At 38.3% G+C, this 62,068-nt stretch overlaps 1 protein-coding gene across 3 annotated transcripts; it reads right to left on the reverse strand.

Moving 5' to 3' along the window:
- Nucleotides 1-23,256: 23,256 nt before the first annotated feature.
- Nucleotides 23,257-60,369, reverse strand: TMEM161B (transmembrane protein 161B). Of its 3 annotated transcripts, none has more exons than XM_027911634.1 (12): nucleotides 60,328-60,369; nucleotides 52,051-52,154; nucleotides 47,527-47,607; nucleotides 43,707-43,804; nucleotides 41,628-41,784; nucleotides 36,757-36,908; nucleotides 36,168-36,228; nucleotides 34,325-34,465; nucleotides 30,824-30,937; nucleotides 29,525-29,699; nucleotides 27,381-27,477; nucleotides 23,257-26,584 (listed from the first exon to the last, which is right to left on the reverse strand). In XM_027911634.1, the coding sequence occupies exons 1-12, from the start codon at nucleotides 60,328-60,330 to the stop codon at nucleotides 26,307-26,309; spliced, it is 1,461 nt and encodes a 486-aa protein (XP_027767435.1). In that variant the 5' UTR covers nucleotides 60,331-60,369; the 3' UTR covers nucleotides 23,257-26,306. The 3 variants fall into 3 exon arrangements, with proteins under 3 accessions (XP_027767435.1, XP_027767445.1, XP_027767455.1); XM_027911644.1 differs by lacking the exon at nucleotides 60,328-60,369 and adding an exon at nucleotides 55,642-57,819; XM_027911654.1 differs by lacking the exon at nucleotides 34,325-34,465.
- Between the last annotated feature and the right edge of the window lie 1,699 nt (nucleotides 60,370-62,068).

A 62,068-nucleotide genomic window follows, 5' to 3' on the forward strand; every position in this document is an offset into this window, starting at 1 on the left:
TGGAAGTGATTTGTCTCTAGCCATGGAAATCATCTCCCTGGGAGCCCACTGGGAGAAGAAGGCCTGTGCAGTGAGGCGTTTGCATCACTGCCTGATCCAGTGCAGCGGTCAGAGTTTATCCTGCATTTTGGCACAACAGCCAGCAATCGTCAGGCACTGTCACCTGGCCTGGTGTAAACCCATCTCACTGTAGCTCTCTCTCTTTGGGTCGCAACTCAGCTGCATACCTGCCTGGAATGACTGCCTCAGTGGTAGATTTTTATTTTTTGGTCCCATTTGTACTTCTGTGGTACTTTGATATGAAACACAAGTGTTGCTTTTCTTATCATGAGCTACTGTATCCTTCAAACTTGTCTGAAAGGATCACCATGGGAACCCCCACCTCCAAAACCATTTGGCAACTTACAAAGCCATGTCTTCCCCCCCCCCCCCCCAAATGTTGTTGATTTCAGGATTAAGGTTACCCCTTGGCCATTTACCAGGTGGACTATACATTGTGTTCATGCTTTTCAGTGCTGTTGCCCTCCCAGTATCACCATGATATACTGCATTAATAATAATATTTACCAATTTGTCAGTTGGTCAGTGGCAACACATTTATTGAAATGGGTCATATGTTATTCAGTACAAATTACAGTCGTTGCGAAATCAAGCTGCAAGATGCTTATTTAGTGAACTTTTTTTATTTAAATGTACACAGGCTTTTAGAAAAGAAAAATGTGTTAAACTTGTGGTTTTGAATAGTGAGAATGAGATGGGGAAAAAGAGCTATTTATACTGACTCTTTCAAATGAAAGCTTACTCAAAATATAATGCAAATAAAATTTGCTTATTCACAGTTTCAGGTCCTTTTCATTCTGTTAGAACAAAGTAAATAAGGAATCTGGGTCAGCTGTGTTTTAGCTTTATACCACTAAACTTAGACTAATTTTGTATGGCTGAGACAGTGAATTTAATATCATAATACTGTTGTATTATGATATTAAATAAGTGAGATTTGTGGGAATGGCACTGGCAACAAATGCCATTATAAAAGAAAACCTTTTTGTTTTCTTGTAGACTACTGACATGTAGAAAGACATATCAGTAATTAAACATTCTCTTCTCAAACCACATCCACTTTCTTTTTCAGTACAAATAAAATGCAGCATGGGCATTCACAGGACTGTTTCCAACTCCAAAAGTGCTGGATGAATTCACTGAAACTTCTGATGTTTCACCAAACAATGACCTGAGTGTGGTGACCTTGTTACTTCAAACTTATTTTCTGTAATTTGTTTTCACTCATTTCTCTGGGTAAAGAAAAAAACAAAACAAAACCCAAAAAACCACCAAAACCACAAACAAAAAAAACCAAACCACCACCAAAAAAACCAAAACCAAACCAAAACAAACAGTAAACAAACAAACAAAAACACACACCAAACTGTGGGGGTAGGGAGAGGGTAAACTCCACAAAAAACCAAACCAACCAACCAACCAACCAAACAAACTGGGAAAATATTTAATTTAACTTTATAATTAATGAAATTAGGCCAAATTCAGTTTAAAAAAAAAAAAATACTCAATGCCACTGAATTCTGTCCATGGCAGGGAACTGGAACTAAATGATCTTTAAGGTCCCTTCCAACCCAAACCATTCTGTGATTCTATGATTCAGTGAAGTAAGAAAGAAAGGGTCTGCAAAATTTTGCATGTTGAGAAAATGTGTTTTTGAATGTATCCCCATGTTTTCCATCATTATCTGTTCACAGAGTGCTACAGGCTGCAAATTCCATGCAAATAGCTTCAGCCATTCAGCTGCAGTGAACACGGAAAGCCACTGGACAACTAGGGTTGCTCAGAAGAAAGAAAAGAATTTTTTTTTTTTTCCCATGGATGTGTGGAGGGTGGGGATACATCAAGAGTGTGGGAAGGAAAGGAGCTTTATCATTGCTGAAATTAAAGGAAGATGACAACCAGCTGCAAGTGGAATGCTGCACTATTGTGTTGTTGGGATGAATGCACATGTGCCGCCGTCTCCCACACAGCATCAGGAGTTGCTAGGCTACCTCCAACACCAGAAATGCAGGGAACAATCATATTTTCAACTTTGAAAAATAAAATAGATATTGGCATAAAATACAACGTGGCACCCAGGTAAATTCATAGTGGAGAGATCAGAGGAAAGGAGCCTTTCATCTCGGTGCTCACACAGTGACAGTGGTTTGCTCCTGGTTGTGACTTATGGAGGGCAGAGGCAGGAGCATCTGTCTATGAGATGATGCTTCCAGCTTCTGCACCCCAGAAACTTCTGTTCCAGCCCTGTATCCCAAAGCCAATGGGCTGCTCTCAGCCCCATTAGTTGGTCATACAGAAGCTCCTGACAGGCCCAATGATTTATCAGCCTCAAACTTAAGGGGGAAATAAGTCACCCTTTCATAATGGAAATATATACAGATCTAGTGGAGGCTCTCAGTTTACTGCTGTTTTGTCTTGCACTTTATCATCATCATTGCTATTGTCATCATTCTCCTGTTCATAGCTAATGTCATAATTTACAGTTAGACATTGTGCACGCTGGGTTACTGGTGTTGCTCGGGTATGAATAACCCTTTCTATAGGATTAATAATGGATCTTCAGTGAGAAACCATGTTGAGGAAGGGGTAATGGGGGGAACTCTCCTATAAAGGCAGTATGGTCTTGGATGCTCTGCTTCCTCAAGCAAATTCACTGTGATCCTGTTGTGCTAAAACAATCACTTGGTGCAGACAAAATGCAAAGTCTGCACAGTGAGAAGGAAGGCAGAGGTTAACTCCCAGCCTTTTCCCACATGGACAGTGAAAGAGTGCTCTGTAGATTATGAAGGAGAGCTGTCTTTTTGCAACAGGTCTGGTTCTGGCTCCACCACCATGTGAAACAGACTGTGCTTTTAATGTTAGAGATGAATCTCTTAGTAAAACATAAGGATCATATTACTGTACATTTACTTGGCTTTAATTATTTAAGGATCAGAGAGAGGAGGACACAATATTTCCCCTTCAGCAATCTTAGTTATAAAAAGCTACAACCACATTTCTATGCTAGAAGCAGGTTAGTTTAAGTCAAAGGCAATATCTCCCAAAACTAACAGGTTACAATAGAATACACATGCTCTTTTTGTCTTCCCATCTAAAGCTACGTGCATTTCCCTCAGCAGCCCCACTAGCACTTTTATACAGGGATAGAGGAAAAATCTGTATGCTTGCAGTAATGCTGTGTTACAGTCAACCACAGTCCCAACATCTCATTATCAATCTAGCAGGGCAGTTCAGACAGCAGTCGCTGAGCTACAAGAAGGGCTGTTACATTCATCAATGCATATATTTAAGTCACTTACAGGGAAACAGGAAGATATTGCCACTGCATTTCCCATACAATTCCAAGAGAAACCAGCAGTACAAATAGAGTGCCTTCAGTTAGAGGCCTCTTGGTATATATTTACTCCTGTGGCCAAAGGCCTTTAATTTTCTCAAAAGAAGAACTTGTTGAATGTGGAGCATTTGGTAGTGTAAACATATATAACATAGTGGCTAAAAAAGCAACTTTACTTGAAAGTTTGATTCCAGACACTGGTATTTTTGGTTCATTTCTGGGGTGACGTAGTAATTAAAAAGAAAACAAAAGTTCAGAGTCAGTCAAATGTTTTACATTTCAGTAATAACAAAAGCCCTGTGTTTTGGACCACTGAAGCTGGCCATATAGATCTACTCCCTCATTCAGAGGTCTCATGGTTAATTCACACATCTTTGGAAATGAAAATAATGTGAAGAATTACTTGAAAACTATTAGAAAATTAATTTTTTTGAAAAGACTGTGGGTAGGAGTTACTTGTGCTTGCACTGCTGAGACTCTTTGTCCTGAAAAGGAGGTTATCTGTGCTTAAAGTATCTTATCAAGGTCTTTCTCTGGGCTGTAAATCTCACAGCCATGCACAAGAAGCCGGCTGTTCATATTGATGCAATTTTTTTATTCTAGATGCAGCACAAGATTTCTAGAAGAATTCCTGCTAGCACTTCTACATAGCACCTTTCTTTTTTATTGTGAGAGTGGTAAGGCACTACCACAGTGTCAGAGAAGCTGTTGATGCCCATTCCTGGAAGGAAGGCCAGCTTGGGTGGGGCTTGGGCTGATCTAATGGAAGTGATGTGCCCATGGCAGGGGTGTGGAGTGAGATAAGCTTTAAGGTCCTTTTCAACCCAAATCATTCTATGACAGGAACAAAGACCCCAAAACCCCGCTTATCACCTGATTTTCCTCTTCCTCTGTTTATTTTTGTCGTTCTTTGTTAACAAAATAACTTAAAGCCCCATGGCAAACCAGCCAAGAGAGAGCTTAAGCTGCATATATAACTTAAAATGAGAAGCAAGGCAGCTGTCTGCTACATCCACATTCCCAGTTGAGCATTCAGAATCTCTCAGAACTAGATGCAGGGAGTTAAATTATCTCAGAAGCTGATGGCTGATCCTTATGCAGGGAGACACATACACATCATCTGGGCATCACACCATGAGTTCCCAAGCATTACTGAGTAACTCAGTGGGAGAACGAACCATGTATCAATCAAATCCTGCTGCTCAGGCCACAGCTCAGCAGCTTCCAGGAGGGATTTCTTTTTGAAAAGAGAAATATGGAAACAAACTCCCTTGGGTAAAGTTGCAGGGAGATATATAAGGTGGCAGCAGCTGTCTGTGTTCAGAAGAGAGGAAGAGGTGGGTGTTAGACGGGAAGACAGAGGTAGTAATTATTTTTCTTTTTCTTTGTTATATATGTGACCTTACACATACATATACACATGTAGGAAGGGATCAAGAATCAGCAGCAGGTGGAATGAATAAGTGACAATCTGCAGAGGAGTGATGCTGTAGTGGTTGAAGATGCTAGCAACTGCAGCAAAGGCAGGAACAAGGTTTGAGAGAAACATCCCTGGAGCAATCAGATGTCTCCCAAATACTAATGATGCTGATAAATTCTCAGAAAAGAGAATATGATGAAAGGGCAAGAAATACCCCTTGTGATGTGGAGCGACCTGGTCAACCTAGAGAAGACGAACAATATAGAAATTATTTTGATAGAGGAGAGGAAAAGTGACTGAAGAAGGTCCCTTGAGGTTGTAATTTGTACATGCTGTAAAATCGTGTTGTTAGAGGCTACAAAGTGGTCCTAAAGAAGAGAAATTGCTCTGACTTGTTGGAAGAAGCTTTGAGACAGAGCCCAGAACAGCCAGAGCAGGACTTTGTAATGAATGCACCTTCCTAGCACCCTCCACAGAGAGACAGCAGAGATCTGGGGGGAAAGTTACCTTCAGCGTGTCTGATACTGCTCCATTTTGCTCTGCCACCACTTCCAGTCCCATTTTTTCATCCTTGTTGCCATATCATAAGAATTTTCACCTGTCCTGACATCACTTCTTCTTTCTCTTATCAGGACTTGTACTCTGTTGTGCTTCCTTGGGATGTAAATTCCCAGTGCTACAGGTGGAGCCAGAGCAGAGGGTGTGTATTAGTTGACTGAATGATAGGTCAAACTAAAGTAAAGAAAAATGAGCCTTTGTTAACTTCCATCTGCCAAATCTGTCACCCTTGCACATGGGGTCTAAGTGCACTGTGAGTGGGGCTTTTAGCAGGTCCTCCTCACCACCAAGCTGACAGTAAACAGGCCGCAATACCTGAATTATCTTGGAATTTGAGGCTTTACTACTTAATTTTTTTTTGTTTTCTTTTGTGGGTGTTTAAGACTGTGCATAACTGTGACTTACTGCCACTTTTGAACACTTCTTATAGTTAGTCCTAAACAGGTCAGATGCCTCCAAGACTACAAATAAAAACCAGACTGCTGGGGCCTTACTGACTCATTTCAAAATTTTAACTATACAGGGTATGGCATATCTGTAATGATGTGTTAATTCACAAATGTGTCCTTAATAAAAGTGTTCTAAATAGGAAAGTCTCTGAATTCACTTTTACAGGTAGACTAATACAGATTTTATGTGAATACTGGTGATATTTTCTTTTTTATTTTTCCCTTGGGTGAATGTTCCCATCGACTTTGAAGGAAGCAAATTGCTGTCACCTATTTCCAGCCAATCCCCAAGAAAACAAATGCCCATCCCCAAATGAGCAAACATAAATCTATGAAGTTAAGGAGGTTGGACAAGATAACTCTACCATCAGTCCCTTCAAATCCTACCCACTCTGATTCAGTTTATGCTCTTGGGTTTACACTCATTCAGAAGGCAAAATACAATTTGAAGCACAGCTAAGAAGACACTGGATTTTGGATGTTAAAAACAACTGTCATGTGTTTAGTAGCAGGGGGAGGGCTACAAGGGCGATTCCAGTAGAAGCTGCTAGAAATTTCACTGTCCTAAAAGGAAGCCAATGTCTGTTAGCTCCAGGAGGGATTTCCTTGGTGATGGCCAAGGCTGAGCCAATGATATGCTCTTCTGTGATAACATATTTAAGAATAGAGGAAGAGAAGGCTGTGTCGCAGAAGAAATTCCAGCCTGGGGAAGAGCGGAGGAGAAGACGGGATAACAAGCAGGCTCCAAGGTCAGAGCAGAAGGAGTGGGGAGAAGGGGCCTGGGAGTCTTCCCTCTCCAGCAGGGGAAAGATTGAGAGCTGAGGTAGGTCCCTGCCACTGGTGAAAGACCATTGGGGTGTGGAGATTTCCCTCCGACTTGCAGCTCCCAGGTAGGAATTGTGGATCCAGTGGGAAGGACTGCACCCCTTTGGAGGAGTGACCTACAGAGAGAAGTCCACCAAGGACTGTCTTCCGTGGGAAGGGACCCCACAAGAAACAGGGGAAGGACTCAGAGCCATGACCCCTTGTAGCTGTAGTGAAGACTATGGTGACGTAGGTTGTCTCCCTGCTGCCCATAGAAGACCATCAGGGTGTAAAGACCTCCCTGCACACGATGGAGGAGTAACCTCTGGGACAGCAGATTTAGAAGAGCTGCTGTCCAAGAGATGGACTCACTTTAAACAGCAGCAGAAGCAACAACTGGTTGTGACCCTCCCCCACCTTCCCTGTCCCCCTGCACTGCTGGGGGGAGGAGGGAGAACTTGGAAGAAAGCAGGGGTGCCGGAGGGGGGGACACACCACTCTCTTAGGTTTTATCTTGTTAGTAATCAATTTAAGTTATATTCCCTATGTTGAGTCTGTTTTGTCCTTATCTATCCCTATGAATTCCTTGCTGTTTTTTTTCCCTCTCCTCTGCTACTTTGCAGAGGAAGGGTGAGAGAGCAGTTTGGTGAGTATCCTAGCATTTGGCCAGGGTCAAACCACAACAGCAACCCATGAAAAAAATGGTACAGATCACCCCATATGTCTAATGGTGAAAAAAAAAATCACGTGTTTGCAGTAAACTTATTGTAAATTTGTTAGGAAATTTTACTTGCTCTTTGTAATATTGAGTAGGAAATGCACTATTGATGGGATATGTGGATACTCATTATTTTGATGCAGAATGTTTGTATTATAAACCCACAACTTTCAGGCACTACTGCCTGACTTGGATGGACAACTGAAATTTCTAAGTAAATTGAATTATTCTCATGTTGCTTTTCAAAATGAGAAGAAAAATCGATGGAAAGATGTGATTTACACTCAAAATAACCAAATCATGCCATCACATGAGAGGACAGTTTCTCTAAAATTTCTAAGATCACTTTGAATATGAAAGTGATTCCATGTCCAGAATAGCTAGTAAGAAAGTGACAACAGTACTTTTTTTTTTTTTTTTTTTTTTTTTTTTTTTTTTTTTTTTTTTTTTTTTTTTTTTTTTTTTTTTTTTTTTTTTTTTTTTTTTTTTTTTTTTTTTTTTTAATTAAAGTGTGTCAGAATTACTTTTTGGGTTTTTTTTAATAGTAAGTCTTTCTTTTATCTTTGATTTGCAAACTGTTTAGTCTTTAGACATGTAAGGGTGAAATGTACTGCCTTTTTTCCGCAGTGAAGGAATACACTTTTCACATGGCTACTGTCACCACCAGCACCAGGGTGTGATGGTAGAGCTGCAATAATCACCCTTCCTTTCACCTGGACCAGGCTATGTCTGTGTGCAGGATGCTGCTGCTCAACAGAAATGTTTGTATTAGAGGAGAGACACTTACAGCAATAGCACCAACATGCAGAGAGGGGAAAAACCCAGGAGAAATTACAAGACTATAGGTTTTGCATGTGACCATGCTGAGAGCCCTACAAAACTCCCTACAACTCCGCTTGAGTCACTAATGAATTGAAGCACTTTACAAAATCTGTAGCTTGTTGCAGTATATAAAAGGATGCAGAAGTTGTAATGTTGTTAAAGTGAACATGCTTCCAAAATAGCTTTGTAACTCTTTGTGTAAACTCACCCTTCTTCTTCCCAAGGTTCCTCAGTCTTATCTATACCATTGGAATGTCTAAGAGATAACTGAAAGCTTATCTATTGGTTGTTAACCCCTTATTGTCACTGGTTGGTCGTAAGACCTCCTGAATTCCCAGTGGTAACCTTGTAATCCCCCCAACAGCTATTTAAGTCGCTACCCAGATCAATAAACTCACTCTGCCTCTCTCCTGCTGCTGCTGTCCTGTGGTCTCTGCAGGGCCCATGGACACCTCGTGGTAGGGGGGGAGGGGGAGGGCACGCTCCACTCCAGGACTAGGGGTAAAAGGAAGACCTCCAGCCTGGAGTCCCTCTCCCTATCCTCCTTCAACATTCGTCACTAGCTCTTCAGTAATTTTGAATTGCTCTAAAATGCTCAAGTTTCAAATGCTTGTGCTCCATAAAATCTTTCTTAACCACTGCAGACATATACAAGGTACATCTTCAAAGTGATGGTAATTCAACCCTTTAAGCTCAGGTGTGAAATGGTTCTGTATTTTTCCCTTGTCATATTTGTTATTCACAGAGTGAAAAAAAAAAGAAAATAGCGGTCATAAGAACGCAAGAAAAAAAGTCCCTCGTCTAGATTCCTGTGAAACCAAATTCAAAAAACTTTGTGGATTAAAAAACACAAAACCACAGTTATCTTATGCGACATTGGCTAAGCTATCATAAATTTATTTTCTTGGTTAATATCCACTTCATGAGCAAAAAAAATCCCCAAAAAACAAACCATGAAGGGGCTGGACAGTCTTCTGAGATATGCCTTTAGTAGTGAAAGCGTTTTATGGTCAGGAGAAGATTTACACTTGAAGCATGTTGTGTTAACAAATATGTTAACAAATATATTAGGCTTAACATTTTTTTGCCTATAACTCAAAACACACAGCAGAGAGCAGTATTGAATTGTCTAGATAAGACATTCTTAACTAGGAAGTTGTGTGAATAACAGATATCTTAGTCTCACCACTGAAGTAAAAGAGTATTGATGTGTGGGAGGAAAAATTTCAGAAAAATTCAAAAGAACACGAAAATTTATTCAAATTTAACTAAGAAATCAATTACAAAAAAAAAAAAAAAAAAATCCCAAAGTCTTATTTAAAGAAGGATGGGAATGGGATAATTCAATTCCTTGTCCAAAAAAAGCCTTTTCAACAGCAATGTGAAACAACAGAGAAAGCTGCAAGGGAGAAAAATCAGTGCATTGACAGAACTGGCAGCAACAACATTTTATTTTATTTTTTCCCTTATTTTTTTTCTTCCCCTTCTCTGCCTTGGCCAGCTGAAGTAATCAGTTAAACTAAGTCAGCACAAATGAACAAGGTGAGCCAGCTGCAAACTAAATGGGCAAAACAGCAATGATGGAAATAGCTGGGAGTGGGAGGGCATATGCCCCAGAGTTAAAATCTCTGAGGAACAGGTCCATGCAGCTCTAATCAGTTTTTAAATGTGCTTACTCTTAGTTTTTAGAAGTGAGTTTAAAACCAGTATTTCATGCTAATTTGTGAAATGTATTTTGCATCACACGACACAAAAAACCAGTCACTAAATTGCAAAAACTTCAATAAAGTTTCTTCCCTTTTTCAAATTAATCAAAATTCATCCCTTTTGATTCACCAGGGACTGAGCATCACTGCCCAGATTCCCTTAAAAACCTTCCATGCATGTAGTCTGTGAGACATATATATTTATCAGTGAAATACAGGTTAAAAAGAAACTGCTATCAGAACATGCTAATTCATTCAAATAATAAAAAAAGCATGGGTTGCAGCAGGATCAGAACAGGCATCTCGCAGAACATTGCATAAAAATGAAAATGCTGACAAAAGTAATTGCATAACAGTTCTCAGGTATCTCAAGAGTTCAAAACCAGTCCTGTGAAAAGGAACCACATGTGCTACATGAAATAGAACTAAAATAACTCTCAGATGACCGTGATGGATCTCAAACTCATCTCTCCCCAGGAGACACAGGAGAAGCTGCTGCATCCTGGATAGCTCCTCATCCTTTGGGCGATGCCTAGCCCTCACCTACAGGGTGACTTTTTATGGGTGAAGATTAAGGAGAATTCAATTGGGATTCACACTGGGCTTAACAGTGCTCCATCTAAACCCTAGTATTAATGTGCTTCTGCTTAGCCAATTAGATACATGCCGAAGTTTTAAAAGAGTCTTAGCAAAAAAAGACCAGGGCATCGACACAGGGGACCTCTCCTCATACTTAGGTAGACAGGCTTGAACACTTCACCCTGTGAAACACTCTCTCTACATTTCTAACCATGTAGTGGTCTAACATTTACCCACCAAACAAACTATTTACATTGCTGATTCAGATTCATTGCAATAATTGCAATTCAATTGCAATTCAATTGCAATTATTGTTTGTTCAGGAGCGGAAACTTAATTTTAAAACCTTTTTAATTGAATGGCCTGCTAGAAGTATATTAAAGTGATTTCATTATTTTAAAATTTCCTAAAGGAAAGATCATTTGCATAGTGATCATTTCTCAGATGAACCAACAGTGGCTATTTTTCACCATTCAGATTCTACCCCTCTCTTCCCATCTTGCATTTAATTTTTCACCAGACAGCAGACAGGCTAAAGAGATACTGCAACCATGAAATCTAGTCAAGTAATTTTTAAAAAGTTTAAAACACATCTTAAAAGTTAGTTTTATTTTTTAAGTCTATGTGAAAAGCTTAGCATAGTCATCTTCTAAGATGTAATATCCCTCTCTCAGTAAAGAGCTTGCAAAAAATAAACCTTCTACTATTTTATGTAGTAGAATAAAGGGAAACAGAAGATAGATGTAAAAACAGGACTGGAGAGACTAAACATATATTGAAAAAATACATTTTATTTAAGCAACATGTGCCCTGACCATTTCAAAACTTATTTCTCTGTATTTCAGACTGATGTTAACATAACCTAATTTGTTTGTTAAAAAGCAGAAATACTGCTAAATCCACTTATGCAAATAGGCCAACTTTCACGTTACTTCTTCCTGCCCTGAAGAGCTGCTCTGTTTAGCACAGCTCTGCATCACAGGTATCAACAACTGACTTTGGGCATATTTATTTCTATTTAATGCTTTCCACAGAAGGCTGCTGCCTGTCTTGATACAGCTCTGCAACAGACAGGAAACACCTACAAGCTCCTTAAGTTGCTTGGGAAGTTAAGAGAACACGGACTGAAAGCATTTTGTTAATCAAAATCTGTTAAAAATTATAAAGCATAACTGAAAGTAACTATTAATTCTGTAATAAAAATCCTTTTTCTATGAGTTTAGAATAACACTGTTTTGTACAGATGCAAACATCAGGAACTCATGGAGCTGCCAGACACTGGAGATTTTTACAAAAGGCAGCAAAGATGGACTTTACAAGGTTTCCCAAAATGATAAATTTATGCTGTAGGGTGACCTAAGTGTGTTTTAAATCTTTCAACAGCTCTTTCTATAAAATGTAGAAGAAAAGTGACTTTTCTAGTGTGAATTAAAAGAGATGGTAAATAACAATGGATAGGAGAAATAATAACATGGAAGGAAAAATGGAATCAGAACAAGAAGAAAGCTGGATTTCTTTTATAACCAAACTCAGAACAAAAGCAGACAACAGCAAACAAATAAGAGGAAGCATAAGAAAATCTACAACAGGCAGACAGGGACAAAAGCAAGAAAGCTAAAAATGTCTAAGGGACAATGGAAATAAGAATGAAAATTAATAGCTTGTTCTTAAGAGGGAAATTAAACAATCTGCTGGAATTCTCTTGTTAGTTTTTCACAACGGCAGGCCAGGATACAGAAAAAAAAGACTAAGAAATATTTAGAAAAGTTAGATGTATTCATTCAGGAGTGCTTGAGGGAAGTCACTGATCACCATGGGAGTGGTGTTTATATATAAAAACACGATGTAATGGCCAGTCTCTTCGCGAACGAAGAACCGGGGAAGGTCTTTACACCTTCCAGCCTGTGCATTGGATTTTTTAGGTGAGACACAGTGTGCGTGGAACTGAGCCCACCCTTTAATCCTGAGGTTCATCTGTCGGGACCAAGCACGCTTGGACAGTGGCAGTGAGGTCCTCAGGACGTAGATGGATTGCCTTACAGGGCTAACGAGCTCCATCTGCCCGGGGAGGGGCCCCGACCGGGACTCGAACCCGGGTCTCAGCGTTCACAGCGCTGCGGTTTAGTGTGCACACACTCCTGTGAGAACAATACACTTCAATATTTTTCTTAACATCTCGTAGGAGGGACTAGATAATTTTCAAAGATCCATTCTAGCCCAAACTATTCTATGATTGTATGATCCTCACATGCTCGTGTAGAAAACATGTTAAGCCTAATGTACCCAAGTTATAACTCCTTTGAATTTGAAGTTAAGTTTGATACACTGGAGAAATGGTCTGAAATTAATATTTTTTTAAAAATAAACACAACAAAATGCCAAGTACTACGCCTTAAAAAAATGAAAAAATATATAAAAAAAAGAAAAAAGAAATAATTGTCTTGCAACAGTACTGCCTAAAAGGATCTGAGAATTATCAAATATCCAGATGTGCAGTTTTCAGCTAAGGTAGAGTTAATTTTCTTCACAGTGGCTAGTATGGGGCTATGCTTTGGATTTGTGCTGAACACAGGTTTTATAATATAGAGATGTTTTTGTTATTGCTGAGGATGGTTTACACAGAGCCAAAGCCTTTTCTGCTTCTCGTACTGCCATGGTGGCAAGAAAGTTGGGAGCACATGGGAGGAAACACAGGCAAGATAGGTGACCCAAACTGACCAAAGGGATATTCCAGACCGTTATGATGGCATATTATGCTCAGTATATAAACTGAGGTGAAGAAGGTGTCATAACATGGGGTGCATTTAGAGTGATGGTGTTTGTCTTCCTGAGTAGCCATTAGGTGTGATGGGGCCCTGCCCTCCTGGCAATGGCTGAGTACCTCCCTGCCCACAAGAATCAGTGAATTAATTCCTTGTTTGGCTTTGCTTGTCTGCATGGCTTTTGCTTTCCGTAATAAACTGTCTTTATCTCAACCCATGAGTTTTGTAGTTTTTACCCTTCTGACTCTCTCCCCGATCCTGCTGGTGGGGTAGTGAGGGGTTGGTTTTGTGGGGCCTTGCTGCCAGTTGAGGTAAAACCACAACAGCCAGGTAAGAGTCAGAGTTGCAAAGTTGTTGCAAAACAACAAGCAAAGTCAATTGTGTGTCATGGGTTTACTTTGGGCCAATTTTCTCTCACCCCCTACACAATTGCTATAAGTTGAGAGAAGGTTCATGCAGACAAAAGAAATCTGATGTGGGCACAGTAATATTAGGATTTATTACTAGCGAGATAAAAACTAAAGAACTATATATACAAAAATTCGAACTAGGCAAAAGTGCTATGTATTTACAGAAGTACCCCTCCCCCCTTGTATCAGCTTAGGAGGAGAAGCAGTCTCTTTTCCATTTCCAGAGCTCCAGGTCTTCTAAATAATTTTGCAGCAATCGAAAGTTCCTCTTCTATCATCTCTAGGATGACAACTCTGATTCGCTGCAGCTGGAACTGTCTTTCTCTCTCTCTCTCTCTTCTATGCCAACCTTAGGGCTGGGCCTACTCCCTCCTGGGCTAAGACTAGAGGCTGGGGGTTACCTGGGGGTCCTCCATGGTTTGCAAGGGGACACTTGCCTTACCATGGTCTTCACCACAAATACAAGGGGTAATGGCTTTTAAGTCCACCCCTGTTTCTTGTGGGGCCCCTCCTCATGAGAGACAGTCCTTGATGGACCTCTCTAGCCTGAGTCCACCTTTGGGCAACAGTTCCTCCATTCTCTGCTGTCCCTCAGGGTCACAAATTCAGCACCAGCAGCATGTATCCCTCACTGGGATCACAAGTCCTACCCTGCACGATTTGCTCCAGCATAGGTCTCTCTCTCCATGGGCCACAGGTCTCCAGCAGGACTCTGTTTCACCTTAAGCCTCCCACAAGTCACAGCTTTCTTGTGGACTCACATGCATTCACCTGCTTCAGCATGGACTCCTTCATGAGCTGCAGGGGTCTCCTCACTCAGTAATCTTCCACAGATGGCAGGGGGTTCTAGTTTTCAGTCTTTTCCCTGCTGAAGGGAGAGAGAGGGGAGAGAAGGAGCCCCCACCCACCTCCTCCTCAGGCCTCTCTTCCCTCTCCTCCGGCTGCCACTGTTGACCTTGGAGGCTGAGCTATCTCTCTGCCTGGGTTTCCTTCTGCAGTAGTTTTTTCTCTAGTTCTTTCCTCCACTCTGTTACAGGTCTTGGTCAGGGGGACTTCAGTGCCACACCTGCCCTTGGCCCAGGGCCGGAGCAAAGAGGAGGGCCTGGCCCACACCTGGCACCTGCCATCTCCCCCTCCATGGCTCCTAATTTCTTCTGTGCCACACAGCTTCTCTTCCGTTTTCTTAAATATGTAATTGGCAGAGGCGTTACCTAAACTTTTGATTGGCTTTGCTCTGGAAATCCATCTGGAAAAACTATTTTCAGCCCCAGGGTGGGGCGCTGGTTGGCAAACCCACGACATAGTGATATACATTACAAGGGCTGTCCAATTAAAATGTGGGATGATCATCTGGGAGGGGAGCACACAGTAGTAGCCTGTATGAATATACAAAGGGCGAGTAATAGTTGTGTAAATCTGTAATTACAGATAGGTGTGGGAGCATATGTGCCTGGTGTCCCTCTTTGTGGGGGAGAAGGACACAAGTACAGGATGCAGAGAGAGATGGTAAATGTGCCTCGGCTGGCTGGCCTGATGTATCCATGGGGGGACATAGGAGGCATCTGTGGAGGTTGCTGCAGTGAAAACACCACTCTGCAGCTAAAAACCGTGCTCAGAGGAGTTCCATTCAGCAGCATTTAGAAAAAGAAGTGTAAGAGAAAGTTTTCCTTTCTAAAATATCATTATGCCTTGAGACAGATAAAACATTCCCATTTCCTTAATTTCTATCTTGTTATTTTCAAATTTACATTATCACTTTTTGTATTTTAAAATCTTTTACAACTTTCTTAAATCATTAAAACCAATGCAATATAAAAAATGTCTACGCATAGTCTGCGTCAAATAAATTTTTCATGTGGGAAAGCAGCCACAGCATTGTCAATATAAAAGTTTCAAAATTCCAGTTCTTAGAATAAAACTGAATTAAACAGTGGTTTAGTTGTTGATCCCCCGTTTCCTTCAGTTTTTGTTAATTGCCCTTGTAGTACTAGAGCAACAACTTGCTCGCCCACTACACCCTACACAGAGGATGCATGAAGACCATCCTCTTGAGAATTCACTGCTTCAAGCTGAAATGCAAAGGGTGACACTGTTAAAACATCATTTTCTACTACTGTAATTTATCTAATATCAGGTTCCAGTCTCTGGTTCCTGTTTTGTCTTCCTCTTAGATTAGATGCATGGGTTTTTTCCATGTTAAAGTACTTTAACCTCTGAATTTTCCCTTGATAACTTCGCAGAGGTTTTTTTTTTTTACATTTCTAATTACAAGTAATTTTTTTTATTCCTTAAGTGCTCCACAGTTTTCCCAGGTTTTCACATGAAAAGCAACACATGCCACAGTATAGTTTTATGTCATTGGTCCTGTTTGTCCTGCACTACACATCATCTTCAGTCTGCCCCTTTGTTTTTTAATGAGTGACATTCAATCCCCATATTCCAGATGGATTCCAGCAGTGTGCATTGAACTGAAAGATAATCACATTGTGCTTTCCTGTGGCCAGCAAATCCCTGTTCAGAAGAACTGCTTTCTGTATCTTTCATTCTCCAAATTGCAGCCCAAATTCTTTGACATATTATTCAGCTGTTGTTGCTCCCTGTCCCCCCTTTCCCAATTCTGTGAGCTCATTTTGTCTGCAAAATGGCAACAACAGCTTAATCCCACTCCAAGAACACGAGGAGAGGGAAATGCAACCAGGACAAGCTACAGATGTTTGGGCTGAAGATTTTTGTATTTCACTCTTCTTGTCAGGCTGATACCAAAACATATGCTCACTCAAAAAAGATAACTGGACTTTACAAGCAAAACTTGCAAGTTTGCCCTATTCACAATATAACCCCAATGAATGGGAAGCAATTAGACATCTCTGATGCTAAAAGATCAGCCTAAATCCAACTGAGAGCCTGATTTCTTTTAGTTTCTGACATATACACAACTGCTACATGCTATACCCTCTAATTCTATAAAAATGAGCATTTCAGGAAATCACAAAAGTTCTACACTTGTAGAAAAGCTGCTTTCAGATTTGGCAGCTGAGAGTAACATGACAGGTTCGTTATTCAGAACCACTGAAAGCAGCTTGTGAACCTCATGATTCAGAGAGAAGGATGCTTTATTTTCCCGACTGCTTTAAAGGGAGACAGATTGTAGAGCAGTTCTCATTTCACAAACTAAAAACCTGACCTTCCCCCAGACCCAACAGGATTGCAAAACACTAACCCTCAGCTCCAGAATAACAAATTACTATTTCTTGATGCAGGCTTAGAATAAAAAGTCCTCCAAAAGAGTCATCCCCCAGTCTCTGCTGCATTCATTTGCCAGTCCACCAGGTAATAGCCTATTAAGGAGGCAAGAAACAATAACCATGTTGTACCTTCTCCGAAAATTCTTCATAAAATCCAAATCAAACCAGCAACTTTTAACATTTTCTCAGCCCTTCCTAGACCAGCCAGCATGAGACAGGTACCAGATGATTGCCCTCTTAGCTGGAGTACACTTCCAGGCCTTCCTCTACCACAGAACATACTCTGCTAAAACATTTCAAAAAATTGGGCAGTTCCTAGGCTATTGCAGTGAATCATGCATGCTTGCATGGGATCAGTTTTTGCTGGTTTTCCTTGCTGAAGACCCTTTAAATCATTACAATCCTTGAAATCTAAGGCTTGTTTTCATTCCACGAGCACACTGCCAAGGTTTTCACCATTTCTGGGGGGGCTAAACAACCATTCTACTGCAAAGTCCTGGGGATTGTAGAGTCTAAAGGCAGACTCAACCTGCAGGATGCACAGAGGAAACTGAAGTCTGAGCTGGTTTCTGAGACGCAAGCAGATCTCCCACCAGGGCTCATTAACCTCTTAACCATGATTATAAACTCACCGTGTTATCTGAGACTGATCACTTTCAGGAGGAGGACCCACAGCTCAAATGCATTGAACACTTTCAAATCCCCACTCAAACAATCAAGACTAGCTCTTCTTAGGACTGTGGGACACTTATCTCTGCAACATGACTGATGCCTGTAAGTGAAGGGGTCTTCGGTTTTAGGTTAAAGGAGGATGTTTTCTCAAGGAATTTTTCTTGTACTGCTGCAAAACTATCTGAGCAACGTTGGTATCATTCATCTGCATGTGCTGCACATATGGAAAGAAAATGAATGCATAATCAAGTGTGATATTCCAAAAATAAATTAAAAAAAAAAACAACCAAAAGTTACAAGATGTTGTTAAACAAAGTCCTTCTTAGTATTGTTAGGATGAAACACATAGAAGAGACCATGTAATGTTTTTAAACATATTTCTTTTTGTAAGAAGCAAATACAACCCCTAAGTGATTTTCTGTCAGGAAGGTTGGCAGTCAAGAAGAAAAGTGACATATTCTGCGAGTATACAGGGAAACTCAGAATTTCTTCCACTCACCGTGGTATATAGTGAATCTTTTCCTCAGAAACTGTTTCCAAATTTTAGCTGTGAAACACTCAAAAATGAAAACATTCATATGAAATCCATAAGTGGTTCCTTGAGGGTAGACTGCTGTTCACATGATAATAGAAAATTGTTTATTCTGCTATACTCCAAAGAAGAAGGGGATAAATGGTCTACTCAACTATTTCTAAAAGAAGCATCAACTTAGACTAGTAGAGAAACTGATAAAAAGCCTGGTTATCACATGCTCTTTGGAGATTTTGCGAAAGTTGATAAAAAATGGCATATATCACACAAAATAGGAAAAAAAATCACACTGATAGACAATAAACATTTATTGATCTTTGGCTTTGGAAATTGTCCTATTTTGGATATGGGAAATACTATATAAAATAATGGAAGGGTTTTTTTCAACCTAAAGTACTGTAAAACAGTTTTTTACAGTGCACAAGTGCAAGACATGCAGAGTACATGTAGGGATACTAAAATACTATATGAGCATCACTGCAGTAGACATTAAATGTCCAACATGGATCAATGCTTTACAAAGGCAAGCAAGTTGATGGGGCCAGTCGATATACAGCAGATATCACAGTTTCTCGTAGATTTGCTGTGGTATTACCATTAACAACTAATAGATATAAAATTAATTTTAATAATGTGTGCATTATAAAAGCAAAGTTAAACTATAACATTTCAGCACAATGAATAGGGAGTAAGAAAGTATAACCTTGCTTCAACTTTGCAAAACTGACTGTTGTTAAAGGGATTTAGGCATTTAGATGATAAACCAATCCTTACTATTTTCACATTTATATAAAATGCTGCCTGAGCAAGACAAAACCAGCTTCTTAAATGCTCTACAGTAAAAAAAGTAATGATTTCTTATAAATAGTGTAAGGAAATGTTTAGCAAGCTTACTAGAGCAAGTTTTCCCCAACAGTGTACTACATACAGTGGATTGCTACAGCCAGATTTTAGAGCTAAAAGCTCAACATGCTGTTTTAAGCCTCTCTTGGAAAAAGGCTTCCTTTGGTAGATTTGAATCGGCAACACCATCTCAACTTAGAAGCACTTCATATTTAGAATGCATAATTAACTCAGGAGCAGGCACCTGATGTTTCCTCACTTGTTTAATTTCCCTGCTGAACCAGAGCAGGCAGGTTCCACCTTCAGCTCTTGCACTCTTGGAGGTGGAGAAGCAATTGAAAGGTAAGGGTGGTTTCCGTCTTCAGTACCCTAACAGCCTTCTACAAAAGAGTATGAGGTGTAACTTTCTGGAGCTGATTTGCTTGGTGTCAGTCAGCCACACTACACTTGGTACTCTTTGTGCTCTGAATCCACACGGACTCTGTGAACTTCAGAGTTACCTTTCTGAGCTCAAGCAGAACTTACCTGGAGGAAGTCACCCATGTGCCTGCACAACTGGGGTATAATTAACACCCAGGGTGTCACTACAAAACTTGGTAAGTCAACCTTTCAGAATCTTGTAAATCCTCTCTCAATATAAAACCAGAAACACAATGCACAGGTGTTAAATTACCAGTTAGGTATGGACAAAGCTGTTAGATTACCATTTAAGTAACAGGAATGGATAATATTTCTTCAAAATCTTCTTTGCCTCCAATGTGTAATAACTCAAAACCACACATGGACATTACATATGCCAAAAAACTGTATGGAAACAATAATTTCACAGCAAACGGCATTTCGAGGGCTAGCAGAATCACCCATGATTAGGCACTTTACAGTGTACAAAAAGAATGCAATGTTACTGGAGGTTGTTTACTATTTGTAGTAATTGTACCTAAGTATTATCCATGCTACTAAAAACAAAGCCAAAAAATCTCAGCTGAAAATAGAGCTTTTCCAACATGTGCTGCACTCTCCTGCTCACAGATCCTGATGAACCTCTAAAAGCATAGGAGGCAAGTTGTTTTGAAACAGCAGGTAATGCAACACCAGATCAATATAAAGCAAATGCCACTTGACGCCATCTTTGCTGTGAAGCATGACAGTCTTAGTACTTGTAAAGCTGTAACTATAAAAATTGGATTTTAACAGTAATGTAGCAATAAGAGGAAGCTAGAATTTACATAAATGATATCAGAGTCTTTCCCATTTGTCAAATACTGAAATGAAGGGAGGGGAGTCTTTTCATCTTAGGTTTGTTGTAGAGTAGAAAGTATTATGTGCTTTTCACTTAAAGACAAAAAAAAATACTATTAACAGAACAACAACACTGAATTTGTGTGTTCCCAGCAAAAAAAGAGACATATTTAAAGTAAAATATTTACAACTTGGAGGATGTTCCCTGTGCAATTTGTAACAAGTCTACCTTATGAGAAATCTTTACATTAATATTTGCTCACATAAATGGGAAGACTGAAACATTAGACAGTTTCCTGTAGTTGCTATTACAAAGTATTTCTCGATGTATATCCCTCAGAGTAAACCTGATGTACTGAAAATGTGCAAGATTGTTAACAATGGGACAAAGGAATGAGCAAAGACAGGAAGAATAAAAACTGTTTGTTGACACATCATGACATGGGTATGAACTACATGGGTAATTATGAAATACAATTTTTTGGTGCATTTTTCTTCATCCCAGGTTTTTATCAAAAATATTATAAATATGTATTCTTGAACCTTAGAACATACATGAGAGGCAGAATTAATATGAACAGAGAGAACAAGGTTGACTTTAAGCACAAAAATTTTAAGCCAGGTTTTAAAAAGTATTTTGCAGCATTATAAAACAGTAATGACCTACCATTAAGGAGCTTGTAAAAAGCTACTCAGAACTCTATTGAAATGTGTGTTTTATGAAGAACAGCCATATGGATAGCATATTTATGAGAGAAATGCTGCAAATATAAATCAAGGTTCTTGACTGATGTGTGATCATATGGAGAAGTTTGGTATTTACAGGTGGTTTTTGCACTTCAATATAAAACTGCATACTTGTGAATACTTCAGTATGGACATCAAGTTTAAAAAAAAAACTAGCGTAGAAGTGTTTGACTTCCAGTTGCAGGCACTGATATTAATTTAAAAAATGAAAGTATGATCCATGGTATTAGGATTAAAAATAATTTTCATTAAAAACACCATTGAAATCAAAGTTATAAAAATACTTACACACTGGCATGCAAAACAACGTCCAGTGTAGAATTATTCTCCTGGCAGTCCACAGTGAGAGACTGGAAAAAGTTGAGTGCAGCATATACACGTCAGTAAAAGCAGCCTGGAAATAACATCTTGGCCTCACGATCTCACCCAGAAGAGAAAGATCTCTTAGTTTAATATTCAGGGGTGGAAAAGAGACATGCCATCTACTGCATGTGCTGCACAAGTCATAAAGCATGGCAAACCTTCCAAAAGAAGCACTTGCAAAAAATCACCCCAAAGCACAGACCAGCCATGCAGCACCAGCCTGCTTAACAAGATCAGACATTTGGCCTCAGAAACTTGTTGCCTAGATGCTCTTTAGAGTAAATATCAGTGAGGTCAAAATATTGCTCTTAGCTCGCCATTTGGGATTTAGGCTGCAGATGCTAAAAATAACAGTCTTACTCATAATGGTAAAGATTCACATTTAATATTTGATTTAGGATACAAGTAACCTGCTGTTGCCTTCCTCCATTAGATTTTGCTCAGCCACAACAGAAAGATATCCCCAAGAGAATACATAATTTTCTTTGGCCTCATTCTCATTCAAGATTTCCGTTTTCTCTGTGCACTTAATTCTTAAACCTTAACTAGAACTAAATAGTTACTTTACAGTGACAAACTGAGGGGTTAAGTCTGGGAGGGAAGGGGTTGTGTCTGTCAAATAAATGTGCACATTGGCCTGTGATAAAGCAGGAAGATAGTATTTAAAAACTGATCAAAATCTTCTCTGTGGAATGCACAGTTTTGAGAATAAAGAAGCATAAGGCCTTTTATCTTGCAGAGTCTTCTGACAGCTTTAAGATCACATTAAATTTTCTATGTGATACATCTAAGACCCCTACTACCACTTAGATGTAGTTACTGTAACCAAGTACAACACTTTGAATTGTTCCTTTGAAGGTAGACAACATTTCTGTACTCGCTAACCTTTACATAGAGTGAGGTTATGCTCTGTAATTATGCTGATGTATCTTCGTGGCATTTTTTCACAACCCAAGGAAGAATCCACCATTTTGCAGTACTTGTGACTCAAAGGAAGAGAACAACAACTGCCACCAAAGTATGTTGCCCTGTACAATGATGTCCTCTTGTACCGATTACAACCTGTTTTTCCCCCTTATTTAATCTGTTGATTCTTATGCAAGAGAGTTCTGGAAGAGGAAAAAACTGTGCGGCTAAAGAGACCTCAAAAAGTGGCAAATCCTATATATCCTATATATCCTATATATCCTATAGCTTGAGAAAGTATCAAAAGAGGACAAGTGCTGCCTGAGAACCTCACCTATAAAATGGAAGAATAGACTTGCTATAATTTATTCTCCTTTTTCTAATCAACTTCTTTTAGCTCAGAAATAGCCCAAGTGTTAGATCTGGGACCTCCCTGAGCTTACTGGAAGACTTGGATTTATCACTATCTTAACATTTTGTCTAAAGGGACCTACTTTAAAAAAGTGCAGTGTTTAAACAATGGTTAAGAAGTTCGTTCATGTTTCACCTGGAATTCAAAGTTATATAAACTATTTAAAGGAACTAATCCTTCCAAAATAGCTTAATTTAAACCAAAACAACAGAAGTCAAAATACAACGCCAAACTAAATTTAGCCTAGTTTGTTCTGAGCAGGGACATCAGGAAAGCACTGTAGATCAGAGACAGAAGTCAAGCTAACAAGTCACATCATCGAGAGAGGGAGGTTTGAACTGAAGAAAGAAACAAATATAGATTATTTGCCAAAGGCACATTTCAGCCTTAAATCTCTCAGAAATTAAGGGAGATCTCACTGTGGCCTTCCAGTACTAAACTGGGCTTATAAAAAATTGGGAGAACAACTTTTTACACAGGCAGAGTGTCACAGGACAAGGGGAATGGTTTTAAATTAAAAGAGGGGAGATTTACATTAGGTGTTAGGTAGAAACTCTTCCCTGTGATGGTGGTGAGGCACTGGCACAGGTTCCCCGGAGAAACTGTGGATGCCCCATCCCTGAAAGTGTTCAAGATCAAGTTTGATGGGGCTTGGAGTGACCTGGTTTGGTGCCATTGCCCATGGCAGGGGGGTTGGAATAAGAAAATCCTTAAGGTCCATTCCAACCCAAACCATTCTAGAATTCTGTGATTAAGCATAGGGGGAAAAGTAAGATAAAATGTGTAAGAAACCTGAATAAAAACTACCAAGCTTTCAGTCATGTTTTACTTGTTTTTCCACTTTTGCAAGATGCTTTCCCTTCACTCCCAGGTGCTGATAAAGACCTCCATGAAACAAAAGAAGAAAGAATTTGTTAGCTACTCGTTTAAAAGAACTTACTAAAGTGAGCAGATACTGCTTTGAACCTTATATAATATACATGGAAGTCAGGACTATTAAAGTAACAATCCCAAAAGACATTTTTAAGTATATCTCATAATTGCTCAAAATGTTAGCAATACAGGCCCTCTAGTTTCACTGTCACTTCACATTTTAAAGGCTTATCTTAGTTTTTCATAAACCTCCTGGATTCATGTAAGGATTAAATGGATCCAATGAAAGACCATCTCCCACTCAGATCAGACTGCTGAACAGAAAGTCAGCCACTCAGTTCTGCAGAACAATGGAACAGCAACGGCTAGAAGCACTGATCTTAATGTTAGCAACACCCAGGTGCCTATTCTTCATTGTGATCAGTGTGACATCGGAATAGCAAGACAGCATGAGCTCTCAGCAAAAGCTCTGTGAAGCTCAGCTACATGATCCACTCGTTGCCTTTGCTGAATTCGATACTACATAACTACAGTTCACTTGTGCTTATAAGCTTGCAGAATAAATAACTATGCCAACGGAAACTCTGATGTTGAACATTATTTTGAAGTATTCTCCATTATACAAAATTTACTCCTTCAGATTGCAACAACAGGTTACATCTCCTACATAGTGAGAGTCTTCAGCCAAGTTCACTATCCAAACCAAACTGCACTTACATTGATTTATTTTCCTGAACAAAGGATTAGCATTGAACACCTAATTCTAACTTCAAAGCTGGCCTGGTTAATTCTATTAGTAATGATATATCTTGAACTAATAAGAAAGTCCAGCACTGCTGGACCTGTCATATTCTGTAATTCTACTGTTCATCTGAAAGGTACTTCCTAGGAATGTTTTAAGATCTGATTCTATAAAGTCAAATATTATTCTTTAGGCCAATTCACAGTTAAGCCTTTGTCCCCATTAGTTACAAAAAGCTGGTGTGAAAACAACAAAGCTTGCAGCACCAGTCACACTGAAATACTACACTGAGCTGAAACCAGTAGCATCATGCAAGGTGTTCTCAGACATCCCCAATGCATGCGGTAGGTATTGGCTGGTGTACACAAATCTTCCCCCAGTATCACTAAACACAGTTTAATAAACTAATAAATAACTTAAAAGGCATTCAACACAGTAAGATAGTTTATCACCAGCTTAAATTCTTGATTTTCTGCATTCATTGAGTTTGTTTTCCCATATGGTAGGTTTGCTACATATTAAATATTTAGTTAAGCTTTTCCATTTATAAATGATTATTATATGCAAAAGCTGTACACAAATTCAAGAGAAAAAGAACAGTAACATAAAAACAGCTAGTATTAGTTAAAAAACCCACTGACCTCTGCAAAGTGTAATATTAACTGTTTAAAAAAAGCTACTGCATATAAATCCCCTTTCTGTTTTGCAATTACACAAAACATCTGAAAAACTGTCAACGGTTTTATACTTGGAATTTATCCCTCTACTTAAGCAAAACTTGTAAAGTTAATGCTTTGCTCCTCCTTACTATATAGCTGTTTTATTATACAGAAAATCTATTTCTGGAGACAAGATCTATTAACTCTTATTATATGGCCAAGTTAACACAGATTAAAGTGGCAAAAGATGATGATCTGACAGAGCAGAAATTCCAAGATTAACAGTTTAAGCAGATCATTTCTTTCAAGACAGTGTAAGTTCTTTAGTATAGCTGAGTACCTCTGAAGAGGCACCAAAAACAAATAGCCCTTTCAACTGAACTTCCAAAAAAAATTTAATTTTCACTTCAAAAGGGATCTTGAAATTACTAGATACACATATATCCCTCTCCCACGGCCCTGTAAGATACATTCAGTATTTTAAAATAAAGATTCCATATTTTATAACTTCATATATATTATATATTTAATATATAATATATATTTATATGCACATTACACATATACATACACTCTCAGTCAGCAGGATTAAACTGTTTTGTTTTGAAAGGCTCGATTGTTGTCACTAATTATTTTCTACTATTTTGTGTATTCAATGGAATTTATCTACTACCTCAAAAGAAGAAATTTAAAAGATCCAGATGGAATCTGTGGATCAATATTAGCACCAATACAGATGGCCATTACTCCAAAATGACTGCAGGGACTGAAATAATATATTTGTTATAACTCTCTTCTTACTACACAAGCACGCCTGCAAAATATGTAGGCAGCAATACCTGTCAGGTACATACATCTACTCCTGTTAAATTTAAATTTTATACAACTTTCCTTACTGTAATATACAGTATCTCTCCTGTCCTGTTGGATTATTTCATTTTTCATGGAGAAAAGTGATCAATAGCTATCCAACAGAATTATTTTTTTTTAAATCCCCTCTTTCTCCTTTCATAGTATGGCTCAGTTTCAAGACTTAAATCGATAGGCAGCCACCATCACTATAACCAGTACCCTTTGAATGCAGTTCAGTCACTGACTTCAATGTGTAAAACACAAATTTTTGAGGCTGGCTTGCAGTTTATGGAAACCAAGATACTCAGAGGTCACATCTTTTCAGCATGCTTACCACCCATCTATCACACAATAATGTCAGTCTGTTCCAATACTATAATTCAATTAGTTACCTACCATTTGGGTAACAAAAATAACAAACCCAGTTGTGATTTTAAACATTTTAAGATTATTCACCCTGAGAACACAGAGGAAGTGCTTAAAAACAATTATGATATGTTTTCTCTTCATATATAGTTTTCTTTTCTCTTCATCTCCTCTTGGGTACCTGGGTTTGTATCTAGCATTTGACCTCACACTTGATTTATCAGTCGACCTGTTCATGCCACAGTCAGGTACTGGTGATAGAAAAGCCCAAAAAGGCTTGTAGAAAAAAGGCAAGCAGCAATCCACCAGGTGAGGAAAGACAGGAGTCCCCGGAACAGGAGAGGAGTGAAAATATTCTTTAGACTTCCCAAAGCCATGGTTATTTGTACTACTGTTACTTTCATCTTTCCATCAGCAGGTGGAGACTCAGAAGAAACAGAACTGGGAAGAAGACTGTTTTCTACTGGAGTGTCAGAATTCAGTTCTGGGTAGATGCCCCAGGAATAATTACCTGTAAAAAGAAATAAATAACAGTTTTTTATAAAATTAAGTTCTACTACTTCTATCACTCAACAGATCATTTTAGATATATTTTTAACACATATATTAAAATGTTAACTTTCTGTAACTTAGTAAATACTAACTGTATTCATCAGCATGGTTTCCTGGTCATACAAGTAAACTACTGGGGTAGGATTCACCTTTCCTTTTCACATCCTGACCTCTTCTTGCGATGTAGCTGCCTTGGGACCCCTGTCAGTCCTGGGTACAATTCATCTCACCAGATGTAGATGGCTACTTCAGAACAAAATGAATCACAGCCTATTAAAGCCTATCTCCTTCTACCGCCTTTTTGCAAAAAAGAATCCATGACTGCATGGCAGGCTGTGAAAGCCATCTCTCACAAGAAAAAGAGGGGTGGGGAGGGTGAACCCCATATTTTATAATTCCCATTCAAAAAGCCTACTAAAGCTAAAAAAACTGAAAAAAACCCTTTAAGATATGCTCATGAAGTTAAATCAACAATGCTTTATACAGCTCACTTTTAGAATACTTCTTAAAAGATAAATATTTCAGTGAAAGTAAAAAGCTTAATTAGTTGTATTACACAATTTTTCAGAAATTAGTGTATAATTGAAAGATACCAAAAGCAGCAATGAAGAAAACTGCTTTAAAGCCACACATGAATGTTTTAAAGTGCAAGAAACTACAGTATGTTTCTGTATTTCAAGTCCTACCCATATATTCTAACTCTCTTTAGTAAGCTGTTAAACTGAACACATTTTTATTGATCCAGTTTTGCCTACCTAGTGTTTTCAAGAGCAGAGTTGTGTGAAGGAGCATTACCAATGGTGCAACATACTGCAGTGCAATTACACAAAGATAATAGAATACTCGAGCCACCTGGGAAAAACAGAAGAGAGTAAAATTCATGAGTCCTGGCTGAGCAAAGCAAATCCTTATGAACATGTCTAGTAAAAAGAATTTATTAAAAAAACACCAGTACTTCTGAATTAAAGCAGTTCTAAGCGTTTTCTAACATGTCTTGCCATGTGATCTACTGTCCTCAAAAGACCTCAAGAAGAAATCCCTACAGCGAACTCTAGTTTCAGGACATTTACAAATCTGAGAGGAAGTGCTGAAAAGAAATAATTAAAATTATCAGTTCTGTTAAAACAAAGAGAATTAATTTGGCTTCTGCAAATTGCATACCATCAAAGATTCCTATTTCAATACCCCAGAAACAAAACTAAATGTTTAATTTTTAAAGTTCCCAATGATTTACAAACTAAATCCTATTTAAAAAATGAAGTAGTAGTCACAGTCCAAAGCCTCGTAAAAAGTAAATGGAAGTTTGATTAATATTGCAGTTTCTTTCTAAAAGCAAGATATTTTTAAAACTTTGAACTGTGAACCATTATGTTAAATACAATGACAATATGATTTTTCATTAGTAGTTGGTCAATAACAGCATTTAAATGGTCTTTATTTTAGGTATACACAATAGCTCATTGAAATCCCTCCCTCTGCTCTCAATCTGTTCCATTTTTCTCAAGATTGTTACATTACATATCTTATATACACTATTGACCTAAAAGACTAGACCGAATAAAGAAGGAAGAAAAGTAACAAAATCAATAGCAAGCAAGCAATGAAATAATGCTAATTGGGTTTTAGAAAACAACAGAAGGCAGGGTGGCAAAAATGATGACGGCAGACATGACATTTTTGGAAATGCCTCTAAAACCTCAAAAGGCTTCATAATGAGCAAGCATCAAAATACTAACATGAGAAGAAAAAGTAGTATAACAGTAACAGAAGAAAAAGTGTGAGACAAAAAATATTGTTAGAAAATTGATGGAAGATGACAAAATAAATTAAAAGTAATGATTACTGTAGAATGACAGATAGAAGAGAATTGACTGGAAGAAATTTCAAAAAAAGGTAAAGCTGACATGATTACTTAAGACAAGACTAGATCTAGTGACTATGGCCTTCTCAAAGAGAACATATGAAGACACTGGATAAATGGATTTTGGAAGTGCTACACAAAGAAGACGTTACTGTTTTTTGGACAGGATTAAGATTCCCAAAAATAAGCATTTACAGCAACTGGCACAGTTCTATCCTAATCAGTTGCTGTTACTTGTATTTTCTAGTTTTTTTTTCTGAAGCAAATTTCTAGTCATTTTATTTGTAAATAACTACTGCACAGTCCACTTAGGACCTTCAGATACTTAGTATAACCAAAAGTAACAATGACAATCCTAGGAGAGAGTCTTTGTCTTACGGCATACTTTAATATTCCTCCTGCAACACACTCTATCTCAGTAGGATAAACAGGCAGCACGATCATACAATGCTAGAAATTTAAGTTTATTTTGTAGGCAACACACAACACCGTTCTACTCCTTTATTTGTTCATGACATACTTTTTAATTTTTCTTTAAAAAAAAAAAAAAAAAAAAAGTAAATCTAAAAAACCTTGCCTTGTCCACAATAAGATGGGCAATTTTTTAACTAGGAAAGTGCACTTGAGAGTGGTTTGACAGAATTAAACATCTCTGATTTTATTCCAAAATATAACCTCCTTATCATAAATTTCCCCTCAACTTTAAAATAATAGTTCATAACAATATTTTACCCTTCTATCTAAATTCAACCTTTTCTTTCCCATGTTGTAGTTACACATCACAATACATCTGAAGGGATCTTTTACAACAACTTCCAAACAACCTGGAGAAGCCATGTGCATAATACAGATGATACACCTCTCTGTATTTTGGTTTGCACAATTTCTCTGTAATGGTGCTATTTTTATAGGACATATAGCCTAAGAAGCTTCATCTGGATTTCAGCTTTTCTGCTGAACGTGCAACCAACTGGAAAAAAAAACATTTGCATAGTCAGAGTACTCCAAATATGTAACCTTAGTGCCAACCATACTTACCATTTTCTGTAAATCAACCATACTTATTCTGCCAGCTTCCTTTTTCATCTGATCCACACTTTTCTGGGCTAAATTCAGGTAGGCCTGCAAATGATGGCGCATCATAGCCAACCGTAAAGCGCACAACAGGATTATAATCCACAACCTGACAGTGTCAAACGTATCTTCTGACATTCTGTGGATGAAAAAAAAAAAAGGGTGATGTTGTTTTTCAAAGGCCACCTACTTTTTCCAAGGGCCACCTACTTTTATTAAAGGCTACAATTTTTTGTTTGCATCACCTGTAAAGAAATCTTGAAGCAAATTGTCAAAAATAGTTAACACACAATCTACAGTTATGAAGTTCACTTGCAAGGAATATTCACTTTGGCTTCTGCTTCTCCCTCCTGCTACTTCTCAGCAACCCTATTATAGCATTAGATCCAAATTAGTATTCATTTATCTGTAAACAAGAACAGTTCTTAAGTGCTTAAATTCTGAGTAACGAAGGCAGGATGATAAAACCCAAGCTCACGCAGATAATACAGGTTTGCAGACACACAGTATTAGACAGTAAGTGGGTACTTCAGTTACCTGAGGTAGCTCAACCCTCATTTAAAGATAAACCAAGGAACAAAACAGATGCACAAAATATGTACATTTGTGATGGTTTATATAACAGAACCACCTTAGAAGTGTATCTCAGCTCTAGAAAGCAAGAAATGTGTCAGTCAATCATATTCGCTTCAAGTCTATTTGAATACCACTATTTTGAACTATTTAGACTAATCGTGACAATGACAATCACCTATACTAATTACGCAATATTAATCTCAGATACCACTCTTCTTGAAAATTCTTTCACCTTTTATGTTTTGAATATTTTAGCTACCAATTCCATATGCACTTTGTCTACATGTACATCTTAAGACAAACTGCCTAGCTCTGTTCTCATGCCAACAGAACTCAACTGTCTTCTGCGAAACCACCGCTCTCTCCCACATCAATATGTAAGATACAAGGTTCCAGGAGGTAGTAATGAGATGGTATTCTACCCCCACAAAGAACAATCCAATACTGCCAAGCAGATGTCAGAAGACAGCAGCTTATTTGGGAACCACTACCTTAACATTCAACATTCTGCAATGAATTCTCGTTCTTCTGAAATAACAGAAGCTCTTCAAGCACCTTCCACAATACCTTAGACAGCAGATGCTATCATCTTTTAAGTCTTTCATGTTCCTATGACTATCAAAGAACACTACTTAGACGTGATTTTGTTCTTAATACCCCAGAAAGAATTTTTAAAGGGAATCTTACAAAGGAATGCTCTCTTTGCCCAAAGGGGGGTTCATAATGTAGTCCTTAGTGATTGGTTTTACCCACAGTAGAACCATAAATAAAGGTGCCAAGAAGTTTATGTGTAGCAATGTTCTGAAAGAAGAAAAAAAAAGAGGAAGTTATTAAACAAAAATAATCACCATACTGTTGAACAGGACGTATGGATTCAAAAGGAGAGATCTTAATTTTAAAATTAAAGAGAAAGACAAATAAGAAAATTGCTTCCCTATTTTATAGGCATGACTTACATTTCAACAAAACAGTAATACCACATATTGTGAAATCACACCAGGTCTGGCTTTTTAAAAGTGCTCTTGGAATATTTATCGCAAACAATCCAACCAAAGGAGTTCCACACACTATGCCACAATGTAGTAAAAGACAGTTGTTGAAAATTTTTATATGATGGCCTAACACCAAACTGCAACAGCTATTACAGTTTTAATTTAGAAACTCAGCATCTCAGATAATAATGGGGAATATGCTGCTATATTACTGTTTTTTGCTTTATTAAAAACTTTCTCAGATTATCTTCCATTACCTATACGGACCAGGAGAAACAGTTCTTACAGGTCAGGTTTCTCAGTTTAATGAATATTTTTATTTAGGAATCCTGACTAAATAAAACTTAGTACTTACATTCAATTAAAGATACTCTGACCAAAGAAAAAAGCCAAAAAAGCCAGCACAGTTTTTTCCTCTTAAAAGTATTGTATGAAACTGTACAGTTGAAATAAAAGTAGTACTCTTTTGTGATCTTTGAGTACAAAACAGCAAAATTTTAAGAGGGGATACAGTTTTCTGGAGTTTTTCCTGAAATTAATATCCTTCTTCATTTATAAATGCCATATCCCAATCGTTTTTCATCACTTAAAATAAATTAAAACAATTGGAGAGATCTTGTGGTTTTGTTAGTGCAATGCCTCCTCACTAATAGTTGTCTATACTTCCACCTCCACCACAGTGCTTCTACACTCTAGAAAAAAACAATGTAATCAAAAGTTGTTCTAAAGAAGACAAGACCTCACTGACTGAAAAATATCAGCTTCCTAAAACCATTAAAATGTTTGCAAGTTTCAGAAGATGTTACCATACACATTTAAATCATTGATTTTAGATGAAGAAACAAGCCCTGATAGCTATTTAGTGTTGCTAGAGAACAAGACCTCATCAAAGAACTGTCCTAAGCATTTCATTAAACTGTGGAAGCCTTTTACCTGAACTTCTACTTATTTAAGAGATCCTACTGAGTTAATGGACTGGAATGTGACAAAGAGTGGTTAAAATCACCTCTTTGGATTTTTTTTGTTTGTTTTGGGTTTGGGTTTTTGTTGGGGATTTTTTGTTTGTTTGGGTTTTTGTTCTTTTTTGGTTTGTGGGGTTTTTTGTTTTGGTTGTGGGGTTTTTTTCAAGTACAGACAGAAAGGCCAACTTCTGAAGTAGACTCTGGTAAAAGAGGAATGTATACAAAGGAACATATACAAAAATGATACAAGTTGGTTAAGAAGACTTCAAATAAATGCAGGAAAGAATACTGCTGCTAAAGGGGAGAAAAAGGAAATCAAAGAGCTATTAAAACCAAAAGGGACATCAGATGATTTTTATTCTGTTTACCTAAAACAACAAACTTACTCCCTATACACCTAAAAGAATCACATTAACAATTTTGTACATATTAGCGAAGTGGTATTTGATCATTAACCTTGAAGTTTTTGGGTTTCATTTGGTCAATATTCCCTGTAAGTTAGGTGTTTCATTTGGTAAAGAAATAGGATTTTGTGTTGGGCATTTTTGGGTTGTTTAGTTTTGTGGGTTTTTGGTTGGATTTTGGGGGACATTGGTAGCTAGTGGGTTTTTTGGACAGTTTTAGGAACTCGTTTAGCTTTTTGGTTTGTTTTTGAGATTAGTTTTTTGTTGGTTTTGTTTTGCTTTTGTTTGCTTGGTTGCTTTTTTAAGTAGTCTACACATTTTATTCACAGATAAATGGTTTTCCTGCAACCACATTAGAGAGCTTCGTATTTGTGACATGTGTCATTCTCATTCACAGTACCCCTTTAGTCACTGTCAAAAAACTACAGTCAATAAATGATGTACTCACTGAGAGAAACATATCACTAGGGGCAAGTAATGATCTCCAGGCCTATTAGAACCTATCACTTGACAATGATTCTTTGTTTATAATTTCATTACCTAATTATATTGATATCTGACCAAGTTTGAATCCACTAATCATAATTTTTACATTTTTCCAGTTGAATAGTCAAAGTATTGGTAGACTTCTGAAAATAATTAGCTTTGTGTTGCACAAAGTTAGCTTTAACAATCAGTTCAAATATCCTCTAAACATGAGACTAGGGAGGTTTACTTTTTCATAACCACTTTTTAGTGAATATTAATTGGCCTTTTAGGTATTGATTAATGGACTTTTGTTTCAGAGAGTTTACATTTCTGCCTAGGATGTAATGTCCATAGATCAAGGAAGATGTTAGAAAACTAAAGAACACTTTAGAAAAGGCATAAGAAATTTTAAAATACTGAGAATCATAAAAACTGAAAACTAAGAACTTTGTCTAGGTGAAAAGAACAGATTAGGAAGTGACTCAAGTCACACTCTACACACAGAGAGAAATTTAACAGCACATACAACAAGCCAATAGCTTGCAGCTGTAGCTGGACAACTACACAGAGTGCCAGTATAACACAGTGTACTTGCTTATGAATTTACCAAGTGCAAAGGACCCACATCAAACAGATTAATTTTAAGCTGGGAATTTCTGATGGTAAAGAACAAAAATGCAGTCTGAACAAAAATAATTTTCCTATCAGAAAACATAATGGTTCTCTTAGGAAACTGACCAGACTAAGTAGCCACAATGGCCAATGTTGCAGAATCTGCCATTATCATGTATAAAACATCAAGATCTGTGAAAGACATTTGGAGTTTCACCCTCAGCCAGAGAACGCTGAAGAGAAATAGTGAAAATGGAGAAAACACTCTACCACTAAACTCAAGAATGACTGAAAATGAAAATATTCATTTAAACTGATATTAACATCTGACCTCTATTAAATATTCTGGGTCATTTTTGCACTGTATCCTACACTAGACTGATTAAAGGCACAATGTCCACCTGGAGGTAGGGGTGGAAAAAAAAGTCTGTGGTTGCACTTCTACTTCCTGAAGGAAATTATGGGGGAATGAAAGCTGAACATAGAGACACTCATGGTGGAGCTCTTGCAGGAGGAAAGAAAAGCTCCTTTAATTGGGCTCCGATTACAAGGCAAAGACTGTAACAGACTGGCAGAGCACAGGTTGAGCAGAAAGAGGCAGGTGGCAAGTCTGCTCAAGATATGAAAAGCACGCAGCAACAGAAGTCTTAGTCACTACCTTCTCGTTGGAATAGTTTGCTTTGTTTATTTTCAGATATAAAAGATTTAAGACTGAGTAGCATATATCTATTTGCATATATTTTCTCTTACTGTGTTATTTTTTCTGTTGCTAAATTCAGAGCATCCAGATGCATTTGAGCCAGTCGCAAGCCAGGGAATGTCAAAAAAGCACCAATAAGTGAACACAGAACAGCCAGGAACAATTTGAAGGTTAGTTTAGACACAGGACCCCTAAAAGAAAAGAAAGGAAATAAGCATTTTCTTGGGGAGGAATTTGGGGGATGGGGGTATCAGAGACTACTTTCAACTCAACAGTATCTAACATTTAATAAAAAAGCCAACAGTATTCTATAGTCTTACTCTGGAATACCAGCATTATTACAAACCAATCAGAAGCTCAAATAAAAAAAAAAATTCATTTCAAAACCCAACCAAGTCACCTATTTGTTTCCTAGTAAAACAGAAAACCTAAGCTACTGCCCATAAGATGTTAATTTGTTAGCAGAAAAGAGTAATTTTATATTGTAAGTAACAACAAATCATATAACAGGAATAGCTAATAGAATGATTTTAAGGAGTACGTTTTTAAGAGAAGAACAGATACCAGCTAAACTGGTCAAAGAAAACATGGATACTTCATTCTACCATTATTCATTAACAAGCTCTATCAAACTGTTATTCCTGCAGCTTTTCACAAATTTATCCAAAACATACATGTGCCCATTTACATGTCTCTTCCAAGTGATTAATACAGTATATAAAAAAATTACAGAAAATATTTTCAGGATCAACCAAATTACAGAATTAATTACAAAATTAACAAACACTGGATCACACAAATAAAAAAAACCAAACAAGCACCCCCCCAAACAACAACAACAACAACACACACACACAAAAAAAAGTGACATGTAACTAACAGATTAAAGAGGAACAAAATCAGATCATGTGTTTCAAATTCTTTCTTAATCTATGTCACGTAAACTACCAAGAGACACCATCATCCACTCCATTGCTACTATAAACAGTCAAAGCACTGCAAAAGTTTAAAACTAAACAAACACTGAAAAGGAAAATTAATACAGAAGTTAGTGAACCTGCAATAGCTTAGGAAAGCAGAATAAAGAAACGCTAAGAAACACATGGGATTCCATTATGGATTTCCCATGAGTTTATTCATAAATGATGCTAATATAAGTTGAGGAAACTTCTGTTCTTCAAAAATAAAGATATCCCATGGCTTCTGCATGATACCTGACACCTACCAAGTAAGAAATTCAAAGTTGTGCTCCCAGTGATGAAATGTCCCATAAATTTTAGAGCACATGTATATGGAAACAACTGTGACAGAAATCCATTTTTCAATATACAAAGCCCGTCTGAGACAGTGATTGTGTATTTATGTAACATCACAAAGCTATGGCATGTTCCTCCAACAGTCTGTACAAAACTTTGAGGTCCTGTAGTAAGCAGATGTTTTTGCATGATAGGAGCACGCTACTACAACCCAAAACCAGGACTGAACAGCAAAATTAATTCCTAATGCCTATTTCCTCAAACTCCATATGTAGCTTTTGCACACTCATCCTCTTGAGTGCCATAGGAATGGCAAAAAACACCTACCACCTATTTTTAACAATCCTTGCAAAGCTGAAGAGAAAGACTATGAAAAATCATTTACAGTTTTGAATCTTATGAGCTACAAACACAATGTCAGAAACTACCTCTGTATTAAAAGGAAAACACTAACGCAACTTCAGTTACTTGTGGGTACTGACAGATTCTTTTCATTAAGCCACTTCTTCCCATTATTGTAGATATTATAACCATGTACAAGAGCAAAACATGCAAGTCAAATGCTTGTTAAGAAAATCCAAGTGATTCAGTTATAAATGCCTATATAAAACAGATAAATGTATTTCCAGAAACTTACTGGGATTCCAAACCTTGTTTTTCAAGAAACTGCATAGCACTTTCAGAGAAATTTGAGAAACCTGCAGAGACACATATATTATATTTATTTTATTACAGTACAAATGCAGAATAATTTTATTTCCTTTTTGGAAATAAAATGCTACGTAAAAGGTCATCTTTCAAAAAATTTTTCACATATCTAGCATAGCTTTTCAGGTACTAATTAGTTAGCCGTAATACAATAAAACTTGATTATCAACATCTCTAATACTTGTTCATTTCAAGAAGATGAAAAAATGTAACATTTTTTTGGTCTGTTCCAGTAAAGGAGCTTCCCTTTGCAATGGAAGTCAAAAAGGGTTAAATGTAAAACTGGAAGGCAAATATAATCAACAAAACAAATAACTAGGCAAAGATTACACTATTTAAAAGAAAACAAGGAAACTATTCAGAATTGTCTTTAAAATCTGCATTCCAAACCAAAATTTTTTAGAAATGTATGACATATACCATTCATTTTAACACAAATATTCAACGAAACGCTGGAAATATTTTTTTTCAGATCATGCAATCACTAGAGCTGCCTCAAACACTAAAAAAGGAGTTACCTGATTCCAGTCCAAACTCTAGGTAGTTTTCTGTCACAATGAGAATCGCCATTGCTTTCACAAAGAAGAAAAAACCAAAAGTGACACAGACTGATCTTTCACCTCCATCCTCAACTTTGAAATAATGGGTAGTCAATGAAAACAGTACCTTACTACACAAGAAAAAGGTCAAGGAAAATGAAGTTTATAATGGAACTACATAATCATTTGTATATAATAACAACTTGTAATAACTATAATAACTTGTAACAACTAAAATAACTAAGAATTATAAAGTTGCATTTTGGTCTACTCTAGGGCTGTTCTATGATGTGCCTTTTTTTTTTTTTAAAGTAATATGTGTTCAGCGAATTTCAGGTTAAATTAGAGAACACAATAAAGCATAATAATCACCTAATGGGTAGCCAGGAATACACTACTCTGGAACAGTTTTGATCTAGGCTTACTTAGAATAAGAAAATATAAAAAACATGAGAAGATGGAACTTGTATTTCTCTCCTTTCAGACATATAGAATTACTTTGATTGGAAAACACCTCTTAGATCACTCAGTCCAACTATTAACCTAACACCCCAAGTTCATCATTAAACCATGTCCCTAAGCACCTGATCTGTGCATGTTTGGCATCTTTTGACAGCTATCAGACAGTAAGACAACAGCACATTCAGTACTATCTAGAAAAGAAAAATGCTCACCTTTGAAACACAAAATCAACCTTAAAAACCCTCTACAGACTGGACTGATATATCAAGTGCTTTTATCTAACCCCAGTGCCACAAAGATAATCATTTAAGACAACACCACCTCTCTTAACAGTATGTTTTAAAAATATTTTTTGTGTATTCTCCTCTTTTACACATCTCTAAATATAATTAGCTCTAAAGTTAAACAGACTACGACAAATTTTTCATGATACACTGTCAGTCCTGATTACTGCGAACTGCAGTCCATCATAATTTATTTTATTTTCAAATGACAGGCAATATCCAGTGCATATTTAAATAAAGTATTTGGAGATCATTCCAGGCACTACCTGCTTTGAAAAGGCAAAGAGAACACAAAAAACCTAGATTTTAAATGTAAAATGTGCACCTTTTTTTCCCCATAACACAGTAACATTTATATTTGCATTTTTTTAATACTGGAGAATTTTAAGATGTAGAATATATGAAAACATCTTTTAGGGTATGTATTCAGTAAAACATTTAAACAGTTAACAGTTAATCTGTCAAGAAAATATGATTATGCAATACCACACTTCATCAGGCAGCACATATTTTACATACGCATTGCTGCATTTCATGTGTATGCAAAGAGGTTTTCAAATGCACACAGGAAAGGGGCCTAAGCACAGCCTCTAACAACTCTAAGCTCATAGTAATCAACTTAAGATCTCTTCAGACTTTACAGAAAGAATTTATATATCTGAAGGAAGACTTACCTCATCCCAAAAAGAGGTACATAATAGGTCATACAGACTGTGTTCTGGAAAGCTTTATTTCTCTAATAATACATCTTAAACCAAATGTCTTTTTACTGCTAGGGACATCAATCATAAACTGAATATACCTTGAAGTTACATAAAGGACTTAATAACAGTTTGTGATCTATAGTCCTAACCTATAATCAGATTTATAACCCCCTAGATACATCATGTTTTCAGCTATGGATTGTGCCTGAAGGATATGGAAAATTCAACCAGGAAAAAGAAAGAATACTGACAATAAACTCCAATTATAGTACAGATTCAGAACTCAATAAATAGATTAATGATTATGCAAACTACACGTGACTGAAACCTTCTGTTAGTTGAATAATCACCACTGCTCCTATTTTAGGGTTAGAGAAAATTGAAGTATTATGGCTTGCTTCATCGCTTCCTTTCACTGCCTGATCTACCATTCAGGATCTACTGAAGGAATAATTTGGGAGTATTCAGTGCTATGTTAATAGGTTCCTCATCCCCCACTTTCATTTATTTTATTTCGGCCACAAGAAGTGATATGCTTGTAGAATTTATGGTACATCCCTTTACAAAAATAATTTTATTTTTTAAACTGCTGTAATTATGTAATTTTTGAATTATACAGTCCACATGGTTGAAGAGAAAAAGATCCATTTTCTGTTCCTACTAAAACACATGAAATCTGTCAATTCACAGAATCACACAATATTCTGAGTTGGAAGAGACCTACAACGATCATCAAAAGTCCAACTCCTGGCCCTGCACAGGACACCCCAGGAACCACACCATGTGCCTGAGAGCATTCTCCCAACACTTCTTGAACTCAGATAAGCTTGGTGCTGTGATCACTTACCTGGGGAGCCTGTTCCAGTGCCCGACCACCCTCTGGGTAAGAAACCATTTCCTGATATCTAACCTAAACCTCCCCTGACTCAGTTTCATGCCATTTCCTTTGGTCCCATCACTGGTCACCAGAGAGAAGAGCACTTGCCCTTTTTAAACTTCATACGGCTTGTGATTGCCCATGCAATGAATTTCTCAAGGTCTTTCTGAAAGGACTGCCTGCCTTGCAGGGAGTCAACAACTCCTGATTTTGTAACATCTGCCAGCTTACTTTGCATTCCTTCAAGTCCCGTGTCCACATTGTTTAGGAAGATGTTTAAGAGAACTGGGTGTAAGATGGAGCCCTGCAAATCCAGCACAGGTTTAGAGTCAGCTGGGAGTTTATCATCCTCACAGCCATGGTTCTTCAGCTCAGGCACTGGGACACACTTAGTCCATCACTGGTGTTGATGACAGGCAAAGAATGCATTTAACACCTCTGTCTTGTCTCTGTCCCTGTTTGTGAGGTGACTATCTCATCTGGTAAGCATTTTGTTATTTCACAAACGCAGTCCTTTGCTAGTAATCTGGCTGCAACTGCTACAGTGAAAACTGTGATCAGTAACTCAGTTTGCTAATTCTTAATATTTGTTCTGACAACACTCAGCTTTTCAAATTTCAGAATAAGAGAAATCAATCTGTGAAGAGGTACTATCTGCAGTAAACTGTACCTAAGGAATAATTTTAAAAAATTGTAACTCAAATGTTATGGTCTACACCCAAATGAGTTCTCAGTAACATTGCAAAAGTAATGTTTAAGCCAAAATTCACAATCAGAAGGCCATGACAGTAACCTGTCTTAAAAAAATCCCTTAAAATCTTTGTTTTGCTAATTCTTCTGTTACTCCATTTCAGGCACTGGAAACTAAGTGTGTGATGAAACAGTGAGAGATGAAAAAAAAAAAAAACACCCTGATAATACAACACAATATACTGCAGCTTTCAAAAATATTACAAATTGAGTAGCTGGTACAGCAGGTCTTCTAAATGGTGTCTTCAAGAAACATCCTTTAGTCTTCCTGAAACTAGCTACCCATTTAAAGATTTATTTTTCTGTTCCTCTACAGGTAAGAGAGATCCCTATCCTGGAACTGTCTTATCTACATAACCAGGAACACAAATACTACTGCTTTTAGACTAAATATCTGCTAATACATAGATGTATAGACAAGATTAGCTTCTTGGACTTTTCTGATTATCTACACTATGAACATTAAAAATTGCTAAGAGTGGGTCACTGAACTGAATCAAAACACCCACTTCTAGAAGACACAGCTGAAAAATGCCTAATCATCATTTCCAAATTCTCTAAACTTTTTTGGTCATTTAGTCATACAAATCCTTATTACAACCTATCATCTCTTACCATACAACCACAAAACAGAAGAAACACTTGTCAACAAAACACAACACTGTTCTATATTTAATTTTTGACATATCACATTGACTGACGTCAATCAAAAATATGGAGGTAACCAAATTTCTCTAGCATCTCAATTATCATAGAATCATCCTGGTCTTGACATACCAAATTAGTAATTAGTTGAGTAAGTTTTAAGTATTCTCAGCATCCCAGAGGCCTGATGTCACAACATGTGAATAAACCGTTTTTCTTCTGAAATCTAGTCTGACTAGGTTCCAGTGACCACATTGTTCCCAATGCCTCTGCATATCACTCTTTGCATCACTCTCCTTCACTCAGAAAGCGGTAATGCCTGGAATAAGTTATGTTGACATACTTACGGAGATGTTAATGTTAATATAAAATTGAGACTGTGCTTCCTGGTACTGCAGCCTTCTGCATTGCCACACTGCACAGGATCATGCTACTTCATCCCATCAGCCCAGAAACCATACAGACTCTTAATAGCTACTTGCCCATTCACCCTGTTGAAACAGAAAACTTACAGTGACAAGCAGCTTAAATCTTTTTAAAGTTTTTTTTGCCCTGAATTGATGAAAAAGTGAAAGCAGTGGTAGGACTGTATTTAAAACCACATTAGGAAAGTGCTATTGCAGTGGATTTTCCTACAATATAAAATTTACAACTCTGTTTCACCTAGAATTGCAATTAATTGTAGTGTTACTTAAATTGGCTATTCCTGAGATTTGCAAAATGAAGCAAGTAGGGTTTTTTTGTTCAGGAAGTATTAAACATACTGAACGCAAAAAGTGTGACATACACTTCCAAATTTCTCCAAAAGCTGTACTTTCTGTACAGAAGTCTATTTGTGATTGCCAAACTGAGCAAAACCGTTTAGAATCACTGGATACTACAGATGAGCACACATATATTTTTCCCATAAATTATTTGGTATTAATGTTAACAAGCTATTGATACCAGCATTTACAATGAGCATGTGCAGCATATACATTATCCAACAATAGTACTAGCTTACATGATTCCCAAACGCTAAATATTTGTGTATCCTTCCCATTAGCAACACAGAGATTTATATGAATTACACAATTATGTAAACTATTTGGAACTTGTAGAGTGATTCAAGAAAACAGAAAAGGATACACCGCAAAAGCCAAGACAAGTAGACACCACACTACACTGATATTCATTTCCTGTGAGGGCTTCACAATGCTGTAATAGGCTTCTGTCACCATATACACAACTGTAGCTGCAACAGTGAAATCCACCAACCACTGATATTCCGGAAAATAATGCAGTGCTGAAAAATAAAAATTTGTGATTGCTAAAGGTATGTTTTAACATATATACAATGGAGTAACAATTAAAAAAGGTTTTCAACTAAATGATGTCTAGGTAGACCCAGATCAATCAAGTGAAGTGCAACAACAGTGAAAAAGCCACATATTCTTCCTCAACAACGTAAACTTCACTCTTCACTTCTGTCATTTGATACTTGATTACTACTCACATTTATATGGCTACAAGATTTTACTATTTTACCACCTCAGTTTTACACATTAACATCCTAAACTGAAAAGGCATACATAATGCAGATTTCACACTACAGAAAAAAACCAGTTCAGTTCTTCAGCTGAGTCTAGCTGCAATTCCAGTTAAGAGTTTTTTCTGACTTTCCGTTAAAGCTCTCTGGCAATCATTTAATTAATTATATTACATTTAATTAATCATACTACACATGATCATTTTATTTTAAAAATCCCAACATCTAAGATACTAATCTGCTCTTCCAGATTTAGTTAATACATCCTGTACAGCAACAGTCATTGTACAAATTTCACTGTAAAAATTCTGGGGATTGTACTGTGTTGCATACAGGCTGGATGACCTGAAGAGAGAACTCCCAGAGGTGCTGGAAACCGCAGAGAACAATTTTTGACAACAAAGTGTGGCCTGTCCCACACAAACACCTTTCCTACACCTTCACAATCTGAAGGTCAAAAAACCATTACTGGACATTTGACTTGACTACAAGCCAAATGTTGGCAAGCACATGAAATTGGCCAAAATTGGGTATTTGCAAGTCCTATTCTTATTTCAAAATAACAATCTGGTTAGATTCACCAGAAAAAACTGTATATATAACTGTATATATAACTTTTTAAAGACAGTAAAACTCTATCTTGTATCACTCAGGCAGACAATTAAATGCTACAGTTTCAAAGAAATAACACTGATTGAAACTTGGGAATGCTTTGTTTATTTATGTATTAGCTTCAAAAAACTCTACAGTGTAAAGAAACACTGTGTCCTATAAATTAAGTCGAGAAGTCTCCTGCATAGGACTATGCTTGCATTCTTTCTACATTTATCCAGAGAACACATTCATGAAAAAATGTAGACAGGAAGAAAATATGTATCACACTTACATACATATCTATATATGAATTTTCTGTCACAGAATGACTGATTATGATTAAGGAATCAAAAATCACCATTTAAAAAACAGCAACTTCCAAAACACTTAATGCTGCATATTTCTGTACTTGCGCCACTTCACGTTTTTAAGCATTTCATCTTAATGTTTCCAGTACATGGCTGAAAGGTCAACCACAGATTTTTTAGATAAGCAGAAACTATATGTTTTCACATCTGCCAATTCTTATTTTCTTGTACAAAGCTACAAACTCTATTTTGAATAGTCTATGAAGTGATTCTTTTGGTGTTGTCTCACATTGCTACGGAAGTCTGATCCAATAGCTGTGCTTTATCATAGAATCACAGAATCTACCAGGTTGGAAAAGACCTCTGAGATCATCAAGTCCAACCCTTGATCCAACACTGCTGTGGTTATTAGACCATGGCACTCAGTGCCACATCCAGTCTCATCTTAAAAGCCTCCAGGGACGGTGAATCCACCACCTCCTTGGGCAGCCATTCCAATGTCTGATTACTGCCTGCAAAAAATTTCTCCCTGATGTCCAACCTAAACCTCCCCGAGAGAGCTTAAGACCTTTATATTCAACCTTTTCCACAGCATTGCTATTAAAACGGCACCCATGGAACATGAAAGGAGACTTAGCCTGAATATTTGCTTTCTCATTTATGATCAGTTTTACTTCTATTCATTAACTGTCTATAAAGGAGATATTCCAGCATTCATTGCAAATAAACAATAAGGATATATCTGAAACATTACTGTTTGCACAGAGTTATTCTTACCAATAGTGTCCCTTTCTGTCACAGATTTTGTTTCCAGATGAAGATCAATATCTTTTGGAATGGTTAAGGGCTTGTTTTCAATATGACCATTATATTTTCTGTTAAAATAAAGAAATTAGTAGATAGAAACACAGGTATGACAAAATAAACTTTTTCAATATATAATCACATTTCAAATTTAAGAAAAATGCAGACCACTGTTTTTTTCCCCAAATGCAAATATTTTTATGTATCTGGCTTAAAGTAGTATTTCAAGTTGAAATCTTGAGAAGCAACCAGGTATGTTGATGGTTCCTAGCTTTATCTTAACAGACTTTGACATACTGCTCCGGTATGGGTTTAAGTGGCCTCTATATGCTGCACCTTGAGCAAGTATTGGGTCAAGATCCAGTGGCCAGTATTTACTTCAGCCCATTGATATTCTCTGTTCAGAGAGCTACACGGTGTTCCCATAGGAAAAAAAAAAATCACAAAAAAAGTATTAGCCCCTCTTGTCACAACAGGGTGCTTAGCAAGTACATCACATGATCTGGATTAACCTAGGTCCTTGAAAGATTCATCCTACCAGCCATCAGGCAAAGACAACTTCAAGATAGCTTTCTAATCTAAAAAATGTACAAAGACTGCTTTTCATCTAGAGCTCTGAAACTCTGCCAACATCATGATCTTCACTTCCCTGAAAATAAGTCACACTAGTAGACTTCAAATTGAAAAAAAGCAGTATTCTTAAGAGAAAATTAACAAAGTCAGATGAAATTGGTCTGACAGATCTGGTCTGACAGTAAAATTCTGACAGAATTTTACTAAGGTTAAATTCATCTCATCACTGTTAAAAAAGAAATCATTAAAGCAGATCAGAAAATGTTTTGTTAGATTAAAAAAATCAACCCCAAAACTTAAAACCTCTAAATGGCTAGAAGGAAACAGTAAACTCTGCCACATTTTAGAATACCACCTCTGAAATTAGAAAAGGAGAGTCAGATTTTACATAGAAAGACATAGAAAGTTATTGGGACATAAGCATTAAAAAGAAACTCAATCAATCTCAGCTCATATGTGAAATGAGAATACATGTAAAAAGCACTAATAGAATTTTTTCAAGTTATATTAATTCTTAATATCATCCAAAGCATAAGAATTTTAACTGACAAACTGTGGATAGGAATCTAAGGCATTACTCAAAAAATTCTGTTCCGTGCCCACAGCTGTACTCCTGATTATTTTCCTACTGCATACACCCAGGAGTACCATTATCTTGAGTGAGATCAGCATTTTGATGACTGTAGCTATCTCAGTTCAACAAAATTTGGTGTTCCTACACTTTAATTATCCCAGGGGACCCACAATCCAAGCGACCATACCTGGGATCACTGGATGGAAGCTTTAATTCAAAGTAACTGATACTAGCTATGGACCTTTTCATTAGCCTAGCAATTTAATGTAACACAAATTATTCTGAAGTAGAAAATCTGCCTAATATGCAGGTGCTATTATAACTTACAGCAGAATATACTGAAGCGTAATATGCACTGAATAAAATGGACTAAAAGTTCACACTACAGTTGTTTCTAAGGGTCATTTTCAAGCAAGTTCCTTCTATCTCCTTTCATCATTTCTCTTTTAATTAGTTCAGACTGGGAAAGTATTTAATTAAGGAGAAGACTATGGGCTGGACAAAGCAGATTCTTCATCTTGAAAAGATATGGGGAGTATTAAGTAGATGCATCTTTATTTCTCCACACCATCTGTTTCTTATCTTGTTGAGATGACTCACAAGGAGATGTGCATTCTGTTCTGTGCAACCTAAATCAGTACATCCAACTGATCAACAGGAACAATTCCTGCTTAACTATAGTTCTTCCCCAAGAACAGTCACATCTTTAGAGGACACAGAGGTACATTTATTCACTAAAAAATAACCATATTATTCAGCTGTTAAAAAAGCAAAGCACACACTAATGGTGTCCCCCAGTGATCAGTGTTGGGGCCAGTCCTGTTCAATATCCTTATCGATTGAGTACACTCTCAGTCAGTTTGAAGACGACACCAAGTTGGGTGGAAGTGTTCACCACTGGAGGGCAGGAAGGTTATGCAGAGGGATTTGGACAGGTTGGATCAATGGAGTTTGGGTCAAAAGTATGAGTTTAACAAGGCCACATGCTGAGTCCTGCACTTGGGTCACAACAACCCAGTGCTACGGGCTGGGGGAAGAGTGGCTGGAAAGTGGCCCGGTGGAAAAAGATCTGGGGGTGCTGGTTGACAGAAGAGATGAACACGAGTCAGTGTGTGCTTAGGTTGACTAAGGCCAAGGGCATCCTGCCCTTGTATCATCAATAGTGTGGCCAGATGGACCAGGGCAGTGATTGTCTCCTGTATTCAGCACCACTGAGGCCACACATTGAGTACTGTGTCCAGTTTTGGGTCCTTCAGTTCAGGGAAGACACTGAGGTGCTGGAGTGAATCCAGAGACAGGCAACAGAGCTGGGGAAGGATCTGGATGAGGAGAAGCTGAGGGAAATGAGGTTGTTTGCCTCGAGGAAAAACAGGCTCAGGGGTGACCTTATTGCTTTCTTCAACTACCTGAAAGCAGGCTGTAGCCAGGTGGGGGTTAGTCTTCTCCCAGATAACCAGTGACAGGACAAATAAAAAAGCTGAACCAGGGGAGGTTAAGGATGGACATCAAGAGGAATTTCTTTATGGAATTGGAATGGATTGACCAGCGAGGCAGTGGGCTAACCATCCCTGGAGGTGTTCAAGAAATGACTGGATATTACAGTACCATGGTCTAGTTTACAAGGTGGGCATCAGTCAAAGGTTGCACTTGGTGACTTCAGAGGTCTTTTCTAACCTAAATGATTCTGTGATTCTGTAGATCACAGAAGCAAATAATGTTCCCAACCAGCTCTTTCGATGTAAAGAGCTAAGGAAACATGGATAAAAATCACATTACCATTAAGAGATTATATGAGAAATCTCTAAATTAATTCAAGTCTTAAGATTTATTTATAAGAGAGTTCATACTGGGATAGAAGAAACAGGACTAAAGGAAACCTCCTGTGTTGCCAAAAGAAAGCCAGAGGGTGTTGCTTGTTTTAAACTTAGCCATTTCAGAAATATCACATCAACATGGCCAGCTCCATCACCTCAAGATGTCTTGGATCTTGATGCAGCTGTACTTTTGTTCAGAAGTACATGTTCTTCTCTTCAGAACTTCATGTCTGAACACCAGAAAGCTGCTTCTAGCTTAAGCTGACAGACAGCTATTCCACCTCCTCAGTTGTCTTTTTGACTGGTTAAACCAGCCCAGCTCTTTTAGTCTCCCCCACTTTCTGTTTCCTGGATGATCCTAGCTGCTCTGTTCACCTCATGTAATACATCCTAGGATGTATTACATTTACCTTCTTCACAGCTGTGTAAGCACGGCAGATCCTAATAATTATACGTTGAACTAATATACTTAAATTTTTCTTCTCTTGATTCAACAGAAGAGGTTCAATTCTAAGATTTGCTTTCCTCAATTTCTATCTAAATGAATACATCCACTAAAAAAAAAAGCTTTGCCATCAAATTAGCAGCTTTGCAGATCATTTTGTGAACTAGAAATTAACCAGTTCCACACTTAGCAACGTTCAATCCTCTGTTAAACTGAAAGAACATATTTTGGTACAGAACTGAGACAATTCACGCAAGCAGGGTAGTCATATGCAACTAGCAGTTTTTAACTTACACAAAGACAAAAGTTGGCTGGCAAAGTTGTTATATGAACATGCTGAAAAAAAAACAGAAAAGAGGGGAAGAAAAGCTTCAAACAAATATTTACCTGTCTTTTTTGCTCTTCCCTCTTTGCTTCCCTGCAAGAATTCGTAGTTCTTCTTCGGTGGGATGTTGATACCACCGTAAACTGAAGAAAAAGAAAATTTTAAACATAACAATACTTGTATTTGCAATTTAGAGTGGGGCTTTTAAAAAACTGTATCTTGATGCAGATCTATATGCATATTAAGACACCAGTCATTTACTACTCCTAAGCGGGACACCCTTCTGTGCCAGTACCAATCTTGGCTGAACTGAACCACAAGTAAATTTCAGTTCTCTTCAGCGTGAGATGTTTATTCATGACTAGAAAGCTTTGACACTTTGTCATTCATATGAAAGCCCTTCAGTTCTCAAAACACCAGATTTTAAAGATATCACCAAATACAGGGTTCGTACAAGGAGAAAAGGTTCTCTAGAATAACTATACCATTAAAATTACCCATCAGAACCATACTCTAAACAATTTTAGAAAATATAATTATATCCTCAAAAACCCAGCATGTTTTCAGAATCTGAAGTAGCTATTATCTAATAACCGTTACCAGTCTTTTTCTTAAGCAGAGCAGATCATAACATCAACACTCCTTTCCTAAAAGCCTCCTCATTGCTCTCTTCAAAGCCTATTAGAAAAAGTCCTATTAAAAATAATCACTAATTTACATGCAGTTGACCTACAAGTTTTTCCCCTTTCACAAATCAATATATCATCCACTGCTCATTCATTTAAAAGGCAAGAAGTGGCAAGGAAATTCTGAAGAAGAAACATAGAGATGGTTAAGTGTTAAGATGGTATATATTTTACTTAAATCTCTAAGTACATCAAAAACCTTAGTAAACAAGGTCTTCTCCACATTCAACAAGGGAAGGTTATTGTCCACATGCAGGAAGGATGTCACTCTGATCTGCACTCTCAAATGCTGAGGCAAAGGAGACCAAATATTAATAGAAACAGACTTGAGAAATGTATGTGGAAGTAGGAGGACACTAATTGTCACCCACAGGGACATGGGTTAACACTGGTAATAGTTAGAGGTGATAATGGAATCCACAACCATCTTCTCACATTAAGTAACCTCACCCAGTAGGACCATTCAAATCTATGTTGGTGAATTAGAGCTGATGTCACATCCAAGTTCAATGAGATAGTAAGGCAAATTTGGAAAGTAAGCATCAAAACCCAAACAACCTCAAGCCACTTGATAACATTTGACTCCCAGCTCTGTTTAGGAAAGGCTTCCTTCGGCTTGGGATCCTTTCAAGAGAAAACAGCTCCAATACCAGTCAATAAAACAAACACTGCAAATTTCCCTTGAAGGAATTCACTGCCAGTTCCAAAGCTGAAAATGGCAAATATTACAGACTTTGCACAAACAGAGAGTTTTGGGGGAGAAAAGAGGAGCTGAATTTTGTTCAGGATATTTTTTTTTCACCATAAGCTTGAAAGTTTTTTCATTAATTTATTTTCATCATGTGTGGTCCCAGTTGAAAAATATGAGGTTTGCAAACTTTGTTGCAAAAGGCACTTGGTTAAGACTGAGACACACAGAAACTAGAGAAACCACCTTTTCATCCAAGAAGAGAAATTACACTGGAGATGCTGACTTCTTCTTGTCTTTCACATGACCCAAAGAAAGTATGAGTAAGCAGAGAAACATTCTTCTGCCTTGTCACTCACAATCTCCTAGATCTGAATCTGGCATGCTGACATTACCATAAGTAGTTCTGTAATGATGAAAGTCACCTATGCTGTAAAGAATTTTTTTCAAAATCTTTCCCGCACAGAGAAATAGTACCTAATGCGGCAGAACAGACAAAATTCTTGTTCTGTGTAGTATGCTAACAGAAATCAAATACTTAAATTACAATTTTCTCTTAATTATAATACAGAATATTATGTTGCAAGTAATACCTAATTACAGTAGAGTCTGGGGATTTTTCAGTTCATAAACCCTACACACCTCGCATTTAAAATCCTAAAACCAGGACATCTGAATATCTTCATAAAGAGCAAGATAATAAAAAAATAGTTTGTATCTGTTTTAGCTTATATATTCTTAAAACTGAAATCCCACAACTGTGGCTTTGACATATCCAAGTCAGTTTGAATAGCAACGGCCACACAGATATGCTGCAGTTAATCTGAATGAAGATCGTTAACAAATGCACAACAAAACATCCACTTTCTCCTGTCTTCCTGAAGTGGCATGATAACAGAACAACTAAAACAGCTGAACAACTTAAAAAGCAACATTCTGGCAGAGAAAGTTTTATTAGTTAAAAATGCAAAGGCATATGCAGATATTTAGGCTGTGAATTCTTCCAATAAATATGATATTTAAATTCCATTCAAGCTCTGAAAATAGAATGGATTGAGAAAGTTTGAGTTTCTTTACAAATTTAAGTAAATAGCCCTTTGACAGTCAATGATGTAAATATCTTATGTCTATTCTAACAACTCCTTTAAATTTTGAAATGTCTGTGCTTCCTTTTAATGGACTTTGCTTGTACACATACAGCATCTCGAAATCAACTGGTCACTTAAGTGCTTCCATCTTGTCTGATAACACGTTTATACTCCCTCCCATTTGGCAAGGACTATCTACGGACATTTCCACTTATCTTGGTTAGGAAAGCTTGCCAACCCTTTGGAAGCAAGACATTTAGTTCAAGTTACTTAAAAACCACAGTTGGTGGTGATGAGTTGGAGTCTACTGACAAAGGAAAGGAGGAGCAGGTGGTAACTTTTCCTAGAACAGCTGGATTGCTTAGGAGTGTGCCTACTTGTACCTGTATATTTTTGTGTATAAAATGCCCTACCACCCCACCCGCACAGGTCTGTCAAAGCAAATACCACTGACAAAAAGACAAAACTAAAGAAAAAAATATTAAACACAATAAGTAGTTTCTCAGCTAAACCGGGAAAATAACTGTTTTTCTTTCTGCCATTACAATTCAGATTCTTGTTGCCACGAAGCTTCTAACTTGTGTTTATTTCTGGAACACAGAATTATTTCTGACCCTTCATACAATTCCTGTATTCAGGGGATTATTCACAGTGCCTGAAATTACAACGCACTAAAATAAGTTACCAGATAAATAAAAGAACACTGAAAAGCAAGAATGAGGTTTCCAGGTTACTATCATAGTAAAGGCAATAACAGGACTCCTACTGGCTTCAGTAGAAGCAGAATTACCTAAGCACAAATGCTGAAATCTTGCTTCATGTATTTATCAATCTGCAGATGTGCAAAGATAAATGGAGAAAAGGATTAGGAAAAAATATTTGAACAGCAAACCTCTCCCTATCATTGGTACACGCCTTAGAGCAAGCATAGAGAGCAAAAACTTCGAAAGAATGAAGAATACAGGCATAATATTGAGCAATTCTTTTAAAAGAGCAATTAGATATTTAAATTTTGAAATAAAAGTTTAAATAGGACATAAAAAGTATAATAAGCCCTTTGGTGATAAAAAACAGTCTAGTGATAACACACTTTAAAACAATGGTAGGCAGTTTCATATTCATTAACCTAATACTCTTTTTAGGGTACAAAAAAGGTGATCAACACCCCGCAGATGTGGTCAACAACGAAACTTCATTAAGAGTATGATTTCTGCTTGTAGTATTCATCTGACAATTACTGTTTTCTGTTATACCTAACACACATCTAACCAATATTTGCAGTCATTTCTCATTAGCAGCTTGTTGGGTGATGAAATGTGGAAAATTAAAAAGAAATAAGCTAGTAATTATGAGATGCAGAAGAAAAAAAAGGCAATGGAAAATTATACAAGACTCATTAATACTCTTATGGAGTACATTACTATTCAAGGGATACTCCTTGAATACTGTTGATATTCTCAAAATTTTAAGTTACAAAAGACAGCACCCTACCCTCTAATCATACTAATTATTTTTCTTACCAAATGAAAAAAACAGTGTCTATGATTCCTTTTAATATTTAGCATACTGATTTATATTCAAAAGAGCTGTTGTTTTTCATTGTTATTATGGATAGAGACACACAGGGTATGCTCCCCTTGCAACTCACTATGTCTGTTTGATCTGTTGATACAAGGAAGTAGTATATTGAATTTATACTAAACCTGTCCTTTGACGTATTAAAAAAATATAATTTTTAATAAATACCTAAGCACTGTTTATATGAAAAGCTAATCAGGAGGTGGATTAACAACACCACAGATGAAGTGCAGAGGAAAAGAAATCCTTCCATTCTTCAGTGTCTTGTATTCAGTTTAGCTTAATATTAAAGGATGTACCTTGTACCTTTAATATAAGAGCTGAAGAACAATTAACTTCATGACTGATACCATCAGTAGCAACAAACAATTCTGTTCTTTTACAGCAACACTGTCTTTTTACCTTGAGCCTGCAAAACAGGTGTCAGAATGCTGCAGTAATAAATTTAAGAACAGCAGTCGATTACTTTTCAATTACTGTTACTACTGTAATACATAACTGCATTGCCATAGTCACACATTGTATAGCAACTGTTTCTTATCTTACCTGCCACTACAGAGAAGCCAACGAGCAAGAGAATAGTGAGGTATGATCTTCTGTATGACACTAGCCATTACCATGGTAACCACCAGCTGTACACCTATCACACCCTGTAGAGAAATAAGTTAATAATAAGTCAGGATGTATTTTGGAAAAGTCATAAAGAATCTTTAAAAAAAAAAGTAAAAAGCATTATGATAGGTTAATTTTTTGTTTAGTTTTAAACTGTAGAGGAACAAGGAGCAGGATACAATAGCAGTTTTCCAAAAAAAATAAAAAATCCCCTGAAACTTGCTACAATCAACTACATGCTTCATCAAAGGGAAAATGCATTCCCAGGCCACAATGGCAGTCATATATGTCCCCTGCTCCACATACTGAAAGGCCATTCATACACAGGGAATTTCACAAGACTTTATGCCTTAAACCTACATCCCTGATTATAAATTTGGGATTTGTGATCTCTTCAGCTCTGACACAGTGTAACAGCTGACATCACAAACCCCCTGGAATCAACAGTAACTTCACAATTAACAACATCCATGTTGTGAAATTTCAGTCTTTGATTAGTGTAGAGCATTTGCCCCACACTGAATTCCAGGCACATGTGGGGAAGGAAGGGTACACAGGAATCAGTACAGCTTCACTTCAACATCTAACTCCTGAAAAGCATTTGGCACATCAGTAGTGTCAGCAGCCATCTCACTCCCAGTCACTCAGTAAGCTTTAATTCTGACTGCTGGTTGCTGGTTTTCACAATTTTTTTTTAACCCCATGGCAGACTTCCATGCATTCCCACTGTTCTTTCAGTAGAGAGTAAGTCCAACTCCTCTGTTTCCCAGCCCATCCCCACAGAAGGGCCTGCATCCATCCATGGTGGAATTGTACTGCCTATTCCATAACATCTTTGTTATCCAAATGAAATCCTAGCTCTGCAACTTCATACAGCCCCATACTTTCCCATTTTTCCCCATGCTGCATGCATTAGTGTACTGGCAGGTCAGAGATGAACTCAAATGTGCTCATTTCCCTGAAGAGGTCTAAGAGCTTCTCTCTCATAATGCTGGCCTCATTGTATACACAGATATTTCCTATTTGCCTTTACCTACATGTGTGAGTTCCTTTCTCCCCTAACTAGTTGTTTTCAAGGACACCTCTCAACATTACTTTGCATCCTTTGCTTACTATCTCAGTCCAACAGTTTTTCCTCTTGATTTGTGAGTCATTATCTCCTTCCTCTCTCAGTCCTAGTCTAAAGCTGTCCATACCACTTTGGCCAGACTGTTGGCAAAGATACTTTTGCTCCACTTGGTCAGGAGGATGCTGTCCTTCCCCAGCAGTCCTTGCACCTCAGAGGGGGTCCCATGGTCATACAAGCCAAGTCCCTGTTATCCACATCTGCTACGCAACAAGCTGTTAACCTACAACTCTTCCCCTTCCCTACCAACAATACCTTCTTTGGTCTTAAATACTGCACTAAGGAAAGTTCTTATCTTCCTTCAATGCTATTTCTTTTTCTTTTTTTTTCCCCTTAAATAAATCAGAAATTGTGTCAATACTGCGCAGATAAAATGTTTTTGCATGATGTACAGTATCATCCTTAATTTAATATGATTGAGAGAGATTAAGATAGCCTAAATTATCTTGCAGTATTTGTAAACACCTTCAAAATATTACCACACGTCTCATAACAAGGTGCCAAACTCAGAAATACTTGTTACTTTTTTATACTGTGAAGTAACACCTTTGGAGGGGTTCAAATACCATTAAATTTCTTTAGTGCTCAAGCCTCTCTTTGCCTCCTCCCTCCTTGGAATTTCTACTGCTCCTACACATTGGTGCCATCAATTCCCTGAGATATGTCAAAAATTAAGACCTCACTTTTGTTTATGCTCTTTGTCACTGAGATCAGGGATCAAGATCAAGAGTGACAGCTGCAGGTATTACTTTGACCACTCTACCTTTATTAAGGATTATGCATAGTTCCACGCACAGATTATTCAAACCAATTCCCTGGCTAACAGAAATGTACTTCCAGTGAAAGAAGTGTTGCTAAAACAAGCTGCCTGCTTAATATATTTGATTTTTAAATTACTAACTTTCTAAGGAAGTATATACTCTCTAATTCATGTACAAAACAAACCACGCATTTTAAAAATCAAGTATTTATTTTGACCACCTCACACTAAGCCTGACCACTGCCACCCAACGTAAGAGAGAAACCACTGTCCCTTTATCTCGCCTGCCCACTAAGCCGTGATTCTCAGAATTCAGTCTCTCAGGGTCAAGTTACATTAATATCACTCTAGAATACAGTTTTTATTAGGAGCCTAATCAGGTGCCAGTGTGTCTCTTCAATTACTCCTAGAGGTTCCCATCAGTAAGGGAAAGAAAACGCCTTTTCAACTCAAGACAACAGGAGGGAAAAGATACAAATCAAGGCAGTTATTTTTATACAGGGCAGCAGGACCACTAGCTGAGCTAAAATACTTACAAATCAACAGACTACTTAAAAGTTCGCCAACAGAAACTTGTTTCCTTACTCAAGTGAAGACTGCAAGTTGTAACAGAATCCATTAGAAACAATTTGTCTTAAGGAACGGAATATCTCTCTGCATACTCTCTATCCCCTTCTAGCAGAAATTCACAGTGCTAATTCCCATAGAGGTTATTGCTGCATTTGTTAAAAATGGAAATACCTGCAAACATTTCAGCATACAAATGAAAACAACCTAGCAAGTTTTAAGCCACGTGAAAAAAAAAAAAAAAGAAATAACCAAATCCCAACAATATCACAAAATCTAACTTTGTGGTGGAAATATCTTTCTCGTACTTTCCTACACTTACTTTCCTACTATTAAAAAAATGGATATATGTGGTCACTTGATAAAGGCTTTTTCACTTGATTCCTGAAGGTAAGTAAACAACCACAAGTAATACATTAATAGAGATGTGACAAGAAATTAAAAAAAAAAAATCCACTGCATTAATCTTCCTGCAATCTGCCAATGTGCCATGGCACAGGAATACAGTAGGTGATATGGTCACTCAACATGCTATGTGCACAGCACAACTTTTTGCCAACTCTACCCTTTTGCCTGGATGTGGTTACACTCTGCTTGTATGTTTTATTAACACACACCAGAAATATGTACAACATCCCAAACTACCCCATATTACAACACTAGAACACGTCTTTCCCCCCTCCCCCAAAATACAGGGTTCACTTCAGGCTCTGCCTAGATCCAGTCTCCCACGTAATTCCAAGTCTTCGCTTTACCACTAATACCAGTTTAAATTTTAAACCACTCATTTCAGGAACATGAATGAAAACTGGGTGTTGGTTCCCATCAATATCATACATCCTCTACTCTTACACTCTAAATTAGAGGACATAGAGTTTAGATTTTAGTCATAAATCCACAACTTTAAAAATCATGAGTATGAAAAATAAAGTATGATACACATTTGAAAGAGAAGATGCACAGGGGCAAAGCCCACATCATATGGGGGTTTTGAGGGCTTCCAGTGAACAAAACCTGACCTGTGATAAGGAAATTAAGCACACAATCACTGACCAGGCTGACCAAAACTCACCTCTTAAGAGATGAGGAACTGCTGCACAGACTAAATAAAGTGTCTGCAGATATAGAACAGTTTGTGGAAAGTCATGTTAAGTGAACCCATTTAAGACCTTCAGCACATTGATTCCACATACATCTATGTCCCTATCATGCCTCAACTTTGCAGCGTGGAATTTGAAATCCAAGTTCAAGATGCTAGAGAGAGAGGTATTCAGTATTCTGCCAGCCAGAGACATTTCTGTCAATCTCTAATGCCAGGAAGCATTGGGACCAAAGAAAGGAGGACTATGTAACACGGTAAGTCAGTTTCTCTGCAAAACAGAAGCTAGAAAGAAACTTCCTGGCCAAAACGAAGACTGAAATAGTACAGCCACGCAGAAACCCTGTCAAATAAATTGCTGCCCAGCTGTGTTTCTGTCCCAGAAGGTCTTTGGTTAGAGATGTCTCAGAAGTCTCACAAGTCAGTGTGCTCTCTTCCAGATCCTTTAATAAGTATGGCTGTCTGACCTTTGCTTGCCTAACACAGCATATTTCACATGAAAGCTTTACATCATAACAGAGAACACATAAGGGGTCCACAAGAGTAGTATTAGCAGTTACATTAAAGGAAAGCTGGCCATATTTCTTAAAATTGAGGAAAAAAAAGATGACAGCTCCAAAAGCGAACAACACAAGGTTGAATGAAGTACAACCTAAACTTTTCAGTCTTATACTACATACCCGGTGACACAGTTGCTGATAGTGAGGAGAACAAAAACTAAGAATAAGCAATTAAGATAAAGTTACAAAACTCTTATCTACTGGTTAAGTGTACTTATAAAACACCAACATCTATCTCAGAGTGACGAAAAAAAGAAAAACCAACAAATTTAAAAGTACTTCTGCCTGAAGGACATTTTTCTTTTCATCATTAATTAACTTACAAGGAACATGAAGCATAAAGATAGCCAAGGCTGACTGTTTTATGCAAAGACACCAATCAAGTCTCCTCATTTTGACCTTCCCAAAGGTTATTCCTCCTCACCTGTAGTACCAGGCTTTTTCCATCTTTCTTTTCCTTACCACATGTGTATATATTACAAATAATTCAAACACCTTGCTTTACACAGGACTTTGAAGCTACCTGTTCTCTGACAACAACCACCTCCTCCACTGCACAAGCATCTTGAGCTGAAGCCAACTGCTGTGTGCACCAGGACTGCAGCAGGGATACAACTGAATGCCTGAAAAAACAGCTGGTAGAACCCAGTCTACAATTTCACCTTCAGAAATATAATGCCAGCTGCTTTCTTTCTGAAGTGGCAAGTCTTGTAAAACGAAGATTTTTACACAACTGTACTGGAGTATTCTACAAATTTTAATTCAAGGCATAAATCTCTTTCAATGGCAGCATGCAAATATGCTAACAAGACTGTGAATTTCCAAGTAAAAAATGGAAAAGGTATTGTATTAGTAGTGACCAGCAAGATCCCTAGGAGAATATAACAAATACTCTTATCTCCTGCAGTTCCAAATATGCAACGGTATTTGTGGAGCCTGAAAGCTAAACTTTTCAAAATGCCATTTAATAGCTGATACATTATTGCTTTTGCTATTAAAATGACACTTTTCCACATGTCAATTTCCCCCCACATGCAAATTTTTCTCTGTATGCGTAAGTCCGTGCGCCAGCTGTAGCTTGCAAAACCAAGACAGTGTTCTTCTGAAACATAAATGCAATTCAGAATTGTTTCTTAGAAAATATTATATGGGATGGCCAAAGAAAATTGAGCTTGCTGTGCAGCATTTTAAAATGAATGTTTCCTGTGAAAAAGACCACTTTCACAAAAGACCTGTAGTCAGAATGATAGTCAGCAATGTGAGGCAGTTCAAATCTTACTATTTGTAAAAATCAGACATTCATAAAGCTAATCTTGGGAGAGATACCTATGCCAAGAGACCTCTTCAAAGTTCAGATTTTTACTTTTCATCTTTTCTCACGACCAAGTTTTCCCTGAATCAGAATTTCCATGCACCTACCACTGTTTACAAGACAGCAGAGATGAACAAATGATGCACAAAGTGGCATGATGAATAGACAAGGAGTTCAAGGCCCAACCACTCACCTGCACAGGTCTTTCCTACCCCAGGGCCACTTCTCTCCTGATCAGTGTCTTTCCACAGATTCAAAAGACAGCCAATAAACTTGCATTTTACCTAAGAGTCTTTTGTCTTTTTCTGTTGAGGCTCTCTAAGCACAAAGATTACAGAACTAGTGATCATTAGGCAAATCAGGTTATTGCTACAGAAATTCCATGGCCGGAACAAGGGCATTTATAAAAACACAGATTTATCTTTATTACTGAGGAAACCATTAAAGAATATTTGTTGTACAGAACACCAATATATATGCAATGTATTATTAGATTACAAGTAAAACTAGTTCAGAGAACTGATCTACTACACAGGAACAAAACAAGGATATACTCCACTATTAATATTCAAAGGTTTTAAAAATCTAGTTTACCCAATACTTCCCCAACTACCACAAGTAGGAACTATGGAAGCTCCCACTCTCTAGAACATTTGGTTTTTAAAGAGCAGGCTCTGCCATTAAAGGAATAATTCCAAGCATAAAAAGTGAAAAGTCTTTGATGCCTCTGCTGAAGAGTCTAAAACACTGGGGCCTTGCACAGTATTAAGACACTTGTGCAGAGTTTCAAGTCATGACCTAACTGGCACTGCAGCTGCATAGATGAGTCTTGGCAGTCCCAGCTTGGCAGATCTTGATTTTAAGACTTGACTTATAAGCCTCCTGGTGCAAAAGAAACTGATGAACGTTTCATTCTCCTGTTGCTTTGGAACTGGAGAATGCAGCTTCCAAACACTGTAAAAGTAGACAACTACCTTTTCACTTTGCTGACGTCATGGAATCACACACAAAGATTATTTGTCCACACTGCCAGCAACCAGCACAGAAAACTGGACCTGATTTTTCAACCTCATCAGGCAGCACAAGCAACCACTGAATTTATTTAATCAAGGACCTGCACTGAGAGGAAAACCTCACAATTTTCCAAAAGTAGCTTCCAGTATGGATACTGGACACAGCACCCACGGAATCCTACAAATGAGTATTTCATGACCTTTTGATTAAATATTCTAACCTCTAGAAAAAGAAAAAAAGAAAAACACTTCATAAGGAGAAGAAATACAGTTCCTTTCATAAGCCTTTCATAAATACTTTTCATAATATACACTATTAAAAAGAGCTTTAGTAGAATCATGTGATTAAATCTGAAAGTATGAGAACAGTTAAAAGGCAGTTTTATTAAAAATGCAATGGTAAAGTGCATTTCTTAAGAATCTGTTTCAACAAACGGACACTTTTGCCATACTTAAAATGACACTGAAACTTAGGGTCATATAGCCACATGGAAGAAAAGAATAATATAATAGATATAAAATACATAAAATATACTCTTTATTATATGTGCAACGGCACATACAAAATACGTTTTTATACCTGCACCCATGCATCCTTGCTCTTTTTATCTATACGTACACTAAAAGCTGAGCTCATCAACTCCAGTGTTTTCAACAGTAACCAAGACCCAAATACAGAATTCAGCATCTTTATTGTGATACATCTTTATATACTTTGATATTTGTTACTTAGACTCCTCTGTTTAAGCGACGTACATCCAACAAGTTTACACCATTAACAATTACATCAATCAAACTTTGTTCTTCCCCTACCATGTTACAAGGTCATTTATTGTGCATTATGTTCAGAGCAATAAGTTCTGGCTGTGCTGAAACACCTATTGTGAAAAGCAACTTAAAGCGGGATTCTTTTTTCTTTAGGTCCCTTCCAACTCAAACCACTCTAGGATTGAGTGACAATGCCGTGCTGCCACTGCACACACTGCGACAAGGCCCAGAGCACCGAAAAGGATCTGGCATTAACGAACATCAGAGGTTTCTACATATATCCAAGACCACTTACACACCCTATTTATAGGGAGTTTACAGAAGACGTGAGCAAACAATCAGAATCGCGGAATCGTCACGGCTGGAAGAGACCTTTGAAATCATCAAGTCCAACGTCAGCCCAGCACTGCCAATGCAACCCATAAACCACTGAACCACATCACCCAGCGCCAGATCCAGACATCTACTGACACCTCCCGGGATGGTGACTCCACCACCTCCCGGAGCAGCCTATTCCAATGCCCGACTACCCTGACAGTGAAAATTTAACCTAATCTGAAGCTCCCCTGTCTCAGCTCGAGGCCATTCTCTCTGGCTCCCTCACTGCTGGCACAGCAGGAGAGATCGGCGCCGCCCTAAACACATCTCCGTTCGGGGAGCTGAGGAGGGCGACGAGGGCTCCGCGTATTTACGGTCAGACACCCCAATCCTGCCACAGAGGCCAGACCGCAGTGCCTCACTCTCCTTCTGCGCGGAAAAGCAGGAATGGACGGAAAAAACCCAAACGGAACCTCCGGGCAGAGCAAAGGTGCCGGCGAGGCACACCCAGCGCGGCCATTCCCTCACCGAGAGCTCATCAGGAGACCGACGGTCCCACGCGGCGGCCTCGCCGCTCCCACAGCCGGGCCGGGCCGGGCCCTCCAGCAGCGCGGCCTTGCACTCCGCCTGGAGCCGCTCCCCGCCCGGCCCCGCTCCCCGCCGCCCCCGGCCCGCTGCCCGCACTCACCATGGTGCCGGTGGCGGTGCCCGAGCCCGCGCCGGCCCCGCCCGGCCCCGCGCCCGGCACATAAATCCCCCGCCCGCCGCTCCCGCCCGCGCCGCGCCGAGGTCACGCCGTGGCCCTGCCGCCGCCAGGCCAGGCTGGGCTGCCTGCAGAGCTGCCTGCGCGAGCGGGGCAGAGCCGCGTTCCCACCGCACCTCGGCGGACACCGCCGCCCCCGCGGCTCCGCGTCTGAGGGCTGGGGAGAAGCGGGGGGACTGCGGGCGCCCGCCGGGGAGCACCCTCCGGGCGGCCGCTCGGCACCAGCCCTGTCAGGCACCGCCGCGGGCAGGCGGCTCCGAGCAGAGCGCCGGCGCGACCTCGACCATGTGACGCGGGTAATCGGCCCGGAGCGCGGACTCCCCCGCCAGGTCCCGGTCACTGGCGGTGCCCTTGGGAGAGCAGCGGCGGAGGGGGATGCCTGTGGGGGGACAGCGCGATGATATGTGGGGGGACAGAGCGGAGATGTTTGGGGGGGAAGGAGGGGGCGGCAGCGCGAAGGGAACGGTCCGGTGGAGGGGAGGGCAGAAGGCGAGGAGCGCAGCACTTCAGTTGCGCATGCGCAGAGGTCGTTGCGCGGTGAGGGCGGTGGCGGCCCCGGCCCCGGCCCCGGCCCCGGCCCCGCCATGGAGTGGTTGGCGGGCAGTGCTGAGGGAGCGGCGGGGCCGCGGCGCCCCGGGACGTGCCCGGGGTGTCCGCACTGCAGCGATACGCTGCAGTGCGGACACCCCGGGCACGTTGGGGGCGCCGCGGCCCCGCTGCTCACCCTTTGGTCGAGGGTCCGCTCCCCGCCTAAGTCTGCCCTGAGGGACGCGGCTGGACAGCCGCTCTTAGGGGAGCGCTGTGAAGCAGCCGCGTCTCTGGAGCGGAATATTAAAAAGCATGGTTTTGGTCGGGAACCGGGGATCATTTCGTTCCAACTGCCCTGCCCCGGGCAGGGGCATCTTTCACTAGACCAGGTTGTTCAGAGCCCCGTTCAACCTGGCCTTGAACACGTCAGGGATGGAGCATCCACAGCTTCTCCGGGCAACCTGTGGCGGTGTCTCACCACCCTCACAGTGAAGCATTTCTTCCTAACGTCTAATCTAAACCTCTTTAGTTTAAACCCAGGACACATTTGGCTTTCTGGCGTCCAAATGCACACTGCAGGCTCCTCTTCAGCTTTCTGTCCACCTTCCCTGCAGGGCTGCTTAGGGTGAATCCAAATCTCACTAGGAAAAGATAATTTAGTAACATCTTAACAACTGTCGTGAAGATCTATAAACTCTGTCATTCTGACATTTTTAATTGTTAATTTGAAGTATGTGGCAGCTGAAAGAAAAAACCCACTTAACATCACAATTATAAAACGAACAAACAGACTTCAGTCTCTCAGATAGCAAAGATTATACTACTAAAGACAAAGAGAAGATGATTTTGACTTATTCAAACCATTTAATTTTAGTCAACAAGTCTTTGGTCTCCCTGTTTATGAATGCTAGTTTGGTGACATTTGTGGCAAATGTAACATGGTAGAGAATGTTATAAGTTAGTTTAAGAATTTAGACAACTCAGTTCCAATTAAAAATTGATAAATTTATTAAGCAAGCGATAATAAAGCAAACAGCGCTGGGTGGCCTGGGGGGCCAGCGCCCCGCCAGAGACACACAAAACTTGTTTGAAAACTGGGCTTTTGTACTCTCTCGATATCAGTTGTTGAATATTCATT

Source organism: Empidonax traillii, unplaced genomic scaffold (genome assembly GCF_003031625.1).
Source record: "Empidonax traillii isolate 1590-97213 ecotype Southwest subspecies unplaced genomic scaffold, ASM303162v1 scaffold4:size3804566, whole genome shotgun sequence".
NCBI classification, from domain to species: domain Eukaryota; kingdom Metazoa; phylum Chordata; class Aves; order Passeriformes; family Tyrannidae; genus Empidonax; species Empidonax traillii.

Excerpts from the sequence above, each read along its gene's own strand:
- TMEM161B (XM_027911634.1), bottom strand. Across the intron at positions 47,608-52,050 it reads TGGCTTCTCTGTAGTGGCAG|TTTACGGTGGTATCAACATC; the intron begins GTAAGATAAGAA and ends CTTTTTCTTCAG. Across the intron at positions 36,229-36,756 it reads AGAGTTTGGACTGGAATCAG|GTTTCTCAAATTTCTCTGAA; the intron begins GTAACTCCTTTT and ends GTGTCTCTGCAG.